This window comes from Taurulus bubalis (genome assembly GCF_910589615.1).
Source record: "Taurulus bubalis genome assembly, chromosome: 6".
In the NCBI taxonomy this organism is placed as follows: Eukaryota; Metazoa; Chordata; class Actinopteri; order Perciformes; family Cottidae; genus Taurulus; species Taurulus bubalis.
In genome coordinates this window covers 19,867,693-19,928,640 of record NC_136594.1, presented here as the reverse complement: position 1 = coordinate 19,928,640, position 60,948 = coordinate 19,867,693, and the positions used below count along the sequence as shown (strand labels likewise).

The following is a 60,948-nucleotide window of genomic DNA, read 5'->3' as shown; positions in this document are numbered from 1 at the left end:
ACAATGATCTCCAGTAGATGTATTACACGTGTTCACTGTTCATCTTTGACTATTTCTGGTTTATAATTGACCACGCTGCAAATGAACCGCTCACTCTCACTCTTTACTCAGCGAAGCATCATATCCCCTCCACTCTGTGTGGGACTCGCGCACATCTCGCGATGAAAGCGAGGAAACGCGATACTTTTTCTGCTGCCCGCAAAGTTATAATCCACCAGCAGCACAGCGGCAGCTGCAGCAACAACAGCAGCAATGGCCGCTTTCCGCAGAGTGGCAGCGCTGGCCGGTAAGATAAACATCTGGTCGGCGGCGAGACACGAGCTCGTCGGTGGTCAGGCGGCCGGAGGAGGAAGGACACGGAGGTGTCTGGCGGTCGGGATGTGTCTCGCGACGGGAGGCGCCGTGGCGCTTTACTTCTACAACGACATGCCGAGCTGCAGAGGCAGGAAGAGGATGGGGAGTCACAGCATCAGCGGATTGCTCCCAGTCATCCCGACAGTGGAAGCTAAGGAGAAGGTAGGACGTTGCGCTGAGGCGCGTGAGGCTGACAACAAACAAGGCTTTGGGTTGTCAGGATATGTGTGTTGTCCTCAGTGTTGACATGGAGGCATCGGTGTGCAGAACTGTGGAGCAAAAACAACAGACCACTGAGAGAAAAAGGCAAAGAGCGCTTCGTGTTTTCACGTCTCCTTCCACTAAAAGTAGACCCACGTTAGACGGGCCTCCTTGTGTTTCGTAGCCACGGTGTGCGGCTGGCAGTTTATAGGTTTCCTCTTGGGTGGAAACAATGTGTCATTCATTCCCAACACGCCCAGTGGAAACAGTTTACTCACTGTTTGGCTACAAGATGATGTGCGCGCGCAGATGCAGGAATGGCGCTCTCCGTATGAGCTGGTGCTGAAGTGACAGAAGGTTTGGGGTGTTACTGTAAGGTAAAAATAAACCCCTGAGTAGGTACTAGTTCCTAGTTCTAACTAATGTAGTAGTTACATGAGTTTAATGTTACATGCTAAGTTACTTGAACAGGCAGCTTGATACGAAGAAAATCAAACCAGTGGTGGACTAAAAGTACTTTGATCCTTTAAATACCGATACCAAACATTGAAAAGTTTCGTTTTTAATTTACTACTTTGAGTAGAAAAATAAAATAAAAGTAAAAACCAAAAATTAAGGTTACAAGTTATGTAGAAGGAACCATTTCAGAAGTTTATATTATTATGTTTATATTGTTGTGGTATTAATATTACATTAACTACACTATATTAACATGTAAACATGTTTGTTATAAATATGAGAATCTAAGACATTAAATAGGTGCAGTCAATGTATAGGGATGAAATATAACAAATATAAAATATAGAATTAAATGCTATAAATCTAGGTTTGACAGGTTGTGAGAACGGTAAGTTTAGTAAGATACATATTTGGCCTATATTTTGGAACAGTGTTTATTTGCTATTTTTTGGCTTAGAATACACTTTTTAGTCATTAGTTATTTCAAGTTAAAGATGATATAATTGTAACATAATAAAATAGTTAAAGTGGTGCATCATATTTAAGGAAATCCTCTAGTTTGTAATTGAGACAACAGAGAGACAACAAAATACTCATTGTATTCAGAGCACATTAACATCAATAATCGAATACATATGTCATAAAGACTATCAACTTATGACTGGGGACATTAGATGATGTTTGTTGATATACGCATCAGCTGCTTTATGATCAGTCGTGATGTTCCGATCAAGATATTTTGGGCACATTCCTGATCCAAATCCTTTGATATTGGGTGTCCGCCGATACACAGTCTAATCTGATGCTTTTGTTGACCTGTATGAACAGATACAAGCTACAAGAACAGCACATTCATTTGATACCAAATAACTTAATTTTCGAAGGTATGCAACATATGTATCTTGCACCTTGAAATAACAGCTTCTTTCTGTCGGCCTACTGAAATAAACAGGCACCAGTGGTTTATCGGAGTGTAGTAAATCTATCTAGAACGTATGGTAAATTAAATCAATAATGTAAAGTATAGGTTATAAGGTTATGTCTTCTAAACTGCCAGGGATAAAAGAGTTGCCTGCAAGGGCACTGGCATAAAGGAGAGGTAGCCAGTTTAGAAGCAGGAGAGACTATAAGAAGACAGACGGGATACCTGACTGGAGAATATGGTGTCTTGATAGCCACCCAACTTGGAACAGGATATCTCCAGTGGGAAAAGGGAAACACAGCTTTCTGTTACTCAGTAAGTAAAGGTAGCCTACACGGATTCTGAAGGATAAGGCTTAAATAAATTGTGAGAACTCAGTTGCCGGAAAGGAGAACAAAGCTGCAGGGAAACAGTTCTACAAGCTTGAAAATAAGGCTGAGAAACAAGAAAACCATCTGCCAGAAAACAAGAGTGGGTCAGTTGAGTCTCCAGAGACCTGCAATTGGGAGACTTACGAGCAATATCTGTTTGCTCTGGGGAACAGAAGCCTGAGATGGACAACACCAAACTTACCTTATGTTTTACAAGATCTAAAAAATAATCATGTCTGGATTCTGAATCATTGGCACACAGTGACTTGTGGCTGGTTGTGTGATTGGCAGTCTGGACTCTAGAGAATCGTATGAGGAGACGATGGAAAGAAAATTAGCACCAGCCACCTGCAGGGTAACTGTTGGCTGTGGTAGGAGTTCAGGCCATGTTTTCCTTATATTAAGAAACATATTTTCGAAATTGACTTGAAAATTAGCGATTGAGACCATAAAGTCAAATGTTCGAGTCCCACCGCCACAACAAAATTGTAACAAAATGGTCCAACTTTTTGTGACTCCTCCATCCGTGCTTTTTCAAACAATAGAATAAAGAAAATTGAAATCCCTCTCAAGTAAACCAGATTGCTCCATCAGACAAAAACTAATAACATGTGCAATCACTTTGTTAGAACATTGCAAATAAAGTTCTTTATGTGCAAAAAATTATTTATATTTTGTAAAAAAAAAGTACCTATTGTGGCTGCAAATAATCTGTTTTGCACTGAATATATATATATATATATATATATATATATATATATATATATATATATATATATATATATATATATATATATATATATTCAAAATAACAACAATAACGTTCAACCTGTGCAACACAAAATGAGTGCAGATGTGTGAGTCATCACGTTGCATCAGTATTAGTGGTTGCAATGAGCTGCTTTCCTCTCCAAATATTTTTAAAACAGGGTTGTAGATTTGATACGGCCACTCTCAATTCATGCTCAATGTTGACCTTAGATCTGTATTCTGTTTTGAGAGGTAGTATTCCTACAAATTCCTATAGAGGTAGGCTTTTGGCAAAATGGCAAAATTCGGCAAGTTGCGCATGTGCTGTTGACGACGTAAACATTTCCACGAAAGTACAGGCATTTCGCCATGTATTTATTAATGACGTTGTATGTCCTTGTACTTTGTACTTCTTCTTTTTTTAAAGAAGAAAAAAAAAGGTAAATTTTTTAAGAATCTGCATCTCCCCCCCACACCCCACCTGTAATACCTCCGCGCCCCACAGTTAGAGAACCACTATGTCACAGTGTTTACTAATAAATAATAATAATAATAGTAATAAATCAAGTGAGAAGTAGGGTCGTTTTCTCATAGACTTCTCTACAATCAGACTTTTTTTTGCAACTGGAGACTTTGCGCCCTGGTGGCCATTAGAGGGAATGCAAGTTTAAGGCATTTTTTCAGACCCGGATGCTGCTGCCTGGCTCAGATGGACATAGGACCTGTTGGGAATCTCAACATGAGGAAAAGCCACGTGGCTTGGATACCCCTAGTCTTGGAGACACAGACTCAGCGTGAAGCAGGAGTTGAAGAAACAGCAACACACTTTTGGCAAATCATGTAGCATTGATCTACACTTGCCACTTAAGAAGCAAGATCAGCATCAGACTTTTTGTATCACAAAAGAGAAAACTGCTACTTGCTATTTGTATTTGTATAATACCTAGCAATTAGAAAACAGAGCTGACTGATGGATTTCTGACATGTCAGACTCGAGCTGGGACCTCAGCTGGCTAGATTTGACTAACATTAAATCATTAAAATAGGAGAGAACACAGGAGGGTTTGGACAGTTTAGCATCTGAGAAAACTGAGGAAATGTACTAAAAGCTGTGGCTGTTAATGGAGAACACTGAGTTGCCTGAGGGGGAATCACCTGGAGCATCTGCTCTGCAGTCTGGAAGACAAGACGAGGCGACAGGAACAGATTTAGTTTGGGCTACATGACATTATAACTACACACAAGAACACAGTGTACTACACTATCATTTCAAATGACTGCCACTTAATTATTTTTATAATATTTTTTTCCCCCCAATTATATATATTTTTGCACTACTTTTAACATTATGTTGTGCAGCATGGCATGTGATTCTAGCTGCCTTTACAGAACTTTCTAAACTTCATTCATTAGTGAGAGCCAAGGCCATGGGCGCCTGTGCTCATACACTTGATTACAGTGCATTCCTATGAAGCCGAGCGCTCATCTCCTATTCATGCCTTCAAAAGCCCCCTCGGTGAAGGGAGCATCAAAGCTTTATGAATGAATCCGTGCGCTCATTAGCATGTTAGCTGAGCTGAGCAGGAACCTGGGTGTGCTGGGCCCTGCGGCCAAACAGGTTTAATTTTGGAAACCGCTCTGCTAATTACGCAGCTTCATGCAGCACAATCTGTTGGCGTAGCATCTCTCCTGCGCGGCAGCTAATCAAGTTGAAGCCCTGGATCCTCACAGAGAGAGAGAGAGAGAGAGAGAGAGAGAGAGAGAGAGAGAGAGAGAGAGAGAGAAAGAGAGAGAGAGATATGCTAATCAAGTAGAAAGTAGTGACACAGTATTTGTGTGTGTGTGTGTGTGTGTGTGTGTGTGTGTGTGTGTGTGTGTGTGTGTGTGTTTAAGAGAGATTGTACTGCGCCAGAGGTGCTGACTGTTTATAATCTCAGAGAGCTAAATGGAGAGAGTCGATGCCAAGAATAGATGGATCTCCTCATTATAGAGGTTCAAAAGCAGTGAAGAAGCACGAACAGTTTATATTCTGCTGTCTATGTGAGAGACCAGAGACTTTTCTCTTCACAGATGGGAAGTCACATTTAAACTATAATTATTAGGGCACATTTAGACCTATCACTCTGTGAATTATTTAAATCTGCTGGTAAATAGTACAAATATGTTTTATATGTATCTTTACTACGGCCTGCACTTTTCACATCAGTAACTATGATATTCATATTTCCAGTAATGTTGTGCAAACTCTTTTTCTCTTTTGATAAAAAAAAAACAAACACAGGACAACACTAATATTTAGTTTTGCCTGTTGTTTTTATGTCTGCAGGAACGTTCGTTTGACTTTGAGGAGGGAGACGTGTACATGTCGTCCCACGAGCATCGCTTCCGCATGTTCAGCTCGGTGGAGTATGACGGGCAGCTCTACATGACTCCACAGAACTTCATCGAGTCGGTCACCATGAGCCAACCCAGAAGTATGTTTGCTGTTCGTATATTGTGTAGAGACCACACTTTCCTGTCCCAAAGTATCTTTAAACGTCAGTCAGAAAATGTTTAAAGAGTGTTACTTTGAGATAAATTACATTCTCTGGTTGCATCCAAGCCATTTCACTTTGACGTAGTTACACGGGTATTGTTATGACCGTGGTCCCATTTTCACCTGTACCTTAACATGTGCCTTATTTCTGGACTGTATCAAGATTTTGATCAAAGTACATTTGATAATAAACTAAATCATACTTGTTATTGGTTTGTAGATGGCCATCTCTGATCTATAATGTGTGTCACAATATGGATCTCAGTGTCTTATCTATTTTTGTTTTATTGAATCCAAGTTTTCAAACACTTTATTGTGTTTTAAGCACGTCTTTACTGTTTCTGTCAGCCTGCTGCTAGTCGTAACAGATTAGTCCCGGCCAGTCAGCCTCAAAGCAGATGGCTTTATAGCTATTGTTTAGTCTGTGGTTAATGTTAGTCAGACACACACACACACTCAACTTCTCCACATTCCAGTTGCTCATATTTACCTTTATCTTAACCAGTAAATATCTAAACCAGACACTTAACTTATTTTTACTTCATGAAAACTGGTTTCAAAATGCCCCTACAAGTTGAGGTTATCACAAACACCGAAATAGCAACTCCGTTCTTCAACTGGTATGCGATTGTATTGCGTGCAGACTGTGCACCTGTATGTGTGTGTTTACATCAGCCCTGGCTCACTGACACACGATACAGCCGCACATACCCTCTCAGCAGCCGACATCCTCTAATGCCCCCTTTGAAGTTGAATTAAATGAACTTTGTTGTATAAAACAGAACAAAAGTAGTGTGTGCTTTTACGGGGACATTCCACATACTACAAAGACAAGCACGGGGCACTTTAGACGGTACAAATGGGCCTGTGATGATGACAGTGTATATACAGTGAGTGTGTCTGTGTGTGTTGGTGTGTGTGTTTTGTGACTGTACTCGGCACATTAAGACCCATTTCTAGATCATACAGATGCTATCTGACCAAGCCCACCCAAACTCTCTTCTCCTCTTTCCCTTCTTCTTCTCTCCTCTTTTGTCTGGTTCCCTGGCAGACAAGAGGCCCTGGAGGTCCCTGGCCAAGCAGGTGGGAGACACACTCTTCATACTTCTTGCTTCTGCTGTTGCAGGCATCTGTTGCATGTTATATCTGTTGCAGACCCTGCTAACTTAAAATTGTGATTTTGCTAGGATTGTTTTTTTTATGTAAATGTAGTAAATGTTATCTACATGTACAGTAGCATTAATGCATAATTGCATGTCATCATCAGTAAAAAAAATAAAATATAAAAAAGAACAAGTGAAGGCAGATTTGAGTGGCCACACTGCAATTAACTTAAGACTGTATGTAAAATTAGACTCTACAGAGACGTCCAGGTGTTTACAGTGTGATATACAGTGTCTCCAGGGCACCCAGATCCCTTCTCTTTTTGAACACTTTATTTTGTTAGAATCTTTAATTAATATGTACAACTTCGAACCATTCATTTGGCACAAATCAGGTGCTTTTATTTCATATTAATGCAACTTTGTTTGTTTGTCAGTGGTGCTGACTGTAGTCAAATGGTATATCAAGAGTTTTCCATTTAATCTATAAATACAGGAAATCAGAGTTTACCCTATTTATCAGTGTGAAATCTTAATACAATCTTATTTTATACAAGCTGTGGAGTTTTCTTGTAAACAGTTGTGTTTTTTTTTTTAACCAAAGGTATCGTGTTTATCACACGATACGGTGACAAACGTGTTCCATGCATTTCCTTTCTCAGAAAATAGTGTTGCATATTTTAAATCCTGCATGCTTTTACATCCATGTTTACATCAACCTGCAGTCTTATTCTCCACATTCTCCGAGCGTTACCTCCACCATTTGTTTATCAGCGGGAAGTGTTTTCATGCATGCAGTACACATTTGCATTACTGCTCTCTGCAGTACCACAGAGGTTACCAATTTACGAGCAATGGAAGTGCCCAGCTCATGTTGTGTTATAAAAATAAATAGAAAATGGCACTCCACATATAACATATATTTACAATACACTTTTTACTTGATTGAAAGAAAATAACTTGTCATATACAACACTGGAATGAATGTCAAGATGGATAGTTTTGTTGTGAATCCTTTCCCTCTTTACATGGCATGGTACCTTCCCTCTCTCTGTTTCTGTCATGGTTTGAAGTATGAACGTGAAGGTCTGTGGTTGAATGATGTATGTCAGGCAACTGACTTGTAAATTGTGTATTTTTGTGGCAGGAGCTGGAGAAGATTTTGTCCGAAACTCCCCCAGTGTGGAGAGGATCCTCCAAACTGTTTCGCAACCTGAGAGAACGAGGTCGGAGAGAACACACACGCACACACACAAAAAAAGAGCAAAGGCACCTTGAGTACATTTGCACGCAGTACACACAGTAGTCAGATACTAACAAGGTCAGTGGATTTGGCTATTGCAGTTCAACTTGCTTTATAGATATATTAAACATACATTTCACTATAACTTGTGAAAATGTAAAAGTTTATCTTGATATGAGTAGTAAGTGAGGACCAGTTCTATAAATTCTACAGAATTCTTGCAGTTTTCAAGTGCACGGATACCAGGTTTTACCTACCGATGTGTGACTAAATAGTGCTTGTGAGCGTGTGTGTGTGTGTCACTGTAGGTGTCTCTAATCCGGGGTTGGAGCCATGCTGTCCTTTCTTATAGCCAAACAACCTGCTGAAAAAACTAAAAATAAACCTCCTCTCTTCTCTTCTCCTCTCCTCTCCTCTCCTCTCCTTGCATATTGGAAAATAACAAATAATACAGCCCCAAAGACAGAGCAAGCGGGAGAGAAGCTCCCCCTAATTAATGTGTTTGCATCAGCGTAGAACAGAGGAACCACGCAGTCTGTGAGTGAATCCCCATAGAGATAATATAACACACTCACTGGGAGATGCTAAATATAACATTCCCTCTCTTCCTCTCCCATGATAATGGGTTACACCTTCCAACTAATGTTGTGTCTTACATTTACACTTCAGGGTGCATTGCCCTTATGCTAATTTTTTTTTTTATTCAGAGAAAAGGATAGAGAGAAAACCCAGAGACAAATAACTGAGAGGAAATTGAATAAAGAGATGGAGAAAAAAAAAGGGAGCAGAAAAAAGGAAGAGGACGAAAAAGAGACGAGGGAGTTTAAATTGGACATGTAAAAGAGGAGTTGGGAGACGAAGAGAAATTGAAGAAGTAGTACAAAGTAGAGGGATGAATGAAAGAGCAGGAAAGAGAGAAATTCTGTAAACCTATCCTTCATGGCAAGAGGAAGACAGTTATATACAGTGCATGTCTATTCAAATTGCTAGTGGCAGACTGCCAAGACCACACACACACACACAGACACACACCGTCAGCGTTCAATGATTACTATTTATACATATTTGTTTTTATTACCGCCAAACAACTTGTTTGTTCATTCACACATTTATTCAATTCAACTTTCTTCCAATGCCGTCGCTCGTATAAACTGTATATACGTGTGTTTATATTATGTATTTCTGTGTGTGTGTGTGTGTGTGTGATGTCAGGATGCTCTCCTCTTCATGCCCTGATGAGCGAGGATAGTTGACATCCTTGGGATGGCTCTGGATTTCTGAGAATGACAGAGCTATGCGTCAGACAAAGGAATGCTGTTGTTTGTGTGTGTGCTGTAAAATATGTCAGTGTTTGTTGGCTGGAATTACAGTTTAGAGTAAATGTAATCCACTGTTATCAACTGTCATTCATTTCAGTAGTTGTATGAACATACTTTACTCAGTATAATTAGTTTATTTGTATCTGTGGTTAAAGCATAATTTATAATCCCAATTTATCTTCTTATAGACCTATAGATATGGGCCGTGAAGGCCATTGAGATATTGTGTCTGATATTGGCTCATATTACACAAATAAACCTGACTTTTCTATATTTTACATACTATCATTATAAATCCAAAATATATTTGCCGTTCAGCTCTTGTTTGGTCCACCAACTCTTGACTAAAATATCTCGCAGTTGTTTTGTTTTTTACTTTTTACTATCCATAACCCTCTTCTCCAGCTATTGTTTTAATGGTGTGGCCTTTCACATTGGGCAGGCAGTTCATTGTGAACTTGAGTAAATGTGCAAGCTATTGAAGTCTGCTGTATGCTTTACACTTGGTGTCAATTGATCTGGAAGCATTTTAAAGCCCTCTGACCAGTTGAAACGCATAGCAAGGATAAACTCAGGTACCTGCGGAGTGGCAGTGACTTATTTGATTCAAGTGATCGTAAATCAATGCTCTTGTTCTAACATAACATTTTAAAATGTACAACTCATAAACTCTCTGGCGAATAGAAATAAAATGAATGACACATATGCAAATAGCATACATAGTAGTACCAAGCCATATTTACTTTTATTTAGACTGATCATTGACCTTGATTGATAATTACTGCCTGTTAACCCATCTTTTAGTCCAGCAGCATGTCACCAAACGTATGTGAGAATAAACATGCAGAATGAGCTTGAGAAACCCGAGTAGTTTCAGAGTGTATCTCCTGCTCTCAGGCTACACAGGGAAACGAGAATTCAGTTCCAAACCAGCTGCTCTACACAAAGCAGCCGGGCATCAGGAAAACACAAGGCTCACACTAGTGGTTTAACTGGTGTCATGTTCCCCTACATGCATATACGCACACACACATACATACATGGGAAAGCAGTCTCCCGTAACACTCAAGCGAGTCACCCTGAACTATCTGAACGATCAGACAGAAAGCGAAAAAGAGGGAGAGAGAGAGAGAGAAAGAGAGATGAGATGGAGCTACAAAGATTCCTAAATGGGCCTGAGGCAAGAAAGGATCACCTCCTAAAACATTTTTCACTTGCTTATCCAAACACAGACACATACTCATGCACACACCCCTGCCAACCTGTGTCTTTACTTTGGACACTTGGGGTGTAGAAAAAGAAACGGTGTGTGGCCGAATGGTCGATGGCAGCTGAACTCCAGAAGACACATTTTAAGATGCTATCTTCATGAAAGGAAGGATTATGTGCGTTAGTGTGTGTGTGTGTGTGTGTGTGTGTGTGTGTGTGTGTGTGTGTGTGTGTGTGTGTGTGTGTGTGTGTGTGTCAGGAGGCCTATGGTCTTTGAACATCTGTAAACATTGTGTGTGTGTGTGTGTGTGTGTGTGTGTGTGTGTGTGTGTGTGTGTGTGTGTGTGTGTGTGTGTGTGTGTGTGTGTGTGTGTGTGTGTGTGACCTTTTCTTTAACTCCCTCTGTCTTGGTCTCATTAGGCATCATCTCATACACAGAGTACCTGTTCCTGCTCTGCATCTTGACAAGTGAGTCAATTCAGTCTCTCTACACACTTCATCTCATCTTCTGCTTCCTTGTTTTATCTTTCTCCCACGTTATTGTTGTAGTATGCTGTGCTTATTTTGGGAACATAGCTTTTTTTCTATGGTATATGATATGAACTATACTGAAGCCCACCCAGGACTTAATGAGAGGCCATTATAACAGACATCCGGTGGCATTCCCCTTCCCGTTGGGGTAAGCAAGAAATTGAGGGAGAGAAGATAACAACAAATACCTATAACCTTTCAAAACTTGAATATAGAAAGGAATATGAGGCTTATTTCCAAAGAAAAAAAGAAAAAAAACTGCTGCACTCAGTACTCTCTGAGAACATTAATTATCTGCACTGAATACTGATACTGTATTCAATGCATTGTATAGAGACGTCCCCATTACACACAATAGTTCTGCTCTTTTCCCCCTCAAAATCAAGATTTAGTATTTTTTCTCCTCTGTAAATGATCAAGAAAACATTCTAATCATTTTTAAGGGAGTTTTACGTATACTGAGAGCAACCATTGATCATTAATCAGGGAGGTATTTGTGTTATTGCTGTTGGATTGTATTTAATCAATAAAGATAAAGAAAAGTATTGGTTAATTTTCACACAAGTAATTATAATAACTGAAATTGATTCAAACTGTAATGTATGCTGTGTACCTGCTGTAGTTTCAAGAACAAAATAAAATAAAAATATATGGTTTCTTGGGCCTTCTTGCTTGGGTTGAAGGACCAGCAAGTAGAAAAAGTACTTCAGTTCTTTGTGTTTATTTTCTGTAGCAAAAATGCATTCTGGTATTTTGAGAATAAATACATAAAGTGAGCCAAGCTTTATTTGATTTGGTCGATCTTTACCTGATCTCTAAAAAAAAAGTTAGGGTGGTATAGAACAATGTAAACATTGTGCATAGTCTATATAGTTTTAACCACCTGCCCCACCTCCCTCCTGTCTAGCCTATATGCCATTCTTCCCATGCTATTTTCTGGGTTTAGAATTGCTTTCAATACACACGCAATACACACGCACACACATACGCATACTCAGCCTATGTGCTCTCCTCTCTGTTCTCCAGAACCCCATGCTGGCTTCAAGATTGCTTTCAATATGTTTGATGCAGACGGCAACCAGATGGTGGACAAGAGGGAGTTCTTGGTGGTGAGTCTCTGACACTGAGAGGAAATCCATCCCATCACTGAATTAATTTGTTATTATTAACATCACATTTTGCTCCCGTGGCAAAAGGACAAGCTCAGGATATTAAAGATATCGACAATAAGTGTGAAGTGATTATCAGTGAAACAGGGATTTATGTTTTTATGTACCTTCGATCCCCACTGACTTAAGATGAAGCTGCCCTTTATTACATTTAAAGCATTTAATGGATTATTTTCAGTTCCCTTTGTCTGAGACGGTGTATACATTTTTTTTAATAGCCTAACTGTAATAGCATTTCTTTAGATTAGAATCAATAAGGGCTACATGTGTCTTACTTTCCTCTGTGGGATGGGACCAACAGATTTTCTAATAAAAACACTGCTGCAGGCAGGAAGTGATCAGAATCCCTGTGGGGGCTGGTGGGAGTAGGATGGTATATCAGCAGGAGTGGGAGGTAATGGTTGATGATCCTGTGGGAGTGGGCAGGTGCCGGCCTGAAAAAAAACATTTACCAGATTGAGGGTTTGGCAAGGCTATGTTTTTTTTTTTATTCAGACTTTGAAATCAGCCAAAAACACGACATCTGTTGTCAAATGAAGGGATTATTAATTTGACCTCAAATGAACAATGTCAGACACTTTTGCAATCACTCGTTTTCAAGTATTCCTGAAGATATGCCTTCATAAATCATACTGCAGTGTTTATTTTAGTGCGGTAGGTAAAACTGTCATTATTAATTCAAATTAATAATAGAAATGAATGAAAATAGACCGTTAAAGCTGCAGTTGATGATGCTTTCCTGGGCCAGTACACCGAAAGCGAAATACAAAGAAACCACTAGTTTCTCTCCAAATTAAGAACATCTATTAATACTTACAGCTGCAATTTTCTGCCAGATGTGATTCAGCATTGAGTTGCCTTTTTACCAACACTCTCCTAATCATGTTGTCAAAAGGCCAATGCTTGAGTGACATCTGAGACACACGCTGCAAAGGTGTACAACTTTGTGAACTCAGTAAATGTTTATGACCATTTAAGCTTCATACAGGACTTTGAATCTGTCTTTGCATTGTCAAGAAGTCCCTCATTCTCTCTTACATTACAGCTTCAGGAGATCTTCCGGAAGAAAAATGAGAAGAGAGGGAGGAAAGGAGATGCTGAGAAGTCAGCACAGTTGGTAAGAAAGCTGGTAACGTAGGAGGAGGGTTTATGTTTGTGTGCAAGGAGATGTTAATTTGTAAGGAGATGTACTTCTGTCACTGATCACTGAGTGATGCCAACAATGAAACAACCACCTAGTCTTTATGGACATGGACTTCAGTAATGCTGCTATCATCAGTGGGGTAAACTTGAAACAAGAATATCCTACATGTCCTGGAGGTTAATATAACAGTAAAAAGTAAACATTACTTTAAAGTTACTTCCCTCTTAAAATGGCATTTCCATACATCCATCTCCTCTATTTTTACTGTGTACTTGTTGGATTGGATACACTCTTAAAATAATTTGTTCACTTCTGGGATTTGTTTTGGAGCAACACATCACATTGCTTTACTACGCAGAATTTTGCGTTTTGTGTTTATATCTGCGTCTTGGCTAACTGTGAAGTGTAGGTTTAAAAAAAGCTTGAAATAATCCCAAAAGAAGAATTGGTCAGACCAGGTGAATATTAGCTTTTTACAAATATATCAATATTGGCATATGGGTCGACTAATATCAAGACATGTCAGTGCGGAAATGCCAACGATTTTTTTTGTGGTATTTTACAAACAATGATGCCATTACTATTACTATTACAAGTGACAATCTTGGTTCTTTAAAAAACTCCTTTAAGATCCTTGTCAAGACTGTTAGTTTGTGTTATGTGTTTTAAAAAAAAACCATTATGGACTGTGTCTTTTTAATTCTCAGTTATGAATTAGTCATTTATGTGTCTTATAGATCTCTCCTGGTCAAGCTTTGAGCTCACAAGAAGTCATACCAATAACATTTATGAAGTCAATTAATGAAGGAAAGATAAATCTGCAGATGAAAAATGTGACACTTTCCCTCACACACATACAGTTTCATAAACCACCGGACACAGGGCACAGTGTTGTAATGCAAAGTGAGTGTTGTTGTAAAATGTGATCACAGAAGTGTTGAAAATGACTCGTCCCTCTGCAGAGCGTATCCACGGCCTCTCTGCATGTACTAACATGTCTTTTACCTTCTCTCTTCCTCCCTCCTCCTCTGTGACTGCATGCTCTGTCCTCCTCTTTGACGTGTCTCTCTCTCTGTGTGTTAGAGCATGCAGCTCTATGGATATCAGGTTGCCCCCATGAACAGCGTATGTATCCCAAACCACAAACCCGTAGTCTCCTTTCTGCTCATCTTTAGATGGTTAAAGAAATTGATGGAAGGATGAACAGAGGGACCGAGAGCTAGCTGTTTCTGTCGTATAGGTTACTACATGCTACATGGTTTCCTTTAAAAAAAGAAAGCTGTTTAGTTGACAATTTTGTAAGATAATAATAAAACCACAATCGAAACTTAAGCATAGTGGTGCTAAAAAGCTAAATAGTTATGTAGACAGATATTGTATGAACAATATTGCAGAATATTTAGAACCTCCTCTGATCTCTGTCGTCCACTGATCTGTCTTTATTGTTTAAAAATATAGAATATTTTAAACTTTGTTTGCATTTCCCAATTTTTGGAAATCTGATTAAAGGAATAGTTGAATTTATTTTTCAAATACACTTGTTTGCTCCCTTTTCCCCTTTTATTACCACTCTCATATCTTTGCATTAAATATAAGGTCACAACCAGTAGCCGGTTAGCTTAGCTAAGCATAAAGACTAGAAGCAGGTGGAAATGGGTGGTTTCCTGGTGGCCTTTCAACCTCACAGTGATGACAAGACTCACTGTGCCTGATATTATGCATATTTTATTTACTTTAGCGAGAGCTAGGCTAGCTGTTTCCCCCTGCCTCCAGTCTTTATGCTAAGCTAACCATCACCTGGTTCTTATCTAACATGTACTGTACAGAGACAAAAGTGGAATCAACCTCCTAATCTTCTTCTGAAAATGTTGAACTGTTTCTTTAATTTCCCCTCAACCTTTTAAATTTTGCAATTCGCACAAACAATATATTGCTGCGTCTGTCAAATTATGGTCGTATGGTACAGTATAAATTGATACAACAATGTGTGGGGGATTATTAGGCATGTTTTAGGTTCTTGTTAGAGGGAAGTGTCACTCACAGATTCTCCAAATGAATCTCATAATCCAACACCAGTTTCAATACCTGCTGGGTAACTGGATAATCATGTAATATTCTCCCTGTGTTGTTGGGGATATTTTTCCTCATTGGGATGTAAATGTCAATTATATTGGGATACTTAGGGTTCTGTTTAATGCCTCTGTCAGCCACTTTTGTGTCCTGACCTGGTCTTTGAAAAAGCTTTAACCCTGACCCAGTCCACATGACCCTTTGTTGTCAGTAAAACATACACTGTAGACTCCTTTAAAGGATGAATAGATAGAAAGAATAAGCGGAATAGAGAGAGAGAGAGACCTCCTTCAAGACAGGGTGTCCATCTGTCAGGTCAGCTGGGTGATTGATCGAGGGAGGATGGCAGAGGGTTGGATGAATGGAGAGAGGGATGGCAGCAGAGGAGTAATAGATTTAAGGGGTCAGGAGAGATGAACTCTTACAAAAAGAGAGTGATGTGATTTAGAATGACTTGAGGCACTTTAAAGCTCTAAACACAATCAGACACTGTCCATTTCAAACTGTTTTAGGACGCGTGCTGTTTGTTTGGCAGTGTGTGTGTTCCTGTTGGGGGGTTTGTTAATGCACAGAGAGCAGAAGATTTTTATTTAGCGGTAGGTCTTGTCTACAGACAGAATGTGGCTCCTATTGTGTGTGCAGTATCACATACAGTACATAAACAGGTTGCATTTGTCTGCCGAGTTTTATGGCATCCAAACTGGTACATGTTTATTCAAGGTGTGCCAAATTTGGCGGCATCTAGTGGTGAGCTTGCAGATTGCAACCGACTGAAACTTCTCCCAGCGAATGGCCCTTTTTAGAGCCACTGTTTGGATTGTCTATTCTTGGCTGCTGTAGAAACATGGCAATAAAGCTGGAAACCAAGATCAACACGATGATAATAATGGAATTTGGACACTGCAATACGCAAATGTCTTATATATTCCTGAAGTTACAATGACAACCACTGTAGAAGGTTTCCCGACCTAAGTGGTAATTCATATTTACTAATGGAGAGGGAATACAGTGCAGCAAAATACATCATGGGGATGTTTACTGTGCAGTGTCTGCAGGCTCCCAGCCACACACACACACACACACACACACACACACACACACACACACACACACACACACACACACACACACACACTCCTCATCCTGTCAGTGCTGTGATGGATAGCTGCATTGTCACTGTGAAGTTAGGAGCGGTGCAGGGTCATTTTAAAATGGCTGCTGCTGCGTTCTCCCTGGAGAGACAGACGAGGTGGGTGGTCAGGAGCCCGTCAGCGTGGGTGTCTTTTATAAAGACAGCGATATGTTCAGCTGGTGCACTTTCATTAATATATGATGTGATATATTATGTTATATCGGAAAACTTGCTTTTGAGTGAAAGAATTGTGCATTCAGAGAGAATTTTGACGCGCAACATTTATATATTGGTTCAAATTTGGCTTGTGTTCATTGTTGATTCAACACAAAAGGCAAAGTAACGAATAGTAGGTTTAGTAGTTTAGATATAATGGTCTTACAGAAGATTCTTCATAGATACCTGAGGGTGATAGTCGAAATCTGACCCTCCCTTCATTCCGGCTTTGTTTGACACAAATGTTTTTTTTATAGTTGGATCAAACATTATGAATGGATTTTAGTACAGTATATTGAATCGATGACAGAACATTAATTCTAAACATTAAGATTGTCTTTCTTTATCCCTTGTTGTATTAGCCATTTTCTAATAGCATTTCATCAATGTAAGGTTAATAAATAATTTACAGGGCCTGTAGTTTGCTATTTGTTCTAACCATAATACCATAATATGCACTTCAATGAGTCCAGATGCCAGATCAGACTTACCTTGATTAAGTATTACTTAGAACTATTAAATAATGCTGAATGTGACACTGTTTATGACTATGCAGTATTTGTACTGTGTATGTAATGTAGTCATTTAAAAGATCTTCAGGAAGACACCTTCATGAATGTGTTTGTGTATTTTGAGATTTGATGAAGTGAATATTGGAAGCTGAAGTTTACTTCCTGAAGTGGTGGAGTTGTAGGTGAACTGACCCTGGTCCTGCTTGACCGCTCCTACAGGTGCTAAAAAAAGACAGTCAGGAGTTTGTGGCGCGGAGTTACTGGGACGTTCTGAGGCGAGGCGCCAGTCAAGTCCTCTTTTCTGACCTGGCGGAGGTACACAGATCCATCTGTCCTCTGTCCCTACATCCCTCCGTTCTTCCTCCTTCACTCTTCCTCTTCAGTTCCCTGTAGTACATGTTGCTCCTCCAACGAGCCCCATAGAAGCAGAATAATGTCGCATCAAGCCTCGCCAGAATAAGACCAGCAATGTTTCAAAATATAAGCTTTCAAGGCCCTAATCTTTGACTTTTGCAGCAATCACACTAACTACTCATAATAATATGGACCAAAAGATACATTTTTTAAATGCTATTTTACATTTTTGTCATGGCTAAAAGACAAGCAACCAAAACTAACACTAACACTTTTCTTCTGGTTTGGCTTGATACTTATAATTTTCATAGACTGGCCTTTTCATCTTTCTTTCTTCCTTTCTTTCCCAAACATTACTTTGTCTATATATATATATATATATATATATATATATATATATATATATATATATATATATATATATATATAATTTAGATGACCATCTGCCATCTCACCGTCGTTCCTCCATTCCTTTCCCCATGTGAGATCATTTCTGTTTGGATGAGCTCTAAAATACTTCCTTGCACTGAACACAATACATTCATCTATTTGATCTATTTTAAAACTGAAAGAAAATTCTGGTCCCAAAAAAATATTCTTGGGATAACTTGAGGCTCCTCCAAATTTTTCAAGAGTCTTCTCAATTTCATTATGTCACTCAGTTATACTAATAACTTGTTTATTTTTGTTATTGTTGATTCTTATTTCTAAATCATTTAATCCACTTTATTGATGTGTTGCTATTGATCCAATATAGATGACAGATACTGTAATGTGCGTATTCTGATAACCTGTTCTGTTTCTCACCTACCTTCTGTCATCTAGTCTCTTTGTTATGCTTTTGTATGTGTATCTGTGCCTTGTTATCTGTGCTGTGTTGTGGCTCGTGTCGCAGCTTTGGTGTCAAAGCATTCTCACTTTACACCTCAACATGTTTAATGTAACTGTTGTAATGATAAGCTGCAGGCCGAGCACATATACAAATTCCCTGATCATTATAGCACCACACAGTTTAATATTAATTTGAGTCATTTTAAGTATAGTAGTTGTATATTTGGACAGAATTTATAGAAAAGAGTCTACAGTGATGCTCGCAGCTCTGTGAGGCTGTATGCATAGCAGTGCTTTGAGCTAAATGCTAACACACTAAAATGAATAATGCTAACATGTTAATGTTTAACAGGCACTAAAGCCAAAGTACAGCTACGGGGAATGTGATGATTTTTGTTTATTTAGTTGTGTTTTCAAGGCAACCCATCCAATAATTGCCGAGATATAAAAAATAAAAAAAAGACATGTCAACCTCATGGTGGCAGAAGAGAAAGAAATCAGGGGATCACCAAAGTCAGTATGATTCTTCCTCTGGGGACCATGAATATCTATAAAATTGAACAGCAATCCAGTTGTTGAGATATTTTAGTCTGGGCAAATGTGGTGGACAAACAAACAGGCATACATATATTACCATCTCCAGAGCCATGGCACTAGTATGGCTTACAAATCAGGACAAAAAATTATAATAATTTTTGCAAAATCGTACATTTTGCCATGTTCATGTACAACGTAAATTGCCTCTCTGATATGTCCAACACAAGGTCAAGCTGCTGGTAATGATTACTAGCTAATAGCGCTAGCAAGCTAAGTGACTAATGACAGGCTATGGGCTGTGCTGGCAGCGGAAGCTGAGGTGGAAATAATGACAGTGGAGCATAATGGGACTGACCTTGTATTTACACCGAGCAGCCTTTCATCTCCCGGGATGTCAGACTTGACAGAACAGACACAATCAGACAGACGGGTGAGGACGAGAGGAAGAAACTAATCGGAAGACAAACAGGGACATGAAAAGTTTGAGGGATTAAAACATAGAAATACGTTGAACAAAAAGTGAGACATGGGTCCACAAATAAAAGAAAAGGGGATAAATTAGACAGAAAGAAAACGTTTGAATTGTAAGAAAAAAAAGGACAGATCAGATAAGTTTGAAAACCTGAGAGGGGAGGAAAAAAAGGGAAGAGATAAAATCAGAGAGACAACAAACAGGTGAGAGAGGCTCAAAGAAGATGACACAGGTCAGCGGAGAGAACAAATGTCAAGGAACAAAGTGGGTGGGGGAAAAAGAAGTTTGGGAAACGCAATTAGGGGAAAAGAAAGAAGCAGGTTGTATTTAGAGAAAGATGTGTTTACTCAACAGATTAGTCACCATTATACCTCTTTGCTTTTGTCTGGAGAAGGAGGGACTGACTGACAGGCTCAGAAGGAGGGAGGGAGGGAAAGAGCGAATCACCTCTATGTTTGTCAGGTATGAGGAGAAAGGAAATAAGAGCAGGATAAGAGGGATGGGAGGAGCAAAGAAAGAGAAAGAAAGAAGGTGTGAAATAAAAATAAAAAGGGGTTTCCAGAGAGAAAGAGGAGCATGACGTTGTTTTCACCCTGCAAAGTCTGACTGACTGAGCTAAAGTCTGACAATGAGCTCTTCCTCCAAGGTATATTACTCACAGATAGGGAGGGTGAGGAAGACCATTTAGTGTTTACATCAGTAATTACTGTTTTTACCTTCAGCTTCATGATCAAAGCCTGTTGAAGCTCAAACTCACACAGATGGACAAAGAGACACATGCATACACCAGGTGTTGGCTCGTGCCTTGTGGGCGGGGTAACCATTACGTCTTCATGGGGATGATGAGCTCACAGCAGTGCTGCCACACTTCCAGGAATGATAAGCTTGTTATGATCCGTTTGGCATTACGACTTATTCGAGGTTAGGCTGACGTTTTTATTTTTCCAAAGATGAAACGAATTCTAAAATTTGACCAAAGGGAGAAACATTTCACCAATTCAGTTCAGTGAGAGATAAATCCCGCCTGGGAAGTGTTCAGTGATGAACACGCAAGGATTTACCACTCGACTCTGCGGTTTTCCACAGCTCTACAAAGTGCTTTTGCTCCATTCAGCTCATTGTTTTGGTTTGATGGTCCACAGCTTTACTGTTTTGGTCTCATCAGCCTTGCTTTCAGCAGCTGCAGGCAGCTGTTTACATTGAAAAAGCTCAGATAAAGCGACTGCGCACGACCTGCCAGGGACCAAACAGCAGGCACAGCAACTCGCTGGTGAACATAGTGGAGCATTTACCAGCTAAAGTGACGGACGTTTCCCTCACAAATGTCTGGGGAACAAAACGGCACTCAGGGAGAGTGAATATTGGCGTTCAGACGCACTAACTCCAGTTCTCCATGACAACTTAATCAGGTGATAATATGTCAATGTTGTGTTACCGGATTGTTCTGCTGCCATCAAATGGCAGAAACATGTAATAATCGTTTATTGCAGCTTTGCAGTGATAGGGAGAATAACACAGTTGGTTCATAGCATGTAGATGGAGACGACCACCTCTGGTTCCATTATTGATCACATTGATTTAATAGATTTCCCATGGTACACGGCATCCAAATATTAATAGCATGGTTAGTTCGCTCAATTCACCTGAAATCAAACACTACTACTAAAATGCAATTCACTCAATATATGTTTTTACTACTTGAACCCATGTAATCTTAAATCGCCTGACTGACTGAATTTACCCTTAATTGAACCTTTTCTGGATAACTAAGTCACTGCAACAGTGATTAGACAATGATAGATTCATTAGTAACGCCTTTATCACCTGTATCTGTTTTCAAAAGACGGACAAAGTGACTGGCAGTCGTCTGTCTCTTATCACTGAAAGAGCAAAACAAACTGTTTAAGATTATGGAAAGAATAGGAGGAGTATGTTGAGAGGAGGGAAGAGAGGCAGAGAAGCACCACCTGGATGCTGTCTAGATGTATGAACAGCTCATGTGTCATAGAGACATCAGTAATGTGTCAGATAAAAGATAAAAGAGTAAAAAAAGTATTTTTGTCCTGTTTGTCCGTAATCAGAGGCCTAATGAAAAGCCCTCAGTAAGTGAGACACCGAAAACAAGACACTGGAATTATACGTCTGTAACTGTTTCAGTTTGTCTGTGTTTATTTAAAGGAAGTCCTCCTCATCAAAGACTGAAAGGCCAGGCTGCAACGCAAAATCAGATCGTCACACTCGTGTTTGTGGTCCTAAAACAGGGTTTACTTTCAATGCTTGTTTCCCAGAAGACATTTGTATTCAGTGAGTTACCATGTCAAATACAGTTGGATTTTCTTTTTGTTTGGTTAGTGCCTTAATCTGTTAAGTCTCACTGTTGAGAATTGCTAGCATCATTTGGTGGCCAAAAGTACCCACAACTGAGACCCACATTGTGGTCTGGATAACTGTTCTGATTGTTTACATAATGGACTTTTGCCAGTGAGGTTGTCAGTTTACTAATCATCTATCCCAGTGGTTCCTCACCTGGAAAGATATGATCAACAAGTTAAGAAAGAAGAAGAAAAACATGTGTCTTGCCCATTAGATTGTTTTGATTAAATATCACTGTTAGGGCGATGTCCTCACAAGGCTTGCCAATATTTTACCTTTGATGAGCGATCTTGAGTTGTGTGTATATCATTCTTAAGGGTTCCAAGACAAAAAAAGACGAAGAACTGATCTGTCAAATGCTTTACATTTTAGAAACTAATGGAGGTTTTGGCAGCTTAACACAGCCAGTTCCACCATAATAATAGCACAATATTCTCCTGATTTCCTCGAAACTTGTCTTTGGAACGTAACTTGACACTAAACCATATGTTCTCTCTCCATCATTATCCCTGCACATCAGTTATAGTCGTTCGCTAATTTTTGAAAGAATTAACACACATTTTGTTGTCACAACCAACGACTATAACATCTGTGAAAGATGTGAATCTGTGCAGTTTGCTTTTTGTAAAACTGTCATCTTGTTTGACATTTTCCTCTTGTCCCACGTCGGCTTTTAGGATTTTACTCTTGAGGTAGAACCACGAATGGCATCGTGGCAGTGATGATGATAATAATGTTGATGATGGAAATGACATAAATGCTCTTCCTCTTTACATGAGACATGAGATTCCAGCCAATCTTATGTCTGCATATACCTCAGCATGGCAGTGGATTGGACGGAGGTGTGGGGTGGGGGTTGGCTGGGTGGGGCATGACAGGAAGAGAGAGAGAAAATAAGATGGCCGTTTGACATCCTCTCTTTCTGGCTGAGTCTTTTCTGGAACTGCTCGAAAGCACAGTCACCTTTTTCTGAGATACATATGTTAGGGAGCATAAACATAGACAAACTATAATGTACATGCTCAGGCACTGTTTCTAAAAGGCTCATACAACTTAGAAAAGGTTGTGCAACAGATTATAGCACGACAGCAAAGTTGTTGCATATGTTTCAAATGACCAGGATCATCCTGTAAACACACACTGTAATATGTAAAGAGAGTAAATATACACAAAGGGAAAACTAAAACAATGCAAAGTTGCAAATACGACACTATGATTCTTGTCCGTTGACGGAAAAAGGTGGATTCGGCTCACGTTCTCTGCATTTTTGCTTATGTGGATTTTGTTCCGTGCTGCTGTTGTTTGTGATTCGAGGTTGTGTGCGGGTGTGTCAATGTGGCATTCGCAGGGAAATGCATGGGATTTGGAGGCTTTATTGTCTCTGTGTATGTTCGGCAGCTGAGTGTCATGTGTTTGTCCGTCTTCCACATGTGTTCTTTGCCTCTTCTGTGTTTCTCTCTGTCGACTACTCCCTCCCACTTTGTTGAACATTTGCATGCCTCTGTTTTCCATTGTCTCCCTGTATCTTTTTGTGTTCTGAGCACTTCTTGTGTCTTCGTCTGAGCAGTATTAATGGTCTGTGTTTTATGCTGCTATGGCAATACTCCTCGTCAGTCTAGGCAGCATGGAAATAATTGCTGCATCCCTCTCACTATATTTCCATAATTTGCTTTCAAAAAACAAATGATAAGGACTATCATGACTGTTAGAAATAAAATGGACAGAAACTGTTCTGTCCATTTGACCTCATTTACCCAATTGACCGGCTCATTTCTTTACTTTATCGTACTGAAAGCTTTGATAGTGACACATTTCCACCATGTTTAATGAGCTGATCCCGTCTGTTATTTATCAAAGTGATACCCATCCCATTTAAGAGGTTAAACCTAAACATGTTTGCTGCCTAGACTGGTATGTTTGATGTTGTGATGGCCGCCTACTGTTTGTCTGAGCTGATCCGTTTGACTGACAGTTTGTTGTTGCTCCTCTGGCGCACGTTCTGCAGCAGAAACCTGCTTCCTGCTAGCCCGGCACCGCGGTTGCCATGCTGGATTGATGATGGACTCGTCCCGCCCACTGCTTCTCCTCAGATCATGATACTTGGTGTTTATTGATTAGTCACTCATTGATCCTCTCTCTTGCTATTCCTTCTCTGATGATTCATAGCGAGCGGATGAGAGTATCACGATTGACACCACCCTTTTGGTCCATTTCTTTGGGAAGAAAGGGAAGGCAGAGCTTACATTTGATGACTTCTACAGGTACTCAACAATATGCAGTGGACAGCATAAAATGCATGCCAATGCTGTCAACAATATTAATAAAATCCCAACATAGTAACGTGTTTCTTCTGATAAAGCTTTGAGTAAAATGTATTTCATCTCCTTCCCTTTCTTTTTCAGGTTTATGGATAATCTTCAAACCGAGGTACTAGAAATTGAGTTTCTGACCTACTCTAAAGGGATGACCACCATCAGTGAAGAAGACTTTGCCAAAATCCTGCTTCGCTTCACCAATGTGGAAAACATCAGCGCCTACCTGGAAAATGTCCGCCATTGTATACCTGATGAGAAGGTACGGTACAAACATGCACACTTTTATTTAATGGAAGACGAGCGTAGGCGAATCAACAGTTGTGCAAACGTTTGAAAATACATACTCAAAATATACTCAAGAAATTTGAGTTCATGTCGACTAATTGTGTGTGGATGTATCTGCATAATGTGAAGTAATTTCGTGGATTTAACGTGGATGAAGGTACATTAACACTATAATGTATGCTGTAGTTGTTTTTTTATGTTTATGGTAACAATGGAAAGCCATCCATCGCACCGTGCGTTTTGGGAATCAATGGCTCCCTTAAGGATGTCAATGTGATAATTAGTTTACAGTAAAAAACGGATTAGTTTTTCCTAATTCTGAACCTCCTTGCTTTATGAGTGCTCCCGCCCTCCAGCCACCTACAGACTCCATAATTTCCCACCACTATCTATGCCTGAAGCTGTTGTGGCTCTCCACACTTCAGCGCTTCACTGCCTCACGCGACCACACACACACACACACACACACACACACACTTGACTGCACTTCCAGCGACATGTGAATGTCTTATCTACCTATCTATATATTTATTTACACATTGGCATGTCGTCCTTATGCAACCCAACTCTATTTCTGTCCCTTCCTTCTTTCCTTTCCATGCTGTGGAAGAAGCAGGAGGTTGGTCTCGGCTTCATACAATACGCAACCTGCAGTTACAATCTGTCAGTCTAATCTGCTATTTAGTTACTTCTTTGTCTATACATTTAAGGGAAGATAAACATCTAACTAGTCATTTTTCTATGTATCTGTTTTAATCTGCATCTTTTCATGTCAGCCTGCAAAGACTGCATTTCCTTATTTGTCTCAATTTATGGATTTATTTTTAAAATGTATAATGTTTGTTATTAAACCAGCCGTTATCAGTTGGATCTTTATGCACAGCAGAGAGCATGGGGCGGTTACGGCTACTTGTTGAATGGCTTCAGCACTATTAATGTATGCGACTGCGTTATGAAACACTGCAAGAAGGTTTGAAATTGTCCATGTCATGCACACACAATCCTCTCATTAATGACCTTTTACGTCATTAATAGGACTTTTTCATGGAATCTCTCAGTTATTGATTGATAGTATGAGTTATGTTATGGTCAGCTATTATTTTTTTTTATTATGGTAAGTTAATATTTTAGACAAGAGAGTGGATGTGCCTTGAATGCTCTATGCACGTCAAACAATCATGAATCATTTTTAAGCTTCTCTTTCTCCAGTGAGCAACGTTTTCATAAGTATTTCTTCCTAAAGTCATTTTGTGGGCTGTTCCCATGTGTTTTTTTCTCCTATTTCAGGGAATCACCTTTGACGAGTTCAGATCATTCTTCCAGTTTCTTAACAACCTTGAGGACTTTGCCATTGCCATGCAGATGTACAATTTTGCCTCTCGCTCCATTGGACAAGGTAGGAAGAGGGCAGGAGCACAGGGGCTACAGGTACCGAGGGGGTCTGAGCTCACACACACAGCTGGTGTGTTTTTTCCCTCTTGCTTGTTTCAAATCCAAGTGGCCGAAATGATCAAAAGGTTTTTTTACTCTCTCTCCTACCAGATGAGTTTGCAAGAGCGGTGTATGTGGCCACTGGGCTGAAGCTGACACGGCACCTTGTGCACACCATCTTCAAGATCTTTGACGTGGATCACGACGACCAGCTCTCCTACAAGGAGTTCATCGGCATAATGAAGGACCGACTGCACAGGGGAGCAAGGGTGAGGAACTGTGTGTGAAAGAAACAGAAGGATTGTTGCCAGTTGAGAAAAAGCGCCTTGACTTAAAAGAATAAATAGACAGCCATGGCTCCGGAGATGAAGCCTGAGTGGAATATCGGCAAGCTACTGAACCCCAAGTTGCTCCTGAAGAATGTGGATAAGCGTTACATGGCATCCTGGTGAGCAGGTGGCACCTTGTGTGCAAATGTTGTCTGCTGCAGACGTCATACATACTTACTTACAGTGAGCAGTCAAAATGCCAAAACATGGAGCATACCTAGAAATCTTAAAACTCTTGTTTTAAGGTCATACTTAAAAAACAGCTTATGTTTTTACTCTGATAAAGATGATCCAATAATATCACCTCTTTAGTTAAGCATGAACAAAAAACATATTTTCTGGTCATGCATGCAAAAAGTGTTTTACACGTAGTGAAGGGGCATGGTCGGTTCAAACCCAGGTCTTCCAGTTACAGAATAGTCTCGGCAACAGCTCGACCGCCGGCTGTTTGAAAGGTTGTTTCGATTCATTGTAAGGATTAAAATATACATGGGGATTTTAAAACAGCAATGGCCCTTCTGCCATTGCAAATAAACTCAAGCAATTACCAAAGACTACCTGCAAAGACTTCACAGAATAGAATAATAAACTGATAAAAGACCTGAAGTCAATTTTAATTAAACAGGGATGCCAAGACATCTAAATGTTTACATGGTTCTGGCCATGTAGGGTGACTGTTTTTAGGATGAATCTTGAAACAACATCAATTAATTACTTGAAGTGATAAAAAACTGTAAATCACCTTCATAGTGTTGTTACCAAGGAGGGATACTGCCCTCTAGTGGTGTACTGTGAAACAATAAGAGAGCATTGTTTACAACAGAAGTGAGACACATTGAGGTGTCAGGTTGGTACAAGTTAACAGTTTTCCTGATATGCCACAAACATCACTAACATTGCACGACAGTGAGCCTGTAAGTTGTTGCATGTATGACCTCACTGGCTCCTTTGGATGCTTTCTTGGCCTCACAGTCTCTGCTTATTAACAGTGTTCTCTCTTTCTCTCCCTCTCTCTTTGCTTTGCTTTCATCCTCAATCTCCTCTCTTTCTGTCACACTCTTCTCTTATGCCAACGTTCCAACCTCTCCTGTGTTGCAACACCATCTCTTGTCTTCCCTGCATCTCCCTGTGTTTTCCCTTCTTCTTCCTTGCGTCTTTTTCTCTGCCATGGTCCCTAACCACTGACCTCTCAGGGCTATAAATCTGTGGAGCGCGCCACCTCTTTTAAATCCTGTCTGAAGAAGGAGCTGGCAAGCAGATAAGTAACACCTTCAACAGAAAGTCGGACACTGTTCTCATCATTTTAAATTTATATCTGGAGTTTAGGTAATTTTTTTAAAAACATGTTCATCACCTATTGGGACGTGACAACAACATCAGCCAAAATGATACTCCTCACCTTTATCTCTCTAACTTGTCCTGCTGCAAGGCGTTAACAGCATGGATATATTTGAGTTGGATCAGGTGACAACCACTTTTAGTAAAATGACCTGTTACATGCTAATTTACTTTTTCCGTTTGCTAGCTATAGCTAAGTCTCTCTTTAATAATATACACCTCCTTTAAGAAATACATGCCATGTTTAGATTCATTCGTCACACTTTCCAGTCATGATAACCATTACTTTCCCATAAACTGGCAACTTTTTAAGGTCACAGTGTCACAGTGTGCCAGTAGGTACGTACAGAGTTGCAACAGTGGATTCCTCAATGTCTTCATTTTGGAGAATCCTTAATCTATAGATAGCTCAAAATGAGTATTCACCATGAGTAAAGTATTTTTGAACTTATTCAATAATGTCCCCTCCCTTTAACGCTTTCATCCAAGAAACAGGATGGGCAAATATAAACACCTTTGAGTTTCTATTAGCTTGTGACTGGAATATTTGTAGCTACAGTATCACAGTTTGATTCTGCCTCCCTTTGCTCGGTGTTTACCAGGTGAAGGCCCGGCACCACACCTCCTTCTCCGGCTGTGTTCGCTCGGGGGCCAGACGACAAGTGCAGCAGCTCTGGAGGAGGTACAAGGAGAAGCTATAGTGGAGAAGAGAGAAATAAGACGAAAAAAAAAAAATATGAAGGAAGATGATGGAATTAAACGGATCTCTTAGTGAGTGTTGGCGACACTGTACTTTCAAAGGCAGATCTCCATTGGTCCTCCAAAGCTAAGCTAAAGCTAAAGATAATAACTACAAGCATGCCGACACAGCAGACTGATGCTCTGCATGGTGATAACAATGCCAAGTATGATTTACAGTGTATAACAACAATACATATATTAGACTTAACTTTCCAAGCATGGCACCTCCACAACAGTTAGTAGAACTGCAACTAGTATTTCTATTTTGGTTAAGTCTTTTTTTTTTTTATTAAGCTATAAAAAGTTGAAATGAACCTACTTATTCTGAACAGCCTATACGTGGAAGGTATCAATTTTATAACAATATTATTGTGATTTAACTAAGCGAGTTACATATTTTTTTTATGTTCTATCAACCAAATGATATTTTAACTTAATAAATTATGTTTTAAATGACTAGAATATAATAACTATAATATATGCCTTTTTATGTAAGAATATTTAGCTGCACTGATGCACTTCCAACTGTAGCAACTGAAAGAGCACAACAGTAATTAAATAACAATGATAACGATATTGGTAATGATAACGTTACCCTTATGTAGCAGTTATTCAAAATAGAATATGAACATACATCAGAACACTGAAATTGTAGAATCACATGAAGAGTCTTTTAATTAATCTGTGTAATTTTTTTTCCCACTTATGGATCACATCTAGCCAGTATAGTTGTTGCTTTTTAATGCCCAAACAGTATAAACACTATTGCTATAGGTGGTGTGCTATATGATCCTAATACTACTACAGTACTAGGGATGTCTTGGACCTGGATGTAGACGAATAGAACGTGAATTACAAGGGAAGATGTTATTTTTTTTATATTGTCATTTCAATATTTTATATAATATGAATATTTTCTTTTAACAGTAACAGAATTATAAAACATGTACATTTATTATGTTAATACGAAATGTGATTTATAACCCAATCTTTAATGTTGTAATATATTATCAATCATTGAATATCATTTTAATTTCTTGTGAAATATGGAATATTTTGAATATATTGAAATGAAGGAGTAGGAAATGGAAAGTTATTCCTCACAAGGTTAGATATTCTCATCATGTTTGCAGTGATGTATGTATTTGTTGTGTCAGTGAAGATGGTGAATTTACTCCCATGCACGAATAAACTATTTTAAGAAGACGTGCGAAAGCCGTGGTGTTCACTGAGCATGCACAACAAAACCAGGTACACTTTCAATCGACAAAGACAGAAATGTTACCGCGAAAAAGTGCTGTTCCACATCTTTATTTAATGCTCGCTAACCTTCTCGGAAAAGTTCTGTTCATTTCATTTTTTTAATGATAATATGAGTTTGCTTGAGTTTAATAAAAATAATCTCACCTGCTATTGTTTTTATACTTGAACTAGTTACCACAAGTAACTGTATGACGTAATATCCACACTTGGTGGAGTTCTTGTTAAAAGTGAGCTCTTTTCTTAATGGTAAAATGGATGACATGCAAGGTATTTTACGGTAAAAACCAATGCAGGGTTTCACAGGTGTTCGACATGATGTCGCATGCTCCTACGTCTCCACGCGTCTCTGGTGGGAGGGACTAAGACCCAAGGAAAGGACGCAACTGAGGGAAACGGGAATGCAATGAAGACTTGAGACGTGCCCAAATGCCAAGTGTAACGCTCCCCTCGCTTCCTTCCCAAAGGACCCCTGAGCTGACTTAAGTGCCTGTATGAGCTTTACTCATTGTAACCAAATGTGACCTCCTAAACCATTCATGTTGATATTGCAGATGGACGTATGCCAGGTAAATAAGCAAACCAATTAACAATCAATAAAATTAAAAAAAATACATGAGAATATGGGGGGTTGTCCTATTATTGTGTCCAACATTAATGTGGGCCCCACATTCAGCCGAAGTGAGCCACTCACAGGTTTATCCCACTATTGTTTCTGTTTCGTTGAGACGTTTGTTGAATGAAATCACATCCCCTCATAGCAAGTACATAGAGGCCTGCAATGATTGACATGAAGTCTGTATCAGCGCCGTCATGTCTTCTTTCATACTTGTACAGTGGTTTTCCAGCAGGGAGGACAGCTGTTGTGTTGTGACCCTTGAGGGCGGAGTGGATTCCCTCACCTGGGCATAGCTCTGAGCCCGCAGCCATTTTAGCTTTCCAGATAGCCAAGTAGTAGCCCCGAGTTGTGTGGGTCTGTAGTCCTTTTTGCTTGTTATGTTTCAATGTCATTTATTCACCCAGTTGTCTTCCTATAGCACGATTGACATCTTGCTTTTTAAAAAGCATAACACAAAGGAGGTCTAGAGGTCAAATATAAAAGTAGTCAGGAGCTTCTCCGTGTGCGTCTGCTCACTACATCTTCTCACCGAAAGTCCCCCTTCGACACAGTCTTAACAAAACTTTTAACATTGTATTGATTTTCTTTGCTTTATATTGCATCTGTTTGTTGTTATGGCCCCACACCCCACTCATTTTAGTGACCCTAAATGCATTTTAATTCAGCAGCCTCTTGTGCTTTCATGCATAATCTCAAGTCTGTATCAACAAACTGAGTTTTCATCTTCGGTTCAAGCATTAGCAACAGAAAGCTACATTTTCTCATGTTTCTATCAAGGACATTTCATTTTTCTGTGTTAGCAAGGAGGTCCTATACAGCTCCAGAATATGCAAGATGCTGCTGCATGTCTTTGTATAGGATTGAGATAATTACACACATTTGTTTACTTTGCTCTGGTCACATTTCAGATAGTGTTTTTTTTTTTAAACTCTTTAAAAGAATTTAGCCTGTGGCAGCCTTGGATGCTCACGAATCGGGTCCCATGGCTGTATCTAAGTCTACAGGTGTAAAAGTGACCAGGCTTTGACAGTCAGAGGCCTGAAGCTTGGAAATACCCGGCCTGTGGAGCTCAGAGTGGTTAGTGTCATCCTTTAGATCACTGAATACCTCCTGAAGGACTTTTTTTCATGAGACCAGCAGCTTTTTTCCTAAGTTATACTTGTTAGTCTCTTTATGTTGCCATTTTTTTCATTTCTGCTTATCTTTGCAATTGGTAAACAATAGTTTTAGCAAGTGCAGGCATTCACTTAAGGACATCACATGGTAGAATTACAGTAAATGTAAATTATAGAGCCATATTGTTATGGCTATTGTATATTCTGTATTAGAGGAACATAAGTGTTTGGGTCATGCTAATCAAGTATGAAATATCTCCTTTGACACAGCCTTTTTTGTAAATTATGTTTATTCTCAAAAGCAGAGTACACAATCATATAACATGTAATTTTCAATTTCTCCCCCTCCATCGTTCACTACTCAAGTGCCTACCCCCAGATTCCCCCAACACAGAACATATATTGATATATTCGGGAAATAAATCCATTTCACTGCCCTCCGGTACGTTCACTATGCGGAGGTTGGATCGTCGCGACCTGTTTTCCAGGTCCTCCACGCGGTCGTGGAGAAGCTTGTTCTGAGATCGCATGGATTTAATGGTTGCAAACTTCGACACAATGGACATGTAGGCGTGCATTAGTTTTAAAGAACTTATTTACTTCTCTGAAAGCACAGAAATACACGCACATCAGCGCAACGCAACCACATGGTACAGGCTGTTTTAGTCCACTGAATGAAGAAGATTCACTTCTCTTAGATAACATGTCTGCTTGTACTGTAACTCAAACAACTTGCACGCTGGCGACAGTCTGCACATTCACACAACTCTCCTTCTCGCAGGCTACAGGTGGTTACTATGCTGGCTTTCTCGTTCGCATGGTGCGAGGTCAGTTATGAACTCTCTGACACGATATCACAAAACTCTGATATACATTCATATTTGCCTTCCTGGTCGTCTGTTATTCATTATACATCTGTGTCGCTACTTTCATAAAGTTTGCACCACCCACCTGAAAGCACAAAAATACACGCATATCAGCGCAACGAGCCACATGCTGCGAGCTGTTTAACTCCACTGAATGAAGCAAGCCGGCAACGTTTACATGTTACAAAGTCGACGCCTCCGGAAACCATTAAAGCGAGGTGGATCAGGGATTGAGCTGTAAACGGAACATGTGTCTTTGCCATGTTTCTGCCAGGACCATTAATACCGACGCACCATTCGGCGTATCGTGTCAATTCAAACTTAACGAGCACTACTTTTCACTTTACTACTACTCACTACTTTAAGCAATTGCTATCTTATGATGTTATAACTGTAATAGTCCAAACAGCTCGTGCACTTGTAAGGATTATGGTACAATTCTTCATTATCTCAACAAATATAGAAAATTAATGCAGGAATGTGACGCAATGCATTGTGGGTCTCAGGTATTACACTTTATCATTATATCGAAAGCTTTACTGCGAGTTTAGATTAAAGTTCTGTTGTCACAGTTTTGTTACGTTTGTACTTCGTTTAATAATCATTTGCCGGTTTTGGTGTGTAATAATGTCGAAAAACAAAAACCATGAGTGAGATTAATGGTCCGGTAAATGACTTACTGTTTTCACCTAATCCTAGGTTAAGACTATACTTTCAGGGATCATTTCTATAGTTTCTGACTTGAGAAATGTGTTTCTAAATTGTTTGGTCTCGCTATCCACGATGATGAGATGCGATATTTCCCACTGAGCGCGAAGCGGGCAGAGAGAAGTGATTCAGTTCACACGCTCTCTGCCATTGATGACCGTTCTTTACTTCCTGGTGGAGTAAAGAGGTGGGGAATATGGACAGAGTGGTTATCAGAACATGTAAATATTAAACAAATTGTAGGAATAACTTTCATTATCAGTTATTATAACCACACTAACTGGAATGGCTGTGCTTTGAGTGTTGATGAAGCTTCTACACAGCTGTCTTGACTACTTCCTGTTAATGGGTAAAAGTGGCTTTGTGTTTGCATTATATAGAACCCTTTTAAATGCAGTTTATTGTAACTTTTATTTTCCCACTTTATCATTGACCTTCATGCATTTGATATCAGTACAGCCTTTATCTTCAGTCTGTTTGCTCTTTGTATCACAACTGTGATGTCAGAGTTCTGCAATGATTGGATGAGCAACACTGTGTCATTTACATAAACACACATGGCTGGACGAGAAACCCTCAGTGAGAATGATTGTTCTGTAAATGACCTACTGTTTTCACCCGGTACTATATTAAGACTATACTTTCAGGGATCATTTCTATAGTTTTTGACTTGAGAAATGTGTTTCTAAATTGTTTGGTCTCGCTAACCACGATGATGAGATGCGATATTTCCCACTGAGCGCGAAGCGGGCAGAGAGAAGTGATTCAGTTCACACGCTCTCTGCCATTGATGACCGTTCTTTACTTCCTGGTGGAGCAAAGAGGTGGGGAATATGGACAGAGTGGTTATCAGAACATGTAAATATGATATAATATATATTTAAATAGTTTTTGGAATAATTTAAATAACTATTACTATGAGTTATTATAACCACACTAACAGGAATGGCTGTGCTTTGAGTGTTGACTAAGCTTTTATATAGCTGTCTTGACTACGTCCTGTTAATGGGTAAAAGTGGCTTTGTGTTTGCATTATTTAGAACCCTTTTTAAATGCAGTTTATTGTAACTTTGTAACTTTTATTTTCTCACTTTACCATTGACCTTCATGCATTTTATATCAGTACAGCCTTTTTCTCCAGTCTTTTAGCATTTTGGATCACAACTGTGATGTCAGAGTTCTGCAATGATTGGATGAGCAACACTGTGTCATTTACATAAGCACACATGGCTGGATGACACCCAGCAACTGGACAAGTTTATTAATGGAAATAAAGGGTGATAGTAAGTTTCCCAAGAATCAGATTCACTTTTCACCCTCATAGAAACTAAGACTATACTTTCAGGGATATTTTCTATAGTTTTTGACTTGAGAAATGTGTTTCTACACTGTTTGGTCTCGCTATCCATGATGATGTGATGCGATATTTCCCACTGAGCGGGTAAAGAGAAGTGATCCAGTTTGCAGGCTCTCTGCAATTGATGACCATTCTTTACTTCCTTGCGGAATAAAGAGCTGGGGAATATGAACAGAGTGGGATTACCATTGGTCTAGGTAATGAATTGAAGACAGCATTAATTGAAGACAGCAGAGATATTACTGTTATCCACGAGACGCTCAGTTACAATACAGCTTCCCACCACTTGATGGCGGTAATGTGTTAGTCAGTTGTGTAACAGGCTCCAATATGCCGAAGAAGAAACTCAGCCAGCTGTTAGCCTGTAGCAAAAGTTATAGAGAAGTATTTAAAACGAAAACATGAAGACGAAAGTGCTGCCGAACACCCCCCCTCCTCCCCCCTTTGTGAACTGAAGTAACGAGGCGGAGCCCTGAGCCTATGTGGAGCGTGGGCTAATGCTAGCCACGCTAGCTAATGCTTCCCTCGCTAGCTAATGCTTCCCTCGCTAGCTAACGCTTCCCTCGCTAGCTAACTCAGCACTGAAGGCTTCAAAGCTAAAGCATTATCTAAAGACCAAACATCCAACGCTTGTGGGAAAGCCGGTGGGATTTTTCAAGAGAAAGGACGATGTACTGATGCAGAAAAGGTCTGTCGTGTCACTGACTGGCAACTCCAAATGTGCTATGAAAGCCAACTGTCACAGATATGAAGATCAACTTCTGGTTCTGCAAAAATGAAGACGGCTGAAGCATATCATTCACATCATGAGGCTATATTTTAACTTGTACTTTATTTAAATGTTATTTACAGTTTATTTAATTCAAAAATTATTATTTTGAATTATGTGCACACTTAACTTAACAGTAATAGTTACCCAATAACTGTGTACACACAGATATTCTCATCAACATTTTGGATTGACCGAGAGCGCTGTAGCTGTTCAATACAGTTTTTCTCAATTGCTAAAACACTAAAACCCATTGGCTGAACAAAGTTCTCAGTTGCCTGAACTCATTTAGCTAATTGTGCAGTCTGTTGTCAATACCTTAAACTATTTCACAAGGTAAAACACACTTAGACTTTTCAGCAAACTCTAAACACATTCTCAGTCTCAAAACACATTCTGCACTCTAATGCACATGTCATCCATACTGGTAAACACAAGTGGCAACAATCAAATACAAATAGAGAACATATGTCATTGATTAAACACAATCACTCAACATTGATTTCACTTGTATCAAATGATGTGACACAACCAATATAAGCCAGTTTAGAGAGCAAACAGGTGGTTGAAGGTGAGAAGGAGAAAGTCTGAGAATGGATAGAAGAAACAATGTGAGAGGACGAGGACAACTGCTTATGCGAGGTGGGCCTGACGCAGCCCAAAGACAAGAAGAAGCACATTGATGACATGTTGACTCCTTTGATTTTTGTCCCTTTTACTGTAGTATTGTATACTGTAGTAGGCCTACAGTGCATTGTAGGCTGTATAATGTACAATAAACATGGTATGGCCTTGCACATCATACTTTCTATTTGTTACAGTAACAGTACTGACTGCTCAATAGATTTTGACTGGTTGCAGGTTCATATCAACAAAGAACAAGAGTTACAGTATCACAGAGACAAAGAACACATTTGCGAGATGCAGGGTACAGTACTGTAAAAATAGGGGTACAAGGAGGAGGAGGAAGAAAATAAATTGCAAAGAGCAAAGCACAGCAGTAATTTCTGATCAATTTTGAGCTACTGTAATAGAACATGTTTTCGTTCATATGAAATTTGTTTTGAGATTAAAAATCTACTTCTCCCTGAGAACTATATGTTTTGAACAATGTGTTTTCTATTTGAGTGACGTCCAGCCATGTGTGTTTATGTAAATGACACAATGTTGCTCATCCAATCATTGCAGAACTCTGACATCACAGTTGTGATACAAAATGCTAAAAGACTGGAGAAAAAGGCTGTACTGATATAAAATGCATGAAGGTCAATGGTAAAGTGAGAAAATACAAGTTACAAAAAACTGCATTTAATAGAGGTTCTAAATAATGGAAACACACAAAGCCACATCTAGCCATTAACCAGAAGAAGTCAGACAGGCTATATCCACAATCCCCATTAAACACTCCCAGCAGATTACATATTGCTAGTTAAGGTAACTCGATACATGAAGATGAATCTGTACGGTCACTTGGCAAGAACTATAGTATATTATGATATTTACATGTTCTGAATACCACTCTGTCCATATTCCCCACCTCTTTACTCCACAAGGAAGTAAAGAACGGTCATCAATGGCAGAGAGCGTGTGAGCTGAATCACTTCTCTTTGCCCGCTTTGCCTTCAGTGGGAGAAATCGCATGTCATCATCGTGGATAGCGAGACTAAACAGTTTAGAAACACATTTCTCAATTTAAAAACTATAGAAATGATCCCTAAAAGTATAGTCTTACTTTCTCTGAGGGTGAAAAGTGAATCTGATTCTCGGGAAGCTTACTATCACTGAGGGTTCCCTTTATTTCCATTAATAAACTTGTCCAGTTGCTGGGTGTTGGCCAGGCATGTGTGTTTATGTAAATGTTGCTCATCCAATCATTGCAGAACTCTGACATCACAGTTGTGATACAAAATGCTAAAAGACTGGAGAAAAAGGCTGTACTGATATAAAATGCATGAAGGTCAATGGTAAAGTGAGAAAATACAAGTTACAATAAACTGCATTTAATAGAGGTTCTAAATAATGGAAACACACAAAGCCACATCTAGCCATTAACCAGAAGAAGTCAGACAGGCTATATCCACAATCCCCATTAAACACTCATAGCAGATTACATATTGCTAGTTAAGGTAACTCGATACATGAAGATGAATCTGTACGGTCACTTGGCAAGAACTATAGTATATTATGATATTTACATGTTCTGAATACCACTCTGTCCATATTCCCCACCTCTTTACTCCACAAGGAAGTAAAGAACGGTCATCAATGGCAGAGAGCGTGTGAGCTGAATCACTTCTCTTTGCCCGCTTTGCCTTCAGTGGGAGAAATCGCATGTCATCATCGTGGATAGCGAGACTAAACAGTTTAGAAACACATTTCTCAATTTAAAAACTATAGAAATGATCCCTAAAAGTATAGTCTTACTTTCTCTGAGGGTGAAAAGTGAATCTGATTCTCGGGAAGCTTACTATCACTGAGGGTTCCCTTTATTTCCATTAATAAACTTGTCCAGTTGCTGGGTGTTGGCCAGGCATGTGTGTTTATGCAAATGTTGCTCATCCAATCATTGCACAACTCTGACATCACAGTTGTGATACAAAATGCTAAAAGACTGGAGAAAAAGGCTGGACTGATATGAAATGCATGAAGGTCAATGGTAAAGTGAGAAAATTAAAGTTACAATAAACTGCATTTAATAGAGGTTCTAAACAATGGAAACACACAAAGCCACATCTAGCCATTAACCAGAAGAAGTCAGACAGGCTATATCCACAATCCCCATTAAACACTCCCAGCAGATTACATATTGCTAGTTTAGGTAACTCGATACATGAAGATGAATCTGTAGAGTCACTTGCCAAGAACTATATTATGATATTTACATGTTCTGAATACCACTCCGTCCATATTCCCCACCTCTTTACCCCACAAGGAAGTAAAGAACGGTCATCAATGGCAGAGAGCGTGTGAACTGAATCACTTCTCTTTGCCCGCTTTGCCCTCAGTGGGAGAAACCGCATGTCATCATCGTGGATAGCGAGACTAAACAGTTTAGAAACACATTTCTCAATTTAAAAACTATAGAAATGATCCCTAAAAGTATAGTCTTACTTTCTCTGAGGGTGAAAAGTGAATCTGATTCTCAGGAAGCTTACTATCACTGAGGGTTCCCTTTATTTCCATTAATAAACTTGTCCAGTTGCTGGGTGTTGGCCAGGCATGTGTGTTTATGTAAATGTTGCTCATCCAATCATTGCAGAACTCTGACATCACAGTTGTGACACAAAATGCTTAAAGGCTGTACTGATATAAAATGCATGAAGGTCAATGGTAAAGTGAGAAAATAAAAGTTACAATAAACTGCATTTAATAGAGGTTCTAAACAATGGAAACACACAAAGCCACATCTAGCCATTAACCAGAAGAAGTCAGACAGGCTATATCCACAATCCCCATTAAACACTCCCAGCAGATTACATATTGCTAGTTTAGGTAACTTGATACATGAAGATGAATCTGTACAGTCACTTGGCAAGAACTATAGTATGATATTTACATGTTCTGAATACCACTCTGTCCATATTCCCCACCTCTTTACTCCACAAGGAAGTAAAGAACGGTCATCAATGGCAGAGAGCGTGTGAACTGAATCACTTCTCTTTGCCCACTTTGCCCTCAGTGGGAGAAATCGCATGTCATCATCGTGGATAGCGAGACTAAACAGTTTAGAAACACATTTCTCAATTTAAAAACTATAGAAATGATCCCTAAAAGTATAGTCTTACTTTCTCTGAGGGTGAAAAGTGAATCTGATTCTCGGGAAGCTTACTATCACTGAGGGTTCCCTTTATTTCCATTAATAAACTTGTCCAGTTGCTGGGTGTTGGCCAGGCATGTGTGTTTATGTAAATGTTGCTCATCCAATCATTGCAGAACTCTGACGTCACAGTTGTGATACAAAATGCTTAAAGGCTGTACTGATATAAAATGCATGAAGGTCAATGGTAAAGTGAGAAAATAAAAGTTACAATAAACTGCATTTAATAGAGGTTCTAAACAATGGAAACACACAAAGCCACATCTAGCCATTAACCAGAAGAAGTCAGACAGGCTATATCCACAATCCCCATTAAACACTCCCAGCAGATTACATATTGCTAGTTTAGGTAACTCGATACATGAAGATGAATCTGTACAGTCACTTGGCAAGAACTATAGTATATTATGATATTTACATGTTCTGAATACCACTCTGTCCATATTCCCCACCTCTTTACTCCACAAGGAAGTAAAGAACGGTCATCAATGGCAGAGAGCGTGTGAACTGAATCACTTCTCTTTGCCCGCTTTGCCCTCAGTGGGAGAAATCGCATGTCATCATCGTGGTTAGCGAGACTAAACAGTTTAGAAACACATTTCTCAATTTAAAAACTATAGAAATGATCCCTAAAAGTATAGTCTTACTTTCTCTGAGGGTGAAAAGTGAATCTGATTCTCGGGAAGCTTACTATCACTGAGGGTTCCCTTTAATTCCATTAATAAACTTGTCCAGTTGCTGGGTGTTGGCCAGGCATGTGTGTTTATGTAAATGTTGCTCATCCAATCATTGCAGAACTCTGACATCACAGTTGTGATACAAAATGCTTAAAGGCTGTACTGATATAAAATGCATGAAGGTCAATGGTAAAGTGAGAAAATAAAAGTTACAATAAACTGCATTTAATAGAGGTTCTATATAATGGAAACACACAAAGACACATCTAGCCATTAACGAGAAGAAGTCAGACAGGCTATATCCACAATCCCCATTAAACACTCATAGCAGATTACATATTGCTAGTTTAGGTAACTCGATGCATGAAGATGAATCTGTACGGTCACTTGGCAAGAACTATAGTATATTATAATATTTACATGTTCTGAATACCACTCTGTCCATATTCCCCACCTCTTTACTCCACAAGGAAGCAAAGAACGGTCATCAATGGCAGAGAGCCTTTGAACTGAGTCACTTCTCCTTGCCCGCTTTGCGCTCAGTGGGAGATATCGCATGTCATCATCGTGGATAGCGAGACTAAACAGTTTAGAAACACATTTCTCAATTTAAAAACTATAGCAATGATCCCTAAAAGTATAGTCTTACTTTCTCTGAGGGTGAAAAGTGAATCTGATTCTCGGGAAGCTTACTATCACTGAGGGTTCCCTTTATTTCCATTAATAAACTTGTCCAGTTGCTGGGTGTTGGCCAGGCATGTGTGTTTATGTAAATGTTGCTCATCCAATCATTGCACAACTCTGACATCACAGTTGTGATACAAAATGCTTAAAGGCTGTACTGATATAAAATGCATGAAGGTCAATGGTAAAGTGAGAAAATAAAAGTTACAATAAACTGCATTTAATAGAGGTTCTATATAATGGAAACACACAAAGACACATCTAGCCATTAACGAGAAGAAGTCAGACAGGCTATATCCACAATCCCCATTAAACACTCATAGCAGATTACATATTGCTAGTTTAGGTAACTCGATGCATGAAGATGAATCTGTACGGTCACTTGGCAAGAACTATAGTATATTATAATATTTACATGTTCTGAATACCACTCTGTCCATATTCCCCACCTCTTTACTCCACAAGGAAGTAAAGAACAGTCATCAATGGCAGAGAGCGTGTGAACTGAATCACTTCTCTTTGCCCACTTTGCCCTCAGTGGGAGAAATCGCATGTCATCATCGTGGATAGCGAGACTAAACAGTTTAGAAACACATTTCTCAATTTAAAAACTATAGAAATGATCCCTAAAAGTATAGTCTTACTTTCTCTGAGGGTGAAAAGTGAATCTGATTCTCGGGAAGCTTACTATCACTGAGGGTTCCCTTTATTTCCATTAATAAACTTGTCCAGTTGCTGGGTGTTGGCCAGGCATGTGTGTTTATGTAAATGTTGCTCATCCAATCATTGCAGAACTCTGACATCACAGTTGTGATACAAAATGCTAAAAGACTGGAGAAAAAGGCTGTACTGATATAAAATGCATGAAGGTCAATGGTAAAGTGAGAAAATAAAAGTTACAATAAACTGCATTTAATAGAGGTTCTAAACAATGGAAACACACAAAGCCACATCTAGCCATTAACCAGAAGAAGTCAGACAGGCTATATCCACAATCCCCATTAAACACTCCCAGCAGATTACATATTGCTAGTTTAGGTAACTCGATACATGAAGATGAATCTGTACAGTCACTTGGCAAGAACTATAGTATATTATGATATTTACATGTTCTGAATACCACTCTGTCCATATTCCCCACCTCTTTACTCCACAAGGAAGTAAAGAACGGTCATCAATGGCAGAGAGCGTGTGAACTGAATCACTTCTCTTTGCCCACTTTGCCCTCAGTGGGAGAAATCGCATGTCATCATCGTGGATAGCGAGACTAAACAGTTTAGAAACACATTTCTCAATTTAAAAACTATAGAAATGATCCCTAAAAGTATAGTCTTACTTTCTCTGAGGGTGAAAAGTGAATCTGATTCTCGGGAAGCTTACTATCACTGAGGGTTCCCTTTATTTCCATTAATAAACTTGTCCAGTTGCTGGGTGTTGGCCAGGCATGTGTGTTTATGTAAATGTTGCTCATCCAATCATTGCAGAACTCTGACATCACAGTTGTGATACAAAATGCTTAAAGGCTGTACTGATATAAAATGCATGAAGGTCAATGGTAAAGTGAGAAAATAAAAGTTACAATAAACTGCATTTAATAGAGGTTCTATATAATGGAAACACACAAAGACACATCTAGCCATTAACGAGAAGAAGTCAGACAGGCTATATCCACAATCCCCATTAAACACTCATAGCAGATTACATATTGCTAGTTTAGGTAACTCGATGCATGAAGATGAATCTGTACGGTCACTTGGCAAGAACTATAGTATATTATAATATTTACATGTTCTGAATACCACTCTGTCCATATTCCCCACCTCTTTACTCCACAAGGAAGCAAAGAACGGTCATCAATGGCAGAGAGCCTTTGAACTGAATCACTTCTCCTTGCCCGCTTTGCGCTCAGTGGGAGATATCGCATGTCATCATCGTGGATAGCGAGACTAAACAGTTTAGAAACACATTTCTCAATTTAAAAACTATAGCAATGATCCCTAAAAGTATAGTCTTACTTTCTCTGAGGGTGAAAAGTGAATCTGATTCTCGGGAAGCTTACTATCACTGAGGGTTCCCTTTATTTCCATTAATAAACTTGTCCAGTTGCTGGGTGTTGGCCAGGCATGTGTGTTTATGTAAATGTTGCTCATCCAATCATTGCACAACTCTGACATCACAGTTGTGATACAAAATGCTTAAAGGCTGTACTGATATAAAATGCATGAAGGTCAATGGTAAAGTGAGAAAATAAAAGTTACAATAAACTGCATTTAATAGAGGTTCTATATAATGGAAACACACAAAGACACATCTAGCCATTAACGAGAAGAAGTCAGACAGGCTATATCCACAATCCCCATTAAACACTCATAGCAGATTACATATTGCTAGTTTAGGTAACTCGATGCATGAAGATGAATCTGTACGGTCACTTGGCAAGAACTATAGTATATTATAATATTTACATGTTCTGAATACCACTCTGTCCATATTCCCCACCTCTTTACTCCACAAGGAAGTAAAGAACGGTCATCAATGGCAGAGAGCGTGTGAACTGAATCACTTCTCTTTGCCCACTTTGCCCTCAGTGGGAGAAATCGCATGTCATCATCGTGGATAGCGAGACTAAACAGTTTAGAAACACATTTCTCAATTTAAAAACTATAGAAATGATCCCTAAAAGTATAGTCTTACTTTCTCTGAGGGTGAAAAGTGAATCTGATTCTCGGGAAGCTTACTATCACTGAGGGTTCCCTTTATTTCCATTAATAAACTTGTCCAGTTGCTGGGTGTTGGCCAGGCATGTGTGTTTATGTAAATGTTGCTCATCCAATCATTGCAGAACTCTGACATCACAGTTGTGATACAAAATGCTAAAAGACTGGAGAAAAAGGCTGTACTGATATAAAATGCATGAAGGTCAATGGTAAAGTGAGAAAATAAAAGTTACAATAAACTGCATTTAATAGAGGTTCTAAACAATGGAAACACACAAAGCCACATCTAGCCATTAACCAGAAGAAGTCAGACAGGCTATATCCACAATCCCCATTAAACACTCCCAGCAGATTACATATTGCTAGTTTAGGTAACTCGATACATGAAGATGAATCTGTACAGTCACTTGGCAAGAACTATAGTATATTATGATATTTACATGTTCTGAATACCACTCTGTCCATATTCCCCACCTCTTTACTCCACAAGGAAGTAAAGAACGGTCATCAATGGCAGAGAGCGTGTGAACTGAATCACTTCTCTTTGCCCACTTTGCCCTCAGTGGGAGAAATCGCATGTCATCATCGTGGATAGCGAGACTAAACAGTTTAGAAACACATTTCTCAATTTAAAAACTATAGAAATGATCCCTAAAAGTATAGTCTTACTTTCTCTGAGGGTGAAAAGTGAATCTGATTCTCGGGAAGCTTACTATCACTGAGGGTTCCCTTTATTTCCATTAATAAACTTGTCCAGTTGCTGGGTGTTGGCCAGGCATGTGTGTTTATGTAAATGTTGCTCATCCAATCATTGCAGAACTCTGACATCACAGTTGTGATACAAAATGCTTAAAGGCTGTACTGATATAAAATGCATGAAGGTCAATGGTAAAGTGAGAAAATAAAAGTTACAATAAACTGCATTTAATAGAGGTTCTAAACAATGGAAACACACAAAGCCACATCTAGCCATTAACCAGAAGAAGTCAGACAGGCTATATCCACAATCCCCATTAAAAACTACCAGCAAATTACATATTGCTAGTTTAGGTAACTCGATACATGAAGATGAATCTGTACAGTCACTTGCCAAGAACTATAGTATATTATGATATTTACATGTTCTGAATACCACTCTGTCCATATTCCCCACCTCTTTACTCCACAAGGAAGTAAAGAACAGTCATCAATGGCAGAGAGCGTGTGAACTGAATCACTTCTCCTTGCCCGCTTTGCCCTCAGTGGGAGAAACCGCATGTCATCATCGTGGATAGCGAGACTAAACAGTTTAGAAACACATTTCTCAATTTAAAAACTATAGCAATGATCCCTAAAAGTATAGTCTTACTTTCTCTGAGGGTGAAAAGTGAATCTGATTATCGGGAAGCTTACTATCACTGAGGGTTCCCTTTATTTCCATTAATAAACTTGTCCAGTTGCTGGGTGTTGGCCAGGCATGTGTGTTTATGTAAATGTTGCTCATCCAATCATTGCAGAACTCTGACATCACAGTTGTGATACAAAATGCTTAAAGGCTGTACTGATATAAAATGCATGAAGGTCAATGGTAAAGTGAGAAAATAAAAGTTACAATAAACTGCATTTAATAGAGGTTCTATATAATGGAAACACACAAAGCCACATCTAGCCATTAACGAGAAGAAGTCAGACAGGCTATATCCACAATCCCCATTAAACACTCATAGCAGATTACATATTGCTAGTTTAGGTAACTCGATGCATGAAGATGAATCTGTACGGTCACTTGGCAAGAACTATAGTATATTATAATATTTACATGTTCTGAATACCACTCTGTCCATATTCCCCACCTCTTTACTCCACAAGGAAGCAAAGAACGGTCATCAATGGCAGAGAGCCTTTGAACTGAATCACTTCTCCTTGCCCGCTTTGCGCTCAGTGGGAGATATCGCATGTCATCATCGTGGATAGCGAGACTAAACAGTTTAGAAACACATTTCTCAATTTAAAAACTATCGCAATGATCCCTAAAAGTATAGTCTTACTTTCTCTGAGGGTGAAAAGTGAATCTGATTCTCGGGAAGTTTACTATCACTGAGGGTTCCCTTTATTTCCATTAATAAACTTGTCCAGTTGCTGGGTGTTGGCCAGGCATGTGTGTTTATGTAAATGTTGCTCATCCAATCATTGCAGAACTCTGACATCACAGTTGTGATACAAAATGCTTAAAGGCTGTACTGATATAAAATGCATGAAGGTCAATGGTAAAGTGAGAAAATAAAAGTTACAATAAACTGCATTTAATAGAGGTTCTATATAATGGAAACACACAAAGACACATCTAGCCATTAACGAGAAGAAGTCAGACAGGCTATATCCACAATCCCCATTAAACACTCATGGCAGATTACATATTGCTAGTTTAGGTAACTCGATGCATGAAGATGAATCTGTACGGTCACTTGGCAAGAACTATAGTATATTATAATATTTACATGTTCTGAATACCACTCTGTCCATATTCCCCACCTCTTTACTCCACAAGGAAGTAAAGAACGGTCATCAATGGCAGAGAGCGTGTGAACTGAATCACTTCTCTTTGCCCGCTTTGCCCTCAGTGGGAGAAATCGCATGTCATCATCGTGGATAGCGAGACTAAACAGTTTAGAAACACATTCCTCAATTTAAAAACTATAGAAATGATCCCTAAAAGTATAGTCTTACTTTCTCTGAGGGTGAAAAGTGAATCTGATTCTCGGGAAGCTTACTATCACTGAGGGTTCCCTTTATTTCCATTAATAAACTTGTCCAGTTGCTGGGTGTTGGCCAGGCATGTGTGTTTATGTAAATGTTGCTCATCCAATCATTGCAGAACTCTGACATCACAGTTGTGATACAAAATGCTAAAAGACTGGAGAAAAAGGCTGTACTGATATAAAATGCATGAAGGTCAATGGTAAAGTGAGAAAATAAAAGTTACAATAAACTGCATTTAATAGAGGTTCTAAACAATGGAAACACACAAAGCCACATCTAGCCATTAACCAGAAGAAGTCAGACAGGCTATATCCACAATCCCCATTAAACACTCCCAGCAGATTACATACTGCTAGTTTAGGTAACTTGATACATGAAGATGAATCTGTACAGTCACTTGGCAAGAACTATAGTATATTATGATATTTACATGTTCTGAATACCACCCTGTCCATATTCCCCACCTCTTTACTCCACAACGAAGTAAAGAACGGTCATCAATGGCAGAGAGCGTGTGAACTGAATCACTTCTCTTTGCCCGCTTTGCCCTCAGTGGGAGAAATCGCATGTCATCATCGTGGATAGCGAGACTAAACAGTTTAGGAACACATTTCTCAATTTAAAAACTATAGAAATGATCCCTAAAAGTATAGTCTTACTTTCTCTGAGGGTGAAAAGTGAATCTGATTCTCGGGAAGCTTACTATCACTGAGGGTTCCCTTTATTTCCATTAATAAACTTGTCCAGTTGCTGGGTGTTGGCCAGGCATGTGTGTTTATGTAAATGTTGCTCATCCAATCATTGCAGAACTCTGACGTCACAGTTGTGATACAAAATGCTTAAAGGCTGTACTGATATAAAATGCATGAAGGTCAATGGTAAAGTGAGAAAATAAAAGTTACAATAAACTGCATTTAATAGAGGTTCTAAACAATGGAAACACACAAAGCCACATCTAGCCATTAACCAGAAGAAGTCAGACAGGCTATATCCACAATCCCCATTAAACACTCCCAGCAGATTACATATTGCTAGTTTAGGTAACTCGATACATGAAGATGAATCTGTACAGTCACTTGGCAAGAACTATAGTATATTATGATATTTACATGTTCTGAATACCACTCTGTCCATATTCCCCACCTCTTTACTCCACAAGGAAGTAAAGAACAGTCATCAATGGCAGAGAGCGTGTGAACTGAATCACTTCTCCTTGCCCGCTTTGCCCTCAGTGGGAGAAACCGCATGTCATCATCGTGGATAGCGAGACTAAACAGTTTAGAAACACATTTCTCAATTTAAAAACTATAGAAATGATGCCTAAAAGTATAGTCTTACTTTCTCTGAGGGTGAAAAGTGAATCTGATTCTCGGGAAGCTTACTATCACTGAGGGTTCCCTTTATTTCCATTAATAAACTTGTCCAGTTGCTGGGTGTTGGCCAGGCATGTGTGTTTATGTAAATGTTGCTCATCCAATCATTGCAGAACTCTGACGTCACAGTTGTGATACAAAATGCTAAAAGACTGGAGAAAAAGGCTGTACTGATATAAAATGCATGAAGGTCAATGGTAAAGTGAGAAAATAAAAGTTACAATAAACTGCATTTAATAGAGGTTCTAAACAATGGAAACACACAAAGCCACATCTAGCCATTAACCAGAAGAAGTCAGACAGGCTATATCCACAATCCTCATTAAACACTCCCAGCAGATTACATACTGCTAGTTTAGGTAACTTGATACATGAAGATGAATCTGTACAGTCACTTGGCAAGAACTATAGTATATTATGATATTTACATGTTCTGAATACCACTCTGTCCATATTCCCCACCTCTTTACTCCACAAGGAAGTAAAGAACGGTCATCAATGGCAGAGAGCGTGTGAACTGAATCACTTCTCTTTGCCCGCTTTGCCCTCAGTGGGAGAAATCGCATGTCATCATCGTGGATAGCGAGACTAAACAGTTTAGGAACACATTTCTCAATTTAAAAACTATAGAAATGATCCCTAAAAGTATAGTCTTACTTTCTCTGAGGGTGAAAAGTGAATCTGATTCTCGGGAAGTTTACTATCACTGAGGGTTCCCTTTATTTCCATTAATAAACTTGTCCAGTTGCTGGGTGTTGGCCAGGCATGTGTGTTTATGTAAATGTTGCTCATCCAATCATTGCAGAACTCTGACATCACAGTTGTGATACAAAATGCTTAAAGGCTGTACTGATATAAAATGCATGAAGGTCAATGGTAAAGTGAGAAAATAAAAGTTACAATAAACTGCATTTAATAGAGGTTCTATATAATGGAAACACACAAAGACACATCTAGCCATTAACGAGAAGAAGTCAGACAGGCTATATCCACAATCCCCATTAAACACTCATAGCAGATTACATATTGCTAGTTTAGGTAACTCGATGCATGAAGATGAATCTGTACGGTCACTTGGCAAGAACTATAGTATATTATAATATTTACATGTTCTGAATACCACTCTGTCCATATTCCCCACCTCTTTACTCCACAAGGAAGTAAAGAACGGTCATCAATGGCAGAGAGCGTGTGAACTGAATCACTTCTCTTTGCCCGCTTTGCCCTCAGTGGGAGAAATCACATGTCATCATCGTGGATAGCGAGACTAAACAGTTTAGAAACACATTTCTCAATTTAAAAACTATAGAAATGATGCCTAAAAGTATAGTCTTACTTTCTCTGAGGGTGAAAAGTGAATCTGATTCTCGGGAAGCTTACTATCACTGAGGGTTCCCTTTATTTCCATTAATAAACTTGTCCAGTTGCTGGGTGTTGGCCAGGCATGTGTGTTTATGTAAATGTTGCTCATCCAATCATTGCAGAACTCTGACATCACAGTTGTGATACAAAATGCTAAAAGACTGGAGAAAAAGGCTGTACTGATATAAAATGCATGAAGGTCAATGGTAAAGTGAGAAAATAAAAGTTACAATAAACTGCATTTAATAGAGGTTCTAAACAATGGAAACACACAAAGCCACATCTAGCCATTAACCAGAAGAAGTCAGACAGGCTATATCCACAATCCCCATTAAACACTCCCAGCAGATTACATATTGCTAGTTTAGGTAACTCGATACATGAAGATGAATCTGTACAGTCACTTGGCAAGAACTATAGTATATTATGATATTTACATGTTCTGAATACCACTCTGTCCATATTCCCCACCTCTTTACTCCACAAGGAAGTAAAGAACGGTCATCAATGGCAGAGAGCGTGTGAACTGAATCACTTCTCTTTGCCCACTTTGCCCTCAGTGGGAGAAATCGCATGTCATCATCGTGGATAGCAAGACTAAACAGTTTAGAAACACATTTCTCAATTTAAAAACTATAGAAATGATCCCTAAAAGTATAGTCTTACTTTCTCTGAGGGTGAAAAGTGAATCTGATTCTCGGGAAGCTTACTATCACTGAGGGTTCCCTTTATTTCCATTAATAAACTTGTCCAGTTGCTGGGTGTTGGCCAGGCATGTGTGTTTATGTAAATGTTGCTCATCCAATCATTGCAGAACTCTGACGTCACAGTTGTGATACAAAATGCTTAAAGGCTGTACTGATATAAAATGCATGAAGGTCAATGGTAAAGTGAGAAAATAAAAGTTACAATAAACTGCATTTAATAGAGGTTCTAAACAATGGAAACACACAAAGCCACATCTAGCCATTAACCAGAAGAAGTCAGACAGGCTATATCCACAATCCCCATTAAACACTCCCAGCAGATTACATATTGCTAGTTTAGGTAACTCGATACATGAAGATGAATCTGTACAGTCACTTGGCAAGAACTATAGTATATTATGATATTTACATGTTCTGAATACCACTCTGTCCATATTCCCCACCTCTTTACTCCACAAGGAAGTAAAGAACGGTCATCAATGGCAGAGAGCGTGTGAACTGAATCACTTCTCTTTGCCCGCTTTGCCCTCAGTGGGAGAAATCGCATGTCATCATCGTGGTTAGCGAGACTAAACAGTTTAGAAACACATTTCTCAATTTAAAAACTATAGAAATGATCCCTAAAAGTATAGTCTTACTTTCTCTGAGGGTGAAAAGTGAATCTGATTCTCGGGAAGCTTACTATCACTGAGGGTTCCCTTTATTTCCATTAATAAACTTGTCCAGTTGCTGGGTGTTGGCCAGGCATGTGTGTTTATGTAAATGTTGCTCATCCAATCATTGCAGAACTCTGACATCACAGTTGTGATACAAAATGCTTAAAGGCTGTACTGATATAAAATGCATGAAGGTCAATGGTAAAGTGAGAAAATAAAAGTTACAATAAACTGCATTTAATAGAGGTTCTAAACAATGGAAACACACAAAGCCACATCTAGCCATTAACCAGAAGAAGTCAGACAGGCTATATCCACAATCCCCATTAAAAACTACCAGCAAATTACATATTTTTAGTTTAGGTAACTCGATACATGAAGATGAATCTGTACAGTCACTTGCCAAGAACTATAGTATATTATGATATTTACATGTTCTGAATACCACTCTGTCCATATTCCCCACCTCTTTACTCCACAAGGAAGTAAAGAACAGTCATCAATGGCAGAGAGCGTGTGAACTGAATTACTTCTCCTTGCCCGCTTTGCCCTCAGTGGGAGAAACCGCATGTCATCATCGTGGATAGCGAGACTAAACAGTTTAGAAACACATTTCTCAATTTAAAAACTATAGAAATGATGCCTAAAAGTATAGTCTTACTTTCTCTGAGGGTGAAAAGTGAATCTGATTCTCGGGAAGCTTACTATCACTGAGGGTTCCCTTTATTTCCATTAATAAACTTGTCCAGTTGCTGGGTGTTGGCCAGGCATGTGTGTTTATGTAAATGTTGCTCATCCAATCATTGCAGAACTCTGACATCACAGTTGTGATACAAAATGCTTAAAGGCTGTACTGATATAAAATGCATGAAGGTCAATGGTAAAGTGAGAAAATAAAAGTTACAATAAACTGCATTTAATAGAGGTTCTAAACAATGGAAACACACAAAGCCACATCTAGCCATTAACCAGAAGAAGTCAGACAGGCTATATCCACAATCCCCATTAAAAACTACCAGCAAATTACATATTGCTAGTTTAGGTAACTCGATACATGAAGATGAATCTGTACAGTCACTTGCCAAGAACTATAGTATATTATGATATTTAGATGTTCTGAATACCACTCTGTCCATATTCCCCACCTCTTTACTCCACAAGGAAGTAAAGAACGGTAATCAATGGCAGAGAGCGTGTCAACTGAATCACTTCTCTTTGCCCGCTTTGCCCTCAGTGGGAGAAATCGCATGTCATCATCGTGGATAGCGAGACTAAACAGTTTAGGAACACATTTCTCAATTTAAAAACTATAGAAATGATCCCTAAAAATATAGTCTTACTTTCTCTGAGGGTGAAAAGTGAATCTGATTCTCGGGAAGTTTACTATCACTGAGGGTTCCCTTTATTTCCATTAATAAACTTGTCCAGTTGCTGGGTGTTGGCCAGGCATGTGTGTTTATGTAAATGTTGCTCATCCAATCATTGCAGAACTCTGACATCACAGTTGTGATACAAAATGCTTAAAGGCTGTACTGATATAAAATGCATGAAGGTCAATGGTAAAGTGAGAAAATAAAAGTTACAATAAACTGCATTTAATAGAGGTTCTATATAATGGAAACACACAAAGACACATCTAGCCATTAACGAGAAGAAGTCAGACAGGCTATATCCACAATCCCCATTAAACACTCATAGCAGATTACATATTGCTAGTTTAGGTAACTCGATGCATGAAGATGAATCTGTACGGTCACTTGGCAAGAACTATAGTATATTATAATATTTACATGTTCTGAATACCACTCTGTCCATATTCCCCACCTCTTTACTCCACAAGGAAGTAAAGAACGGTCATCAATGGCAGAGAGCGTGTGAACTGAATCACTTCTCTTTGCCCGCTTTGCCCTCAGTGGGAGAAATCGCATGTCATCATCGTGGATAGCGAGACTAAACAGTTTAGAAACACATTTCTCAATTTAAAAACTATAGCAATGATCCCTAAAAGTATAGTCTTACTTTCTCTGAGGGTGAAAAGTGAATCTGATTCTCGGGAAGCTTACTATCACTGAGGGTTCCCTTTATTTCCATTAATAAACTTGTCCAGTTGCTGGGTGTTGGCCAGGCATGTGTGTTTATGTAAATGTTGCTCATCCAATCATTGCAGAACTCTGACATCACAGTTGTGATACAAAATGCTAAAAGACTGGAGAAAAAGGCTGTACTGATATAAAATGCATGAAGGTCAATGGTAAAGTGAGAAAATAAAAGTTACAATAAACTGCATTTAATAGAGGTTCTAAACAATGGAAACACACAAAGCCACATCTAGCCATTAACCAGAAGAAGTCAGACAGGCTATATCCACAATCCTCATTAAACACTCCCAGCAGATTACATACTGCTAGTTTAGGTAACTTGATACATGAAGATGAATCTGTACAGTCACTTGGCAAGAACTATAGTATATTATGATATTTACATGTTCTGAATACCACTCTGTCCATATTCCCCACCTCTTTACTCCACAAGGAAGTAAAGAACGGTCATCAATGGCAGAGAGCGTGTGAACTGAATCACTTCTCTTTGCCCGCTTTGCCCTCAGTGGGAGAAATCGCATGTCATCATCGTGGATAGCGAGACTAAACAGTTTAGGAACACATTTCTCAATTTAAAAACTATAGAAATGATCCCTAAAAGTATAGTCTTACTTTCTCTGAGGGTGAAAAGTGAATCTGATTCTCGGGAAGCTTACTATCACTGAGGGTTCCCTTTATTTCCATTAATAAACTTGTCCAGTTGCTGGGTGTTGGCCAGGCATGTGTGTTTATGTAAATGTTGCTCATCCAATCATTGCAGAACTCTGACATCACAGTTGTGATACAAAATGCTTAAAGGCTGTACTGATATAAAATGCATGAAGGTCAATGGTAAAGTGAGAAAATAAAAGTTACAATAAACTGCATTTAATAGAGGTTCTAAACAATGGAAACACACAAAGCCACATCTAGCCATTAACCAGAAGAAGTCAGACAGGCTATATCCACAATCCCCATTAAAAACTACCAGCAAATTACATATTGCTAGTTTAGGTAACTCGATACATGAAGATGAATCTGTACAGTCACTTGCCAAGAACTATAGTATATTATGATATTTAGATGTTCTGAATACCACTCTGTCCATATTCCCCACCTCTTTACTCCACAAGGAAGTAAAGAACGGTAATCAATGGCAGAGAGCGTGTCAACTGAATCACTTCTCTTTGCCCGCTTTGCCCTCAGTGGGAGAAATCGCATGTCATCATCGTGGATAGCGAGACTAAACAGTTTAGGAACACATTTCTCAATTTAAAAACTATAGAAATGATCCCTAAAAGTATAGTCTTACTTTCTCTGAGGGTGAAAAGTGAATCTGATTCTCGGGAAGTTTACTATCACTGAGGGTTCCCTTTATTTCCATTAATAAACTTGTCCAGTTGCTGGGTGTTGGCCAGGCATGTGTGTTTATGTAAATGTTGCTCATCCAATCATTGCAGAACTCTGACATCACAGTTGTGATACAAAATGCTTAAAGGCTGTACTGATATAAAATGCATGAAGGTCAATGGTAAAGTGAGAAAATAAAAGTTACAATAAACTGCATTTAATAGAGGTTCTATATAATGGAAACACACAAAGACACATCTAGCCATTAACGAGAAGAAGTCAGACAGGCTATATCCACAATCCCCATTAAACACTCATAGCAGATTACATATTGCTAGTTTAGGTAACTCGATGCATGAAGATGAATCTGTACGGTCACTTGGCAAGAACAATAGTATATTATAATATTTACATGTTCTGAATACCACTCTGTCCATATTCCCCACCTCTTTACTCCACAAGGAAGTAAAGAACGGTCATCAATGGCAGAGAGCGTGTGAACTGAATCACTTCTCTTTGCCCGCTTTGCCCTCAGTGGGAGAAATCGCATGTCATCATCGTGGATAGCGAGACTAAACAGTTTAGAAACACATTTCTCAATTTAAAAACTATAGCAATGATCCCTAAAAGTATAGTCTTACTTTCTCTGAGGGTGAAAAGTGAATCTGATTCTCGGGAAGCTTACTATCACTGAGGGTTCCCTTTATTTCCATTAATAAACTTGTCCAGTTGCTGGGTGTTGGCCAGGCATGTGTGTTTATGTAAATGTTGCTCATCCAATCATTGCAGAACTCTGACATCACAGTTGTGATACAAAATGCTAAAAGACTGGAGAAAAAGGCTGTACTGATATAAAATGCATGAAGGTCAATGGTAAAGTGAGAAAATAAAAGTTACAATAAACTGCATTTAATAGAGGTTCTAAACAATGGAAACACACAAAGCCACATCTAGCCATTAACCAGAAGAAGTCAGACAGGCTATATCCACAATCCTCATTAAACACTCCCAGCAGATTACATACTGCTAGTTTAGGTAACTTGATACATGAAGATGAATCTGTACAGTCACTTGGCAAGAACTATAGTATATTATGATATTTACATGTTCTGAATACCACTCTGTCCATATTCCCCACCTCTTTACTCCACAAGGAAGTAAAGAACGGTCATCAATGGCAGAGAGCGTGTGAACTGAATCACTTCTCTTTGCCCGCTTTGCCCTCAGTGGGAGAAATCGCATGTCATCATCGTGGATAGCGAGACTAAACAGTTTAGGAACACATTTCTCAATTTAAAAACTATAGAAATGATCCCTAAAAGTATAGTCTTACTTTCTCTGAGGGTGAAAAGTGAATCTGATTCTCGGGAAGCTTACTATCACTGAGGGTTCCCTTTATTTCCATTAATAAACTTGTCCAGTTGCTGGGTGTTGGCCAGGCATGTGTGTTTATGTAAATGTTGCTCATCCAATCATTGCAGAACTCTGACATCACAGTTGTGATACAAAATGCTAAAAGACTGGAGAAAAAGGCTGTACTGATATAAAATGCATGAAGGTCAATGGTAAAGTGAGAAAATAAAAGTTACAATAAACTGCATTTAATAGAGGTTCTAAACAATGGAAACACACAAAGCCACATCTAGCCATTAACCAGAAGAAGTCAGACAGGCTATATCCACAATCCCCATTAAAAACTACCAGCAAATTACATATTTTTAGTTTAGGTAACTCGATACATGAAGATGAATCTGTACAGTCACTTGCCAAGAACTATAGTATATTATGATATTTACATGTTCTGAATACCACTCTGTCCATATTCCCCACCTCTTTACTCCACAAGGAAGTAAAGAACAGTCATCAATGGCAGAGAGCGTGTGAACTGAATCACTTCTCCTTGCCCGCTTTGCCCTCAGTGGGAGAAACCGCATGTCATCATCGTGGATAGCGAGACTAAACAGTTTAGAAACACATTTCTCAATTTAAAAACTATAGAAATGATGCCTAAAAGTATAGTCTTACTTTCTCTGAGGGTGAAAAGTGAATCTGATTCTCGGGAAGCTTACTATCACTGAGGGTTCCCTTTATTTCCATTAATAAACTTGTCCAGTTGCTGGGTGTTGGCCAGGCATGTGTGTTTATGTAAATGTTGCTCATCCAATCATTGCAGAACTCTGACATCACAGTTGTGATACAAAATGCTAAAAGACTGGAGAAAAAGGCTGTACTGATATAAAATGCATGAAGGTCAATGGTAAAGTGAGAAAATAAAAGTTACAATAAACTGCATTTAATAGAGGTTCTAAACAATGGAAACACACAAAGCCACATCTAGCCATCAACCAGAAGAAGTCAGACAGGCTATATCCACAATCCTCATTAAACACTCCCAGCAGATTACATACTGCTAGTTTAGGTAACTTGATACATGAAGATGAATCTGTACAGTCACTTGGCAAGAACTATAGTATATTATGATATTTACATGTTCTGAATACCACTCTGTCCATATTCCCCACCTCTTTACTCCACAAGGAAGTAAAGAACGGTCATCAATGGCAGAGAGCGTGTGAACTGAATCACTTCTCTTTGCCCGCTTTGCCCTCAGTGGGAGAAATCGCATGTCATCATCGTGGATAGCGAGACTAAACAGTTTAGGAACACATTTCTCAATTTAAAAACTATAGAAATGATCCCTAAAAGTATAGTCTTACTTTCTCTGAGGGTGAAAAGTGAATCTGATTCTCGGGAAGTTTACTATCACTGAGGGTTCCCTTTATTTCCATTAATAAACTTGTCCAGTTGCTGGGTGTTGGCCAGGCATGTGTGTTTATGTAAATGTTGCTCATCCAATCATTGCAGAACTCTGACATCACAGTTGTGATACAAAATGCTTAAAGGCTGTACTGATATAAAATGCATGAAGGTCAATGGTAAAGTGAGAAAATAAAAGTTACAATAAACTGCATTTAATAGAGGTTCTATATAATGGAAACACACAAAGACACATCTAGCCATTAACGAGAAGAAGTCAGACAGGCTATATCCACAATCCCCATTAAACACTCATAGCAGATTACATATTGCTAGTTTAGGTAACTCGATGCATGAAGATGAATCTGTACGGTCACTTGGCAAGAACTATAGTATATTATAATATTTACATGTTCTGAATACCACTCTGTCCATATTCCCCACCTCTTTACTCCACAAGGAAGTAAAGAACGGTCATCAATGGCAGAGAGCGTGTGAACTGAATCACTTCTCTTTGCCCGCTTTGCCCTCAGTGGGAGAAATCGCATGTCATCATCGTGGATAGCGAGACTAAACAGTTTAGAAACACATTTCTCAATTTAAAAACTATAGAAATGATCCCTAAAAGTATAGTCTTACTTTCTCTGAGGGTGAAAAGTGAATCTGATTCTCGGGAAGCTTACTATCACTGAGGGTTCCCTTTATTTCCATTAATAAACTTGTCCAGTTGCTGGGTGTTGGCCAGGCATGTGTGTTTATGTAAATGTTGCTCATCCAATCATTGCAGAACTCTGACATCACAGTTGTGATACAAAATGCTAAAAGACTGGAGAAAAAGGCTGTACTGATATAAAATGCATGAAGGTCAATGGTAAAGTGAGAAAATAAAAGTTACAATAAACTGCATTTAATAGAGGTTCTAAACAATGGAAACACACAAAGCCACATCTAGCCATTAACCAGAAGAAGTCAGACAGGCTGTATCCACAATCCTCATTAAACACTCCCAGCAGATTACATACTGCTAGTTTAGGTAACTTGATACATGAAGATGAATCTGTACAGTCACTTGGCAAGAACTATAGTATATTATGATATTTACATGTTCTGAATACCACTCTGTCCATATTCCCCACCTCTTTACTCCACAAGGAAGTAAAGAACGGTCATCAATGGCAGAGAGCGTGTGAACTGAATCACTTCTCTTTGCCCGCTTTGCCCTCAGTGGGAGAAATCGCATGTCATCATCGTGGATAGCGAGACTAAACAGTTTAGGAACACATTTCTCAATTTAAAAACTATAGAAATGATCCCTAAAAGTATAGTCTTACTTTCTCTGAGGGTGAAAAGTGAATCTGATTCTCGGGAAGCTTACTATCACTGAGGGTTCCCTTTATTTCCATTAATAAACTTGTCCAGTTGCTGGGTGTTGGCCAGGCATGTGTGTTTATGTAAATGTTGCTCATCCAATCATTGCAGAACTCTGACGTCACAGTTGTGATACAAAATGCTTAAAGGCTGTACTGATATAAAATGCATGAAGGTCAATGGTAAAGTGAGAAAATAAAAGTTACAATAAACTGCATTTAATAGAGGTTCTAAACAATGGAAACACACAAAGCCACATCTAGCCATTAACCAGAAGAAGTCAGACAGGCTACATCCACAATCCCCATTAAACACTCCCAGCAGATTACATATTGCTAGTTTAGGCAACTCGATACATGAAGATGAATCTGTACAGTCACTTGGCAAGAACTATAGTATATTATGATATTTACATGTTCTGAATACCACTCTGTCCATATTCCCCACCTCTTTACTCCACAAGGAAGTAAAGAACGGTCATCAATGGCAGAGAGCGTGTGAACTGAATCACTTCTCTTTGCCCACAGTGGGAGAAATCGCATGTCATCATCGTGGTTAGCGAGACTAAACAGTTTAGAAACACATTTCTCAATTTAAAAACTATAGAAATGATCCCTAAAAGTATAGTCTTACTTTCTCTGAGGGTGAAAAGTGAATCTGATTCTCGGGAAGCTTACTATCACTGAGGGTTCCCTTTATTTCCATTAATAAACTTGTCCAGTTGCTGGGTGTTGGCCAGGCATGTGTGTTTATGTAAATGTTGCTCATCCAATCATTGCAGAACTCTGACATCACAGTTGTGATACAAAATGCTTAAAGGCTGTACTGATATAAAATGCATGAAGGTCAATGGTAAAGTGAGAAAATAAAAGTTACAATAAACTGCATTTAATAGAGGTTCTAAACAATGGAAACACACAAAGCCACATCTAGCCATTAACCAGAAGAAGTCAGACAGGCTATATCCACAATCCCCATTAAAAACTACCAGCAAATTACATATTGCTAGTTTAGGTAACTCGATACATGAAGATGAATCTGTACAGTCACTTGCCAAGAACTATAGTATATTATGATATTTACATGTTCTGAATACCACTCTGTCCATATTCCCCACCTCTTTACTCCACAAGGAAGTAAAGAACAGTCATCAATGGCAGAGAGCGTGTGAACTGAATCACTTCTCCTTGCCCGCTTTGCCCTCAGTGGGAGAAACCGCATGTCATCATCGTGGATAGCGAGACTAAACAGTTTAGAAACACATTTCTCAATTTAAAAACTATAGAAATGATGCCTAAAAGTATAGTCTTACTTTCTCTGAGGGTGAAAAGTTAATCTGATTCTCGGGAAGCTTACTATCACTGAGGGTTCCCTTTATTTCCATTAATAAACTTGTCCAGTTGCTGGGTGTTGGCCAGGCATGTGTGTTTATGTAAATGTTGCTCATCCAATCATTGCAGAACTCTGACATCACAGTTGTGATACAAAATGCTTAAAGGCTGTACTGATATAAAATGCATGAAGGTCAATGGTAAAGTGAGAAAATAAAAGTTACAATAAACTGCATTTAATAGAGGTTCTATATAATGGAAACACACAAAGACACATCTAGCCATTAACCAGAAGAAGTCAGACAGGCTATATCCACAATCCCCATTAAACACTCATAGCAGATTACATATTGCTAGTTTAGGTAACTCGATGCATGAAGATGAATCTGTACGGTCACTTGGCAAGAACTATAGTATATTATAATATTTACATGTTCTGAATACCACTCTGTCCATATTCCCCACCTCTTTACTCCACAAGGAAGCAAAGAACGGTCATCAATGGCAGAGAGCCTTTGAACTGAATCACTTCTCCTTGCCCGCTTTGCGCTCAGTGGGAGAAATCGCATGTCATCATCGTGGATAGCGAGACTGAACAGTTTAGAAACACATTTCTCAATTTAAAAACTATAGAAATGCTCCCTAAAAGTATAGTCTTACTTTCTCTGAGGGTGAAAGGTGAATCTGATTCTCGGGAAGCTTACTATCACTGAGGGTTCCCTTTATTTCCATTAATAAACTTGTCCAGTTGCTGGGTGTTGGCCAGGCATGTGTGTTTATGTAAATGTTGCTCATCCAATCATTGCAGAACTCTGACATCACAGTTGTGATACAAAATGCTAAAAGACTGGAGAAAAAGGCTGTACTGATATAAAATGCATGAAGGTCAATGGTAAAGTGAGAAAATAAAAGTTACAATAAACTGCATTTAATAGAGGTTCTAAACAATGGAAACACACAAAGCCACATCTAGCCATTAACCAGAAGAAGTCAGACAGGCTATATCCACAATCCCCATTAAACACTTCCAGCAGATTACATATTGCTAGTTTAGGTAACTCGATACATGAAGATGAATCTGTACAGTCACTTGGCAAGAACTATAGTATATTATGATATTTACATGTTCTGAATACCACTCTGTCCATATTCCCCACCTCTTTACTCCACTAGGAAGTAAAGAACGGTCATCAATGGCAGAGAGCGTGTGAACTGAATCACTTCTCTTTGCCCACTTTGCCCTCAGTGGGAGAAATCGCATGTCATCATCGTGGATAGCGAGACTAAACAGTTTAGAAACACATTTCTCAATTTAAAAACTATAGAAATGATCCCTAAAAGTATAGTCTTACTTTCTCTGAGGGTGAAAAGTGAATCTGATTCTCGGGAAGCTTACTATCACTGAGGGTTCCCTTTATTTCCATTAATAAACTTGTCCAGTTGCTGGGTGTTGGCCAGGCATGTGTGTTTATGTAAATGTTGCTCATCCAATCATTGCAGAACTCTGACATCACAGTTGTGATACAAAATGCTAAAAGACTGGAGAAAAAGGCTGTACTGATATAAAATGCATGAAGGTCAATGGTAAAGTGAGAAAATAAAAGTTACAATAAACTGCATTTAATAGAGGTTCTATATAATGGAAACACACAAAGACACATCTAGCCATTAACCAGAAGAAGTCAGACAGGCTATATCCACAATCCCCATTAAACACTCATAGCAGATTACATATTGCTAGTTTAGGTAACTCGATGCATGAAGATGAATCTGTACGGTCACTTGGCAAGAACTATAGTATATTATAATATTTACATGTTCTGAATACCACTCTGTCCATATTCCCCACCTCTTTACTCCACAAGGAAGCAAAGAACGGTCATCAATGGCAGAGAGCCTTTGAACTGAATCACTTCTCCTTGTCCGCTTTGCGCTCAGTGGGAGAAATCGCATGTCATCATCGTGGATAGCGAGACTAAACAGTTTAGAAACACATTTCTCAATTTAAAAACTATAGAAATGATCCCTAAAAGTATAGTCTTACTTTCTCTGAGGGTGAAAAGTGAATCTGATTCTCGGGAAGCTTACTATCACTGAGGGTTCCCTTTATTTCCATTAATAAACTTGTCCAGTTGCTGGGTGTTGGCCAGGCATGTGTGTTTATGTAAATGTTGCTCATCCAATCATTGCAGAACTCTGACATCACAGTTGTGATACAAAATGCTAAAAGACTGGAGAAAAAGGCTGTACTGATATAAAATGCATGAAGGTCAATGGTAAAGTGAGAAAATAAAAGTTACAATAAACTGCATTTAATAGAGGTTCTAAACAATGGAAACACACAAAGCCACATCTAGCCATTAACCAGAAGAAGTCAGACAGGCTATATCC

The 60,948-nt window shown here is 39.0% G+C and overlaps 1 protein-coding gene across 1 annotated transcript; it reads left to right on the top strand.

Moving 5' to 3' along the window:
- Nucleotides 1-228: 228 nt before the first annotated feature.
- Nucleotides 229-27,430, top strand: micu3a (mitochondrial calcium uptake family, member 3a; the record flags this gene model as incomplete). Its single annotated transcript, XM_079220011.1, has 14 exons — nucleotides 229-516; nucleotides 5,384-5,531; nucleotides 6,645-6,676; nucleotides 7,844-7,922; nucleotides 10,888-10,935; nucleotides 12,025-12,107; nucleotides 13,213-13,284; nucleotides 14,395-14,436; nucleotides 17,461-17,556; nucleotides 23,975-24,069; nucleotides 24,211-24,382; nucleotides 25,696-25,804; nucleotides 25,951-26,108; nucleotides 27,362-27,430. The coding sequence occupies exons 1-14, from the start codon at nucleotides 253-255 to the stop codon at nucleotides 27,428-27,430; spliced, it is 1,467 nt and encodes a 488-aa protein (XP_079076137.1). The 5' UTR covers nucleotides 229-252.
- Between the last annotated feature and the right edge of the window lie 33,518 nt (nucleotides 27,431-60,948).